The 72,089-nt window shown below is 38.8% G+C and overlaps 2 protein-coding genes across 3 annotated transcripts in view; both read left to right on the forward strand.

Annotated features, from left to right (window-relative positions):
- Positions 1-1,287: 1,287 nt before the first annotated feature.
- LOC104601565 (TMV resistance protein N-like) lies at positions 1,288-43,998 on the forward strand. 2 transcript variants are annotated; one of them, XM_088893523.1, is made up of 6 exons: positions 1,293-1,721; positions 1,945-2,154; positions 4,870-5,971; positions 41,599-41,874; positions 41,954-43,138; positions 43,226-43,998. In XM_088893523.1, the coding sequence occupies exons 2-6, from the start codon at positions 2,036-2,038 to the stop codon at positions 43,685-43,687; spliced, it is 3,144 nt and encodes a 1,047-aa protein (XP_088749649.1). In that variant the 5' UTR covers positions 1,293-1,721; positions 1,945-2,035; the 3' UTR covers positions 43,688-43,998. The 2 variants fall into 2 exon arrangements, with proteins under 2 accessions (XP_010263244.1, XP_088749649.1); XM_010264942.3 differs by having other exon boundaries at positions 1,288-2,154.
- A 25,469-nt stretch (positions 43,999-69,467) lies between these two features.
- The window catches only part of LOC104601566 (phospholipase A2-alpha-like), a 2,627-nt gene continuing 5 nt past the window's right edge, over positions 69,468-72,089 (forward strand). Inside the window, exons 1-4 of the mRNA XM_010264943.3 lie at positions 69,468-69,730; positions 69,825-69,867; positions 70,070-70,195; positions 71,704-72,089. The exon at positions 71,704-72,089 is cut by the window's right edge and continues 5 nt beyond it. Of these exons, the coding sequence (XP_010263245.1) occupies positions 69,602-69,730; positions 69,825-69,867; positions 70,070-70,195; positions 71,704-71,879 (474 nt within the window). The 5' untranslated portion in view covers positions 69,468-69,601 and the 3' untranslated portion in view covers positions 71,880-72,089. The remainder of the gene's footprint in view (positions 69,731-69,824; positions 69,868-70,069; positions 70,196-71,703) is intronic.

Genomic DNA, 72,089 nt, shown 5'->3' on the forward strand with positions numbered 1-72,089 from the left:
CCTCTGAAAGGTGGAGATGCTGCTGCATTCGGTTCGAATGAGGAAGAAGACTGAAAGTTACCATTGGGTTGAGGGGTATGATAGGTAAGAAACTTTAATTTTGATGACATGGCGGGGGAGCCGAAATAAATTTTACATTTATTAAGTGGGGGTGGCATTGATTCGTGATTCCACTGAACGTGGAACTTCATTATTTTGTATCTTTTATTTTTCTCATTTTTATTTCTTTCCTTCTTTGGACATTTCATGAGGAAATATTGTAACTGGATTGTAGTCCAGTTTTTTATCAAAGAGGTAATAAGAAATTAATTGAACATATATTGTTTTGTTTCTTTTATCAACCCTACATTCTCGCTTTGATCCTGCAATACTTTTACAAAACCTTTAGATAGAAGACAATGGATTGAAAACAGAGAGGTGAAGATGTTCTTTAGGCTTGGTTACCAAACTGAGCATTATGGAACTTTTATACATTTATGGGTTAGGTGTTTTGAAAAAACTAGGAAGCATGAATGGGTGTAAAAGCATGCAATGTTGATGTGTCATTGTATGATTGGTATTGCTCTGATATTATCATTGGAAGATGTTCGTAATACACGGTTGGGATGTGTTATGGGACATTATGGGGTGCCCCTTATTGGGCTTAGATGTAAAATCGACAAGTGTAGGGAGTTCGGCCACAAAAGAAAGATGCACCATGCGTCATTTCTCTCGTGTAACTGCTTCAAGTGTGTGAAGCCAATAAACGGCGGTGAACCTTGTTCCCTCCCATTCTCTTCCTCTCCAACCGGGGGCGGCCAACAACTATCACCGGCGACCAAAGAAAAATTCAGGTATTGATTTTTTTTTTCAATTTTTCTTCCCAAAACATTTAGATATTGCATTTCATTCTCAACTTTTGTTTTCCCCAAAACCTAAAATGTAACTTCATCTTACTGTGCAGCAAACCAGTGTTAAGAATACCTGAGTTTTACTCCGGTAATCGGTGTTGCATTTCATTCATGATTTCCTTGTATGGTTTCCCATGACCAATACCTGAGTTTTTGAGAAAGATTCTAACGGCATCTACTATTCAGCGCCGTTTATTATTTTCGCACGTTTTAAATGATTACACCAGAGAAAAGGTGCGTGGCAACTGGCGAGTCTTCATTTTGCGCGAACAGTGCCCATATACACCGGGCCCTGAAAGAAGCCGAACCCAAGTATAAGAGATCCGGCCTCGCCATCAATAGAGTTGTCAGAAATTCGTTCACCATTTTGGTGATATAAATGCTTAAATGGACAACTTTTATTTAGGATCACTCTGATAAGTGATTTTCAACTAATAAAAATTCATCCACAGGGCTCGAAAACTCAGGATGAATTTAGGACAAAAGAAAAAAGTTTGGACAATATCCCAAAGTTTAACTTACTCGCAAGTGCGCGTAGCGGATATTTGGACGGACGTGGAGTGGAGATTGGAGAAGAATCTTCACTTTTTCACCTTCGTTGCTTACACAAGACGCGAATTGTACACAGTACCCACTATTTGTCTATCTCATTTCATCATTTGCCGCCAGAACACTGCAACTAATTTCCTCTCTCAGTCACACGTTAATTCGTTGTTTCGGTGGCTGTTTTGGATCAATCTTCAGTGGTTTCTTCAAAGATGGCTAGTAAAGCTTCGCCATCCTCGGCTTCGAACCTTCAGTGGAATCACGACGTCTTCCTAAGTTTCAAAGGTGAAGATACCTACACGAATTTCACCAGTCACCTTTATACAGCTTTGGTCCAAATAGGAATTCACACTTTTAGGTGCAATATCGAGCTTGGGAGAACCGAAGAAGTTGCTCCAGCAATACTGGAAGCAATAGAAAAGTCAAGGATTGCAATCATTGTTTTCTCTAAGAACTATGCTACTTCAAGATGGTGCCTTGATGAACTTGTGAAAATCTTGGAATGCAGAAGAAAGGTCGGTCAATGGGTTCTTCCCATCTTCTATGACGTCGACCCATCGAATGTCAGGAAACAGACAGGGAGTTTCTCGCAAGCGTTTATGACTCACGAAGAGCATTTCAGGGCTTTAGGGATGATAGAAAAGGTACAAAGGTGGAGGGAGGCTCTTACTGAAGCAGCAAACTTGTCAGGGTGGGATTTAAGAAAAGTTGCTACTGGGTAACCCTCATCAAACTTACCTTTTGCTTCTTATTTACTTTTGGGAATATCAACTGAGGCCTGGGAGAAATTTTTAGGTCAATCGCAGTTCATGAAATATATAAAATTGGATTTATATTGAATTTTCCCAATAACTCTCACTGTCATGATATAATTCATTCTCTACGTCAATGTGTTGGCTTTGTTAAAGTGTGCGAAATAGGGGTAGTTTAGTCTTATTTATTAAGTAGCTTGCTTATGTGATAGTATTATTAGAGTTATTCTGCACCCATCAGATTTCGACAGACCCTTCTTCTCTCTTCTCTCTTCTTCTTTTCTTTCTGGTTCGGATTACTGTAGCACCGGTCGAAACAGCTTCAAAAAAATTTCAATATATTGTTTGATTTATGTAATAATTATTTTCTTTTTTCTTTGAATGCGAAGCTTGAAGGTTGATTAATTGTGAAAATTTTGGGTTTTGGCTAGCTGTTTCTTATTAGGAATATACAAGCATTTTGTACCACGATCTTCGAATATTGAAATTCTCCAATGACGGGAGCTTTGTCATAACGGGTTATGGGCTGGGATCACCTTAGATAAAGAGGCCTGCCTCACCATGGACCTGAAAAAATTAGATCAGTTAGCCAGGCTTCCCTCATGAGAATTAGCCATGAAAAAGGGGTCACAGCCGTGGTACCTCTGTCTTCTAATCAGGTCAGTCCAACCCGAACTTTGGGGTAGGTCCAATTAAGAGCCCGAGAGCAGAAGGCCTATCTTTAGGCTTTGTTACAAGAGTGTTCCATGGTGTTTCAGGAACCAACTGAACTGTCCTGTACATGGGTTCATGACCACCGAATACCATTGCTACCCTGGTTTGCTCTGACCAATGTCAAACCCTATAGATACCCATATTATTAGAAGCAATTGATAAATTAGTCCCTAAACTCTTGGACAAAGGATTAATCCAGCCAAGTACCAGCTCATTTTCTTCCCTAGTCTTGTTAGTAAAGAATAAAGATGACTCTTAGTGTTTTTGAGTGGATTATAGAGCCTTAAACCTGTCACAGTCTGAGTGGATTACACTGATGGCCAGCTATAAACTCTCGTTCAGTAGTTCCAAATTGCCATCTTTCTCTCTTGATGGCCAGCTTTAGACAGAGCCCTCCAAAATCACTGAATTTTGCTGGGTTCGCTCAGGTTGGTGAGGAATTAAGGAGGCCTTAGTTCATTGGTGACATCTATCAGTGGAAGGCGCCGTGTGGGAACCCTATAATAACCTCTTACAGGAGTTTCCCAACATCAACCTGAACAGCAGGGCATTGTTAGACTACCGGTAGCCATAGACAATAGCCGACCCAGTTCAGGGAGCTTGCAGAGGCAAGATAGGACCCACAAACCTTACAATAGCTGATCAGGTCCATAGTGGAAGTCCACCAACCACAAATGGGCATCCTATCAAATGTATTTGTCATGTATATGTAAGAAGGCCATGTAAGTCAGTTGTTTGAGACCCACCTGGATCCTTTAACGTGAGCCTTAGCTCTCTGAATGTATAACAAACTATTAAAGTTGTTGAATGGGAGATCTTGGGTCAGAGAGCCCCCTTAACAGAATTTCACGGTTCTCCCTTCTCTGTCATCTTCTTCCCTCCTCTTTTCTTCTCCTCTCTTCTTATTTCTCTCCCTCTCCCTTTGTTGATTTTTCTTCTTACTTTCTTCTCTGCGGCTAGCTGTTCTAGCATCAAAGAAACAGATCTGATGAGCTGAAAGTTGGGTGATCTTGACATAGTCCTTTTGATGTGGGATGGTCAGGGGTCCTATTAAATTAGGACCTGGGGTTGGATTTTGTTGCGATGATTGAGGGCTGTAGGTGATTAAAGATGAATATGAATGAAGAACAAGAATGATTGCTGTTAGGGTAGACTGCAAAGAGATAGGTCACTTAGAAGATGAAACGGGTGAGATAGAAGGGGAAAAAAAAGAAAAGATTCTGGAAAAAACAAGAATTCACTAAAAGAATCTTTATTTCTTCAAATAAACTCTCATTGAACTTCAATTACAATGACTATTTATAGACTCAACTTACTAACTCGGATTTTTGGACTAGGAAACTGACCCAAAACGACTTCTAATTGATTAGAACTAAGACAAATCAATAGATGACCCATAAAGACATTACAATGAGAACTCTAATTACTAAAACAATTCTGATAACATTTTCCTAATCCTACTAAGACTAACTTAATTGAAAGACACCAGAAATTACTAAAATAGTAATCCGTGAGTTTACTAAAAATAGTAAATCCACGAGTTATCATAAATAGTAATTTTAAATAAATATCTAAAAGCAGAACCGTGTTATTAAGATGCCAACAACTAGAAAAAAATTGAAACAGTACCAATATCGTATAACCCAGAAATTCTGAAATTGGCATAGGAATTGGAAAATTGGTTTGTCTTCTCATTAATTCTTTCCTTGCTTTTGCAACTGCATCACCATTGGCATGTATGCTGGTCTTTAATAACTTCTTTCTATACTTGTAAGTTGTTTTAAATCTAAAAAATGTTACTATCATGTATGATTTTTTATATTCTGTTTATATTCTAAACATTGAGCAGAAATCACCAAAACCAAATATCCCCAAAGATGCTTAATATTATGTTTCCTATTGTCATTATGGTTTATATCAATTCACTACATGTTTATTTTGCTTTTTTTTTGAATCATTATTGGCAGGCATGCTTCAAAATTTATTCAAGGAATTGTCAGCGAGGTCTCAACTAAATTAAAGCAAACACACCTGAAAGTTGCTATTTACCCAGTTGGAATAGAATCCCGTGTAGAAAGTGTGATTTCATTGCTACATATGGATTCAAATGATTTTCGCATCATAGGAATCTATGGTATTGGTGGAATAGGTAAGACAACCCTTGCCAAGGCTGTCTACAACCTTATCTTTCGCAGATTTGAAGGTAGCAGCTTTCTTGCATATGTTAGAGAAGTTTCAGAAGAACCTAGTGGTTTGCTTCAGCTACAAGAAAAACTCCTTGCTGACATTCTAGTGAAAGAAAACTTAAAAATAAGCAGTATTGACATTGGAGTAAATATGATCAAGAGAAGACTCAAAAGCAAAAGGGTTCTTGTTGTTCTTGATGATGTAGATCACTTGAAACAATTAGAAGCATTAGCTGGAGAGTGTGATTGGTTTGGTTTGGGAAGCAGAATTATTGTGACAACTAGAGATAAAGACCTGTTATGTGATCTTCAAGTGAGTGAAATATATACAGTTAAAGAGTTGGATAATGATGAATCCATTCAGCTATTTAGTTGGCATGCTTTTGGTAAAGACCACCCTAAAGAAGATTATGTAGAGCTGTCAAATGGTATAGTGGATCATGTTAGAGGGCTTCCATTAGCTCTTGAGGTCTTAGGTTCTTTTCTATCAGGTAGAAGTGTGTCTGAATGGAGAAGTGCACTAGAAAAACTCAAAATAATTCCTCCCAATCAAATTCAAAGAAAGCTTAGAATAAGTTATGATGCATTAGGTGGTGATGCAGAAAAGGATATTTTTCTTGATATTGCTTGCTTCTTCATTAGAGAGGACAAAGATTATATAATTAAAATACTAGATGGTTGTGGTTTCTGTTCAGAAAATGGAATCAATACTCTTGTTCGTAGGTCACTTATAACAATTGATGAATATAACAAGATTAGAATGCATGACCTACTTCGAGACATGGGGAGAGAAATTGTTCGTGAAGAATGCCCTAAAGATCCTGGAAGACGCAGCAGACTGTGGTCTCATGGTGATGTTTTTCATATACTGATGAAGAAGATGGTAAGAACTAATACATGATCTTTATTTATTTTAGCACGCAAAATAATATTTAGTTGATTTTTACCATAATCAAGTGTATGTTAAAGCATATACATTTGGCGATGCATAGCCTTTTTTTATGTCTACTGTGTATATCAAAGCATATACAGTTGATTATACAGTGATTATATTTTCAATAGCTTCAGGGCTTCTCCCACTCCAAAGTAATAGGTCTTATTTCGCCTTAAAAAAAAGAAGAAAATAACTTGGATTAAACTTTAACCTGTAACAGTTTATGTAAATACACAAAATTCAACCTAGTTTACTAATAGATACTATATAAATGTTAATTAAACTTGAGCTATAGATGCTTGACAAAGAAAGAGAATATATTTGAAAAAGGGCCAAAAAGTGTAGGGCATAACCCTTCTTTTAGTATTTATACTAATGCAAGAAAGTTACAATTTAATCCTCCATAGTAAAACTATAAAAGATTTAACACTAGAGAGAAATCCCTTGGATAAGCACCATTTGTCACTCCCCACCAAGTTAGTATAAATATTATGCATGCCTATCTTAGACAGATTCTTTTCCAACTTAGATTGTGACAATCCCTTGGTCTAACAAATCAACCAGCCAGTTCCTTGATTTCAGAAAAAGGTAGACAAACATCTTCATAGGATGCTCTAAAAAAATCTCCATTTGCTATTCTTTCACGTACAAAATGCTTGCCAACTTTTATGTGCTTCGTATAGTAATATTGAACAAGATCGTTTGCAATATTAATAGCAGCTTGGTTGCCATTACCATCTTCATAAGATGATCAAAGACGACTCCTAGATCTATAATGAGAGTCTTTAGCCATAACAACTCACAAACTCCATGATCCATTGCTCTATTCTTAGTGTTGGTATTTGAGCTTGTTACTACTAATTGTTTATTGCACCTCTAGGAGACAGTGTTTCCTAGAACAAAAGTGGACATTCTACCATCTACACTAACCTAGCCCAATTAGCATCAATATAGGCTTCCGCTTTCAAATGACCATTAGGGGCATATGACAATCCTCCACTTGGAGTACCCTTCAAGTAGCATAGTATTCTTTCAACTGTAGCAAGATTAGGAAGTTGAGGCTGGTGCTTATATTGACTGATTACACTAACAAGATGAGAGATGTCTGGTCGAGCTAAGTAGAGATGTTGAAACTTTCCCACCAATCATTGATACACTCCCTTATTTTGCACACTTTACAACTCACAAATTGTATGGTTTGGATGTATGGGAGTACTAGTAGGTTTAACACTTGGCTTGGCTCTCTCTTTCAAGAAATCAAGAATGTACTTCCTTTGTTAAATGAATATATCCCTCTTAGGTCTTACAACTTTAATTCCCAGAAAATATCTAAGCTCGATGCGGTAGATCTCAAACTCAATTACCAAATATTGCTTCAACCAATGAATCCTAACCGTGTTACTACTTGTAAGACAATGAATATACATTTAAGGGCAAAGAAGTAAAACCTTGTTGGTATGTGTGATAAGACTTAGAACAAATGACATTGTCTTGTGAGGTTGCGTTAGTCGAATCATGCAAGTTGCCTTGTGAGGCCACATTAATCTGATTTCATGAGTTGCCTTGCCAATTCATTACATCCTCTCATAGGTTTCCTCGTAAAGTCATAACACCTTAATCTTGGAGCTGCCTTGCGAGGCCATAACAACCTCACCTTTCAAGAGTAAACTATTCTACCTTGCAGAGGCCACACTTATTTCACTAACTCCGTGAGGTGTTCAGAAGCAAATACACATACATGTCTTGTGAGGCAAGCTGAACATCAAATAGAAGAGTACGGAAAAAGTCATGCTGAGGGTGTTAGATGTGTGATTGGTGCCTCAGGGAAAGCACGAGGTTGTACTGATACATGTCACCCCTAAGGAGGCCCAAGGTCGTGATATAACAGCTTTGTGGTCCTGAGAATCAAGGAATATTTTAGAATTTTAGCTTCATGCATGTGATCTTGCTCCCTTACATCTATAAATAGGGAGACCATCATCTACGAAAGGGATTTGATTTCCATCACAGACAAGGCTAAGTTTTCTTCAGAACAACATCTTCCTTCCCCACTTCCCATCCATCCTTATCCTTGTTGGCCTACATTACTAGTTATCATAATATCATCTTTGTACACAATCAAAATTGTCACCACATTACCAACTTTCTTAAAGAAGAGAGGATGATCAAGCATGCGACTGTTTGTAACCTACCTTATGAAGAGCTCCTCTAAATTGATTAATCCAAGTCTGGGGAGGTTGTTTCAAAACATATGTTTTCACAAGTCTACAAATCTTGACTTAATTTCAAGTAATTGACACACTAAGAGGTAATTCTATATATACTTCTTGTAGGCCACCATTTAGGGAGGCATTTTTGACATCCATTTGGTATAATGACCAATAGAAATGAGTTGTTAAGGATGTCAAGACATGGATAGTGTTTATCTTGGTCATCAGAGCAAAAGTTTCCAAGTAGTTAATGCCATGTCTCTATATATCCTTTGGCCACTAGATGAATCTTATGTCGCTCAATGGAATCATTTGCTTTAATCTTTATAGTGTATACTGATAGCCAATGTTGGGTTCTGCCATGGGGTAGCTCAACTAATTGCCATGTTTAATTTTTTTTTAGAGCTTTATCTTTTGAACCATAGCCTTAAGATTAGTAAGATTATTATGTAAAGGCAAAAACATTATCACAAGGAAGACTAGGAGTATCTATTAGAAACAAGAGGAATAGGATGAATAAAATCAAGAGGAACAAGATTACTTGAATCCATGGAATTTGATTGAGTACATTTCCTTTTTTCCTTCAATAAAGCAATAGGAAGGTCAAGATTAGAAAGAGTATCATGTAAAGGCAAAACATTACCGCAAGGAAGACTAGGAATATCTACAGAAAGAGGAGGAATAGGATCAAAAGAAACAAGAGGAACAAGAATACTTGAATCCACAGAATCTAACTATTGTGGAAGATTGACTTTTGAGTCACCTTGTGTCTAGCATATACTTGCAACTTTGGTCCTGGCTCATCAATAGACCCAAGAGTATGAACAAATGGAACAGGAAGGGGAAGATAGGAGTGACTACTTTTTCTCTTTTTACTACTACTCTCAACTTGAAGAGAGATTGGAAAAGAAAAGAAAGGTTGATGGTCAAAACAGGTTCTTGACAGTATGGCCGGCCAGAAATAAGAGGAAGAGAAGAGAAGAGAAGAAGAGAGAAGGGAGAAGAGAAGAGAAGGGATTTGCAATGTAACAGTGCTGGCAGTGCCAGCTTTATTATAATATATATAGGACGGCAGAAATAAGAAGGGAAAAGACTCTTGTACCCCTGTTATAAGTGAGTACAATAACAGACATAACAGAATTGAAAAAATAGAAATAAAAAACACTTTAACTAGCCAAACAGACCCTAACACCAACAACTAAATTATTTCAACACAGGTGATATCTTAAGACTATATACTTACCAGATTAAGGGTTGTAGCATTTGTACCCTTTCTTTTTACTGAAATACCAAGGAAGACACATTTAATGGCTTTAAGGTCAAATTTGACACAAGAGGAACTAAGATCATGCACAAAATAGACACACTTAAAGACTATCAAAGGAAGACTAAAAATAGGACCATCACAATGAAACAGTTGAAGTGAGGATTTAGACTGAGCACTTTAGATGGTAACCTGTTAATCAAGTAGACCAGCTTGAACCACATCATCCCAAAAGTGAGTGGGAACATGCACCTAGAATAATAAACTTTGAGCCACCTCAAACAAATGCTTGTTCTTCCTTTTTGTAACATCATTCTGATCAGGTGTTTATGTGCATGGACTTTGATGAATAACCTTCTTTTCAAGAGATTGAGCAAGGCTCTTTCCACAGTTTTCCTTTGTATTATTTGATATGAAATTTTTTATTTTCTTTAAAAATGATTCTCCACCATGCTATCAAAACTTTTGATAGTCTGTGGAACCATTTCTTTGCACCTAAGGATATACATACTGTTGTAAGGACTATAAATTACGCAAAAAGGTCAAAACATTCTAGGGTTTCTAAGGTGAAAAATAATTCTTTTAACAGTCAAAGAATAGGAGAAACAAAATTGTCCGTGGAAAAGCAGTTTCTCCTAGGATTGATCTAGCCTCAGATGATCCAATTTGATTTGAAAATTCAAATAGGTCCACACCTAACATGAAGACCACAAATCACAACTCCCAAAGTGGTTGTTCACACCCAATGGTGAGCTTGATTTTCCATCCTTTGTGATTCGATTTGCACACCAACTTTGTGATTTTTTCTGGAAAACATAGAGAAAATAAGAGGGAATTATCTCCTTCAAAGGCCTGATGAAACTAGGGTATGGATGCCAAGAGAATGCATGAGAATTTTTGTCTAGATCTCTCTTACTCTATCTTTTATAGAATTGGCAAACCAAAATGTCACTAGGAGTTTCCAAATCTGAGTTCTAATTAAATTATAAGTTCTAATTTGGCAACACTCCTAACTACATTAGTAATAAGAGAAACTCAAGCCCATTAGCAATTTGACCCAAGTAATCCATCCTAGCATGACAACTTAAACTAGTCATGTGACTAGTCGTACTAGCTCTTAGAATGGGCTAGGCCCATAACTCAAGTGGTCCTTAGGTCATGTTTGGGAGTGCTTAAAAATAAGTGCTTATTTAGGCTGGGACCACACCATTAAGCACTTATTGGTGTTTGGGAAATAAGCCTGAAATAAGTGCTTATTTTAAAAGGGTTTATTTTTAAGCTCAAATTTCTAGCTATTTTTAAGTGCTTAAATAATAAGCACTTATTGAATTTTTTCTCCCAGAATTTTCCCTGGTCAATTTTTAGAATATCGGTTATCCCCTTTCAATGTAAAAAATGTTGGGCATAGCTAGTGGCACCGCCGGTGACTTCCTAGGCTAGAATGGTGACACACTGCTTGACGAATTGTCCATCAGCTCTATTTTCAATCCACCAATATAGAAACTATTACATTATTTGTCGTTTGTCATGTCCAAGAGGGTTTGATTTGAAGATTTAGTCTTGGTGGGAACCTGTGAGGAAGGCATTTAGCATTTTGGGTTTTGGAAACTGAGATTGCAAAGTCCCTAGCAAAGAGAGAGAGAGAGACAATGGAGAGAAAGAAAGGGACGATGAAAGATGGTGGGATTGAGTATTCTCCTCAAAGCCCAAAAGAATCTTAAGGAAAGCCCATAGGTCATCAATAAAACTACTAGAAGAATCTTATGCATCGTGATGGCAATGATTGCAGAGTCCCCATGATTGTTCTTTGAACAATCATTATTTTCTTCATTTATTTCATACATGGTCGTAAAGGTTCTGAACAATGAAGGAAGGTGGCATCTCCTAGTTGAAGGGAACTCTCAGGTGGTAACAAGGTGGCTTTTAAACTCGGATACTACCATTTGGGGCTACAAAGATCTCATCAAAAAAGTAAAGTGGTTAACTAGCAATATGAGGGTTGAGGTAAAATGGGTTAGCAGGTCTGCTAATTCTATGGCTGATGCTTTAGCCAAACAGGGGGTTTCCAGGGAAGATCTTTTTTGTGCTTCTTTATAAGTTATTATTAATCTGGAAATTTGTACTTAACTAGCCTGGAGAGGTTGAAACTCGTGCCTCTCCTCGGGGAATTTGTTCTATTGTCTATTGCTGATTAAGAAGAAGAATTTTTTTTTTTGATAATTGAAATAATTCTATTATAATCTTTAATAGACAATAGTACAAAGTCCCCAAGGAAAGGCACGAGTTGCAACCTCTTCAGGCTAGTTAAGTAGCAGACCTACTAACCCATTTTACCTCAACTCTCATATTGCTGGTTAACCACTTTACTTTTTTGATGAGATCTTTGTAGCCCCAAATGGTGGTATCCAAGTTTAGGAGCCACCTTGTTACCACCTGAGAATCCCCTTCAACTAGGAGATGCTCCACCCCAAGCTGGTTGGCGATCTGAATTCCTTGTACTGTAGCAAGGATTTCTGCCCTTGTGGAATCCCCCACTCCCACCGGTCCTGAGAATAGGGAAATTATGTTGTTGTCCTTATTTCTCAGGATACCCCCTATACCTGAAGGCCCGGGGTTGCCTTGGCTGCTTCCATCAAAGTTCAGCTTGATGACACCTTCCAAAGGCGGAATCCATTCTGACAGAATTCTATCATTCTTTGTTGAAGTGTTAGCTATTACTAGCCAATTCCTCCACAAGTCATCAAAGATATCCACAGTTTTCAGCCAATGGATTGCTCTTGTTAGGATACAATCCTTCGTTTCATCTAACCCTCTTTCCTTCTTTAAGAAAATTCTTGCATTCCTTTCCTCCCAAAGAGTCCACAGAGTGGCTGCCCTGACACATTTCCACATGACTTTACCTCTTCTAGTGGGCCAAACAAAGATAGATGTGTTGAATAACAAGCTTAAATCAGAAGGCATAGACCACCTACCTCCAAATAAACAAAGGCTCCACCTCCATATCGCTGTAGCAAAGGAACAGGAGATCAGCAAATGGAAACAATCCTCATTCTCGGCCTTACACAAGGAACACCAATTTGGGGAAAGACAAAGCGAGGGTCTCTTTTTCCGTAAGTTTTCCAAAGTATTGATTTTCCCATAGAAGACTTCCCAGCAGAATATAGCAATTTTTGGGGGAATAGGTCGCGCCCAGACTTCTTTGACAGGGAATCCTTGGGAAATGGGGTTAGAACTAAGGGATTTTAGAAAAGAAGAGCAAGTAAAAGTACCTTTTGGAAGAGGAGTCCAAACCCTTTGATCAGAAGAAGTGGGGTCCAAGCAAATTGATTCTAGTAAATGAATTAGCTCAATAACACAACTCAACTCACCATCCCTTAACCCTCTACGAAACCCAAAGTTCCAGTTTAAAGATAAGGGGTTTAACGGGCTCGGGAGAAAAGTTGCAATTGGCTCAGGTTTGTGAAGGGAAATGGAATAGAGCGAGGGGAAACAATCTTTGAGGGGTTGAGTACCCACCCAAATATCCTCCCAGAACAGAATAGCATTACCAGAACAAGCATCATACCTGATGAATCTGAGGAAGCGAGGGAGAATACCTTGTATAGCCTTCCAAGGTGTAGTATGGGTAGCTCGGCGAGATATCCCGGAATCCCAACCATTTCCTACACAACCATGAATGCTTGCCACCACCTCATGCCATAATCTCTCTCTCTCTCTCGGGGCCATCTCCCTAGCCACTTCCCTAGAAGGGCTACATTCTTCAGCACTATGTTCCCTATCCCTAAACCCCCTTCTTCCTTTGGTTTGTTAACTATCTCCCATCTGATCAAGTGATCCTTTTTCACCTCTCCTGGTTCCCATAGAAAGTCCCTCATTCTCTTCTCCAGCTTCTTAGCCTCCCTTGGAGGAATCCTAAACACTGAAAGGAAGTAGGATGGAAGGTTGGCAAGTATAGCCTTAATTAAAGTCAGCCTACCCCCTATTGAAATGCAATTCTTTTTCCAAGCCGCCAATCACTTATCAAATTTCTCCACAATAGGGGCCTAGAAACTACTTTCTTTAGGGTTAGCTCCTATGGGTAGCCCTAAGTATGTCAAAGGCCAAGAAGAAATATTGTAACCTAAGCATTCTGCAATGGATTCAATCTCCCTATTCTCCAAGTTTACTCCAGCCACACAACTTTTATCAAAATTTACCTTCAAGTTGGAGACCCTCTCAAAAGTACTTATTAAAATCTTAAGGTTCTCCACTTTTCTCAACTCATTCCCTACACAGAAAATAACAGTATCATTAGCAAACTGAAGGTGAGTTACTGGAATGCCTCTACTCCCTATTCTCCATCCCTTTATTTGGCCCTCCTCATCTGCTCTGGAGATCATCCTACTAAAGACATCAGCAACAAGTGTAAAGAGGAAAGGGAGAGTGGATCCCCTTGTCTTAAGCCTCTATTGGCTGGAAAAAAGTCCTTAACCACCCCATTCACCAACACTGAATAACGACAAGAGTTTAAGCATCCTCTTATCCAATTACACCATTTATCCCCAAATCCACGTCTTCTTGACATCTCCAGCAAGAAACTCCAATCCACTAAGTCATAGGCTTTCTCCAAGTCCAGTTTGCAAACAAATCCTTTCTTGCCCAATCTCCTTATCTCTTCCACACTCTCGTTTGCAATAAGGATTTGATCTGTAATTTGTCTATCCTGTATAAAGGCTCCTTGTGCTTGGCTAACAAGAGAGGGGAGAACTGCTTTGATCCTCCTAGAGATCACTTTTGCCAGAATCTTATAGATGCTTGTCACCAGGCTAATTGGCCAAAAATCTTTGGGGTGTCTGGCATCATTCTTTTTGGGAATTAAGGCCATAAAGGTGGCATTGATTCCAGGACTCACAAAATGTTTATCCTCAAACTCTCTAAATACTCCAATTAAGTCTTCTTTGACTATGTCCCAACAGTCCTGATAAAACACCATTGTAAATCCGTCAAGACCTGGTGCCTTAGCCCTATCCATAGAAAAAACAGCTTGTTTAATTTCCTCTTCCTCAATCATTCTTTCCAACCATCCCTTATCTGTTTGGTTCAAAGTTGGCCAATTCTCCTCCCCTACTATTAACCGATTCTCTATGGGTCTTTGAAAGATGGATTTGAAGTGATCCACAATCCTACTGGCAATCTCCTCTTGAGAGGTTATATTCACACCATCAACCTCAAGCTTTAGTATCAAATTTTTCCTCCTTCTCCCATTAGCCAAAGCATGAAAGAATTTGGTATTCCCATCCCCTTCCTTGATCCACTTATGTCTGGATTTTTGTCTCCACGAGATCTCCTCCCTAAAAAAAGTTTGCTCTAACTCCTTTTTCAATTTCCTCCTCATTTCTCTGTCTTGCTCATCCATCATCCCTTGGGATTCTTTTGCATCTAACTCCTCAATCTGAACCAATAATCTAGCTTTTACCTCCTCCACTCTTCCAAATTGAACCTTATTCCATTCTTTTATTTTGCCTCTCAACCATTTTAATTTTTTGTGGAATCTAACCCCATCCTATTTCACTTCTCTCATCTTTTCACTCCACCATTCCTTAACCTTAGGCAAGAAGTCCGGGTGTGTCAGCCACATATTTTCAAACTTGAATGGTCTAGGTCCATTACCAAGAGGTTCTTGTCCTACTTCTATAGGGTAGTGATAAGAGGTTATCCAAGGTAGGGCCTTAGCCGCCAAACCTCTCCATTGGCTCTCCCAACCCTCATTAAATAGGAATCTATCAAGCTTTGAGCAGGTTGGGTTCTCTTGGAAGTTGGATCAAGTGTAGGTAGCCTGTAGTAAAGGAAGCTCATTTGTGAATTTATGAAGTCATTGAACTTCCTCATACTAGTTGTAATGACCTGCCTAGGATTATTTGACTCATTTGTGAATCTTGTTGCATTAAAATCACCCCCCAAACATCAAGGACCTTCCCACAAACCTTGAGTTCCATGAAACTCCTCCCATAACTCATTCCTCTCTCTGTGATTATTTGGACCATACACATTTGCTAGCACCCAAATAAATCCATCTTCCACCATTCTGAATTTTAGGGATATAGTGAAGTTTCCTATTAGCTCCTCTATTGGTTCTACGAAGTCCTCCCTCCACAAAGTTACTATTCCCCCCGAGGTTCCCCACGACGGAGCTGAGCACCATCTTACCCCTCTTATTTTCCAGATCTCCCTGACCTACCTTCTATCCAGTTCAACTAATTTTGTCTCCTGCAACATCACAACATCAGGTCTTTCTCTCCTAGGTAGCTCCTTAATCGATCTCCTTTTTTTGGCACTACCCAAACCCCTTACATTCCAGCTTATTATCTTCATTACCTCTCAAGAATTTGGCTCTTCAATATAGTGTTCCTTCATTTAGAACCCTTCTTGCTTTCCCCTTTGCCACTGAATTCGATATCCCCTTCAATGTCCACTATTAGTCTCTCTACTTCAGACTTTTTCTTCTTTTTCCTACCTTTATTTCCCACTGACTTCCTATTCTGTCCTTTATTTCCTAATTCCTGCCCCAATCTATTGGTTCTTGCCTCTGATTCAGGGATTTTTGGAGACACCTCTATCATTTCCTCCTTCTGTTTATATTCCTCCAGCAGGGCACAAATCTGCTCCCAAATCCATTCTAACTCCTCTTGTTTCCTTTCTAACAACCCAACTCCCTTCTCTGATCGGACTCCATCATTATCAATCACCACTTCCCTGGTACCAGTTGGTTGGTCTGGTTGGGATTCCAGGACATCTATTACAGGCAGAGAACCCAAGTTAGTATCTAAAACCAAATGGACAGGCTTACCTGGAATTAGCATAGATGGTTGCATGTGGACCGGCTACTGGGTATCAATTCTTGGAGTCAGGGCTAGGCCCTTCCCCTTTTCCGGACTCAGTAGTGGAAGCGGACTAGGTACAACCAATACTTCCTCACCCTCTACAGTCATAGAAACTTCACTTCTCTTTCCCTCTACGTGAATCCTTAGGTAAGGCTCCAAGTTTGATTCCTGTCTCTCTGGCCTAATGTCCTGATTAGGCTGCACATATGGAATGGACTCGTTTATTGGCTGGGATGCACTTTGCCTTACCTCTTTCAGTGTTCCCAACTCCATCTGTCTTTTGTATAGCATACCCAGTTTGGGAATGATCTGTTCTCCGCTGCTAAGGCTCACTTTTTGCATTTTGATATTACTAGAATCTTGCGAATCCGTCTCCTCCTCTAGGAATAATAGTTCAGTGTTTAGGCTACTCTCTTTCAGTATATCTCTTGGCTTTTGGAGGTCGATACTTCCCAAGCTAATGGTTTCTTCCAAATCTGAATCGGAATCAGAAAGTTCTTCATCGTCTGTCAATCTTTTCGAATCAGAGTAAAAAATCTCACTGCTCTTCACACTCCTGGGTTACGGCGTTCCTGTTCCTTATGCGGCATCTTCTTTGAGGGTCTCCACTGTAACGAGCTGGAGACCTTCGCTGAACTGTTCGAACGAGAGAAAGGGCTTGAGGAAGACGATGGTATATGGATTTTACTGTCTACCCGAGGAGCCAACCTTGTCACAGGCTCCTATAAGTTGTCACGCGCCCCCCTCACTCTTGGGTCTTTTAAGCATAGCCCACTTAACTTTTCGGGCCTACTGGGCCCAAAATTACAATTTAGAGATGGGCCTGCTGGTTGGACTCCCGTGCATATTCCTGAGGCTACCAATACCTCTGCCTTTCCTTCATTTGAATCATTCAATATATTTTGTTTGGCGCTACAAGCAGCTAACTGAGCAAAGGTTCTATTAGTTGTCAAACCTTTACCTTGTGTCACACGTCTCCTAATAATCTCCTGACCCAAATCTTTTGGACTGCCTAATGGTAGAGTTTCCATTTCAATGAAACTTCCTTGTCTCTTTTTTCCAACTAACTTCAAGCTGCCACGTAACTCCATTTCCTCCACCTTTTCGCCTTCCTCCTGCCTTGCCTCCCTCCAAAGGTTAGCTTCAATGGAGGAAGTAGAAGATCAAGACTGTAATCAGTCTTGAATCCTAATAGGTTTTAGGTTTACAAAATAGAAGAAAAGTGAGAGAAAGAAGAGAGAATAGAAGAGGAACAGGAGAACACAAGTGGTTGAAAGGAGGAACAGATTCTAACTGATCTGCTGCCGCCACTTTCTTATTATTTATAGGTTATGTTTAGTACACAATGGAAAGGACACATCTGCCCTTAGTACTTACATAATAAATAAAGTAAATAAAAGCTGAAATAAATAACAACTGAATTAACAAACTGACTCAAACTGACACTACTATAACTGAAACAAATAACTACACATGCTGTCCTACGAACACAGTGGGGACCACTGTAGTGGGGCGCACATCAGTGTTCTCTACACTCCCCCTCAAGTTGGGAGTAGATATCTATCATTCCCAACTTGGATAGGTATGTCTCTAACTTCTTCCTTGGTACAGCCTTGGTGAGGATATCCGCGAGCTGCATATTAGATGTGATGTACGGAAGACACACTTCTTGTGATGTGACCCTTTCTTGCACAAAATGTCGGTCAACTTCGATGTGTTTAGTTCTGTCATGTTGCACTAGGTTGTGGGCTATATTAATAGCTTCCTGATTATCACAATACAGCATTAAGGGCTTTTCATAGTCAATACCCAACTCTTCAAGTAGTGACCTCAGCCATAAGATTTCAGCCACTCCATTAGCCATTGACCTGTATTCGCTTCAGCACTGGAGTGGGAAACAACACTCTGCTTCTTACTCCTCCAAGAGACAAGGTTACCTCCCACAAGGGCACAATATCCAGAGGTAGACCTTCTGTCATCAACACTCCCAGCCCAATCGACATCTGTATAGACTTCCACCCTCATGTGATTATTGTTCTTGAGCAGTATACCTCTACCTGGGCATCTCTTCAAGTATGCTAATATTCTCTCTGCCGCAAGAAGATGAGAAGTTCTAGGGGAGTGCCTGTACTGGCTAACAACACTAACTAAATAGCTGATATCTGGCCGAGTGAGGTAGAGATATAGGAGCTTTCCAACCAACCGTTGGAACATAACTTTGTCTTCAAGAGGCTCCCCGCCCTCTGCACTAATCTTGTGATTTTGTTCGATGGGTGTATCAGCCGGCTTAACCCCCAACTTTCCAGTTTCCGCCAACAGATCTAGAACATATTTTCTCTGAGAGATAAAAATCCCCTGCTTGGATCTAGCAACCTCAATACCCAAAAAGTACCGTAGTGCACCAAGATCTTTCACCTCAAACTCTTGATGAAGGAGCTGTTTGAGGGACTCAATCTCATGATTGTCATTTCCTGTCACCACAATATCATCAACATATACTGCAAGTAGTGTCAGAGAGGACTCCACCCTCTTGATGAATAGTGTATGATCTGACTGAGCCTGTACATAACCAAACTTTCCAACGGCTAATCTGAACCTATCAAACCAGGCTCTAGGTGACTGCTTCAAACCATACAATGCCTTGTTTAGTCGGCAAACCTTCTTACCTGTCTCAGTATCATAGAATCCAGGAGGCAACTGCGTGTAAACCTCTTCCTGTAAGTCTCCATTCAGAAAGGCATTTTTAACATCCATCTGAAACAGGGGCCAAGAATGATTTGCTGCAAGGGATAACAGAACTCGGATGGTGGTCATCTTGGCTACTGGGGCAAAGGTCTCCAAGTAGTCTATACCATAAGTCTGAGTGAACCCCTTTGCAACCAGCCGGGCTTTGTACCTTTCAATAGAGCCATCAGCATTATGCTTCACAGTGAACACCCATCTACATCCTACCGGTTTCTTTCCTTTTGGTGGGTCAACCAGTGCCCAAGTATTATTCTTCAACAGGGCATCCATTTCAATTTGCATACTGATAAAGCTTCTTGCACTGTTCTTGGAATAGGGACATCGGCAATGGAAGTAAGATAGGACCGGTAAGATGGAGACAGACGATCATAGGATAAGAACTGTGAGATGCTGTGAGCTGTAGAAGTGGTGCAATGTCGTTTCCCTTTGCGAATGGCAATAGGGAGATCAAGGTCATCCACAAGAGAGGAAGTGGCAACAGTGAGGGGTATCTCAGTAGGCTTTGGATCTGGAGCCGTAGAAGGAACTGGAGCTGGCCGGGACTGCCGATGACTGGGATCAACCTGCCTGCATCGCCTGTGATAGACTCTCAACTCCGGCTCCCTCTGACCACCCTCACCACTACAGCCTTCATCATCCAATGGAATAGGTAAAGGAACAGCCCCATTCAAAACAGCCCCACTTCTACCAGCCCCACTTCCACTCTCACTGCTCTCCCCCTGAGGAGAAACCCTAGGATAATAGGGTGTCTCCTCAAAGAAGGTGACATCCATGGAGACAAACCGTTTCCCTGAAACCGGATCATAGCAGCAATAACCCTTTTGAGTTTGTGCATAACCAAGGAAAATGCATTTGGAGGCCTTAGGTTCAAACTTGGAATGATGAGGCCCGAGAAGCTGAACGAAACAGGTACAACCAAAGGTTTTAAGGGGAACAATGAACAACTCCTCGTCTGGGTATAGAAGGGAAAAGGGGGTTCTCATATCAAGAACCCGGGAAGGAACTCGATTAATGAGATAAACTGCCGTGAGGATAGCATCACCCCAGAAGCGAATAGGTACATGGGAGGTAAACATAATTCTTCTAGCCACCTCCAAGATATGTCTATTCTTCCTTTCAGCAACGCCGTTCTGCTGTGGTGTATAAGGGCAAGTGCTCTGGTGAATAACTCCATGGCTAAGAAGGTAGGAGGTCAATGGCTGAGCAAAGTATTCCTTTGCATTATTAGATCTAAGGATTTTGATTTTGGTCCCAAACTGAGTGAGAACCATCTGATGGAAGTTTTGGGTCAGAGCAGGAACCTCATCCCGAGAGCGCATAAGATAGACCCAAGAAAACCGGGTATGGTCATCAACAAACAGTAGAAAATATCTGTACCCACCCATCGAAGAGATATGATACGGTCCCCAAACATCAGTATGCACAATATCAAAAGAGGAATTACTCCTTTTATTACTTAAAGAATAAGAGGTTCTACAATGTTTGGCAAACTCACAACTTTCACACCTCAACTTCGATAACTCAACGGACTCAAATAAAGCAGGAAATAGACTTTTCAAATGACCTAATCGGTTATGCCAAAGCATAACCGAACTCACAGACTGGGAAACAAAAGACTTCTTATCCACTGACTCCTCCCGACGAGAACTCTCTCCAAGCAGATAGATCCCGTTCGTCTCACGGCCAGTCCCAATCACCTTCCTCGTCTCCAAATCCTGAAAAACACATCGGTCAGGGAAAAAGGTTACTGAACAGTTCATGTGTTTGGTAATACTACCAACTGAAAGCAGGTTAGTATCAAGTTTAGGAACATGCAAGACAGAAGATAAAGAGATAGTATCCGATAGCTTGATGACCCCCTTGCCCGAAATGGGAACAAGAAAGCCATCAGCAATGGACACTCTATCTCGGCCAGAGGACAAGTGATAAGAAGTGAACAAAGATGGCAAGCTAGTCATATGGTCAGATGCACCTGAATCTATTACCCAGCAGTGGTCAGTATTACCTGGAGCTGAAGCATGGTAAGCTGAGGCTCGAGTACCTGAATGTGCAAATGCAGATGTGGCAGGAGCTGATGGTGACTGAGATGGCTGAGCTGAACTCCCAACATCCTTTTCCAACTGTATGAGGGCAGCCCGAACAGCAGCTAAAGTCTCTCGGGATGTGCCTGATGAGGATGCTGAATCAGTGTTCACGGCCACATGAGCATTACCATTCTTATTTCTTAGTTTTGCTGGGACCAAGTGAGGATGTAGCTTCCAACAAGTATCTTTTGTGTGCTTGGGTTTCTTGCAATGTTCACATACCAGATCCCGTTTATCTTCCTTCTTCCAGTCCCTTTCTGAGTCACCCCCTGGCTTAGGTTTAATAGCTGTCAAGGCTGGGAAAGAGGGCTGAGGCTGCATCATGACTTTCCTCCTGGTCTCTTCACTATGCCCCAGGGAGTATGCTTGAGAAAGGGTCACACTATCTCTTGTCAATATCTATTGTCGCACAATGTCATAATCTGAATTCAAACCAGCCAAAAACTCAAATACCCTATTCGTCTCGACTTGCTTTCTGTGAGTCTGTGCATCTTTGGGACTCTCCCACTCAAGGGTCTCTAGATGGTCAATCTCATGCCAGAAGGATTTCAAGGTAGAGAAGTAGACAGAAACTGGCTTCTCTCTTTGTTTAAGGCTGTTCACCTCACACTTCAGTTCATAGGCTCTCGCAACATTAAGGGGTTGAGAATAGGTTTCTTTCATTACATCCCATATCTCTTTGGCTGTCTTTGCCCACAAGAAATTTCGGCTGATATGTGGCTGCATAGAATTACACAGCCATGCCATAACCAAATAGTTCTCTTGAACCCACTTGGTGTATGTTGGGTCCTCCTTGGAAGGTTCTTTCACATCTCCCAAGAGGTAACCCGGTTTTCCCCTTCCTCCAATAGCCATCATGGCTGATTGAGCCCACTCCAAGTAATTTAACCCATCAAATCTCATAGTTGTAATCTGAAACCCAGTTTCAGATACACCACCAAAATTGTTGTTTCCAAAACTACTTTCTCCCTGACCCTTGAACTCCATCTTTGATTGAGAATCAGTGGCTACAAACTGTTAGAGCCACTATTGCTATACCAGAAAACAGAGTAAAACAAGCAGGTCTGAAATCTGATCTGAAACCAACACAAAACTGATCTGAAATCTGATCTGATCTGAACCGAAATCTGATCTGAAAACAATCGCCTATCACAGTATATGCAAGAAATCAACTCAAATCTGATCTGAAATCAATCGGCATGCACAGTACCAAGCAGCCTGTCAATCTAAGATGCTATTTTCTGAAATCACTACTGTGGGGCCCACTGCTGCGAGAGCAAAATTAGGGTTTCAACTGTAGGTCTGAAATAAGTGCGCAGCTGCACTCTCCGAACAGTCCGCACAAGTGGGACTTATCGTAGGGCAATATGAAACCCTAAAAACTAATCACCTCTGAAAGGGGGGGGGTTCGGCTCAACAGTCAAACCCTAGAAACAAACTTAAACACAGTTCGGCAAGTCAAACCCTAGAAACAAACTGGAACACAGTTCGGCCCCTCCTTCTAGACAGGTTCAACCTATCTCGACTGATTGCAGTTTCTGAAAACTCAATAAAAAAAACTTACTTATGTACTTTCGGTTTACTGTCTTCTAGGGTTACCTGAACCCTAACCTTCGCTGATTCTTCCTGATTACCAACTCTCTGCAGACCGCGGCAAGTCTTCAACTGCTGCGACCCTCTCCTGGTAATCTCCATGATTCAGCCACCGAATACTTCTTCAAAGCTTCCAGCCCTAGCTAGTCCTCATGTGGTCGGCTGGACTAGACACACATGAGAAGCCCTAGATAGGCTCTGATACCAAGTAGAAGATCAAGACTGTAATCAGTCTTGAATCCTAATAGGTTTTAGGTTTACAAAATAGAAGAAAAGTGAGAGAAAGAAGAGAGAATAGAAGAGGAACAGGAGAACACAAGTGGTTGAAAGGAGGAACTGATTCTAACAGATCTGCCGCCGCCACTTTCTTATTATTTATAGGTTATGTTTAGTACACAATGGAAAGGACACATCTGCCCTTAGTACTTACATAATAAATAAAGTAAATAAAAGCTGAAATAAATAACAACTGAATTAACAAACTGACTCAAACTGACACTACTATAACTGAAACAAATAACTACACATGCTGTCCTACGAACACAGTGGGGACCACTGCAGTGGGGCTCACATCAGTGTTCTCTACAGAGGACACTAACCAAACTGGTAAGAACAGTTCATCCACAATTACAGTCACCTTCCTCGGTATATCTTCTGGTTTTACTCCACCCAGTAGAATGGCTGCACTTAGCAGATCTCCCTAGGAGACACCATCAAGGCGAGCTCCACACAGCAAAACAATTGAGTTTGCAGTTTCTTGATTCCAGAGATGGAATGGCAGCCCAACCACTCAGACAGTAACATTATCTTCCATTAAGAACACTTTCGAATTTGAAGAAAAAGACCATTTATAGACTGAAAAGGTCCCCAGAACATCTTGGATACAACATGCTCTAACATTTACCTGGTTTTCGAGAGGCTCCAATACTGCCTTAGCAGAATCAAACGGAGTTAAGATGAAGGTGCTTCTTAGCTCCAGTTTGAGCTTCAGTAGTTCTGCAACTTTCCACCAATCTGTCACCAATCCTCCAGCTTCAGCCACTAGTGTTCTTTCCCATTTTCCTGCTGTTCCATCTGCTATCCAAGAAGGATCCCACCTACTGTTTGCCATGGTTAAAAATTTCTTTTCTGGTACCTCTTCCTTATGCATGATCTGTCTTCTAGTTTCTGGTCTTAGTTCCCTTTCATCAATTTCCGATAGTTCTTTTTTTTCCAATTCCCTTCTATTTAGGAATTTTGTTAGTATCCCAGCTATCTTTATCCATCCTTTGTCATTCTTCCCTTGAGGGAAGCAAACCATCTGCTTCTTTCTTTTAGAAAAATATTCTGTGAGAGATATGAATGCACCCTTTGCATTCCCCATCACATACCTCCTACCTGACTCTAAGGATTTTTCTTTCCATTATATCTGTTTCCCTTTAGTTGCTGCATCAAAGACATATTCCTTCACCCAGACAATCATGTCTGAGCCTTCCACAAGAACCGTAGCCCTGTTCTCTTATTTTCAGTCCCATTCTTCCTTTGATCCGTATTTCTTCAAAGAGAAAATCTTTGGCCTCTACCCTCAAAGCTGACCTCCATTTTGCTTTCTCCACAAAGCCTCCTTCCAAAGCCTCTATTCATTGATGAGGAGATGTTTTCCACAAAGCCTCAAAGCTGACCTCTACCCTCAAAGCTAGCACAACATTATTTTACCAACTCGGGTGTTACTGTTCACACCCAGAATATCTATTATATGATAGATCTGAAATTACATCCATGTCCCTATAAGGGCGCCCAAATACAAAAGAAAAGGAAAAGACAACAATACCCCTAAAGACAAATACATATTCTCAACACTCCCCCTCAAGCTGAGCATAGATATCTATCATGCCCAACTTGCTCAAGTTTCTATCAAGTTTTGGCTTGTTGAGACCCTTAATGAGGCAATCAGCAAGTTGGTTCTCTAACCTAACAAAAGGCACACATTTCTCTCCATTAGCTATCTTTTCTCTAATGAAGTGTCTGTCAACTTCAATATGCTTTATGCGGTCATGTTGAACAGGGTTATGAGCAATGTTTATGGCAGTTTGATTATCATAGTGTAGCATCATTGGGGTTTCAGCTTTGATCCTAATTTATGATAGCAAAGACTTCAACCATAGCAACTCCAATACACCATGAGCCATAGCTCTGTATTCAGCTTCAGTACTAGATCGGGCAACAACAGATTGTTTTTTGCTTTTCCAAGACACAACATTACCTCCTACCAAGGTGCAGTAACTGGAGGTGGATCTTCTATCATCTATAGAACTTGCCCAATCAACATCAGTGTAAGCCTTAACCTTGAGATGTCCCTGGTTAGATCTTCTATCATCTATAGAACTTGCCCAATCAACATCAGTGTAAGCCTTAACCTTGAGATGTCCCTGGTTAGAGTATAGCATTCCTTTACCTGGACACCCCTTTAGGTAGGCAAGAATCCTGTTGATAGCCTGCATATGTGAAGTTCTAGGTCTGTGCATATACTGACTCGCCATGTTAACAATATAGGATATATTAGGTCGAGTCAGGCATAGGTAAAGAAGCCGACCAACAAGCCTCTAGTAGACACCCTTGTCTAGAAGAATATCTCCATCATCAACACTTAGTTTATGATTGGAGTCAATAAAAGTTTCAACTGGCTTACACCCTAGTTTCCCAACCTCATGAAGGAGATCAACGACATACTTCCTCTGTGAAATGAATATCCCTCCCTTTGACCCTGCCACTTCGATTCCAAGAAAGTATTTGAGATTCCCAAGATCTTTGATTTCAAATTCAGAAGTAAGGAATGACTTTCGTTGGTTTATCCTAGAGTGATCATCTCCAGTGACAACAATATCATCCACATGCACTATCAACAAGGTGAGTAGTCCATTAACCCTTCGTATAAACAAAGTATGGTCCGCTTGTGATTTTGTGTAAACCCAATTTTGAGAATAGCCTTTTTGAATCTATCAAACCAAGCTCTAGGGGACTATTTAAGCCCATAAAGAGATTTTCTTAAACGACAAACCTTCCCCTCACTATTGGGTAAGATTACCCCTGGTGGTAAATCCATGTATACCTCCTCCTGAAGATCTCCTTTTAGGAAGGCATTCTTCACATCCATCTGATTTAGAGGCCATGAATAATGAGCAACAAGAGACATAATAACTCAGATAGAGTTCATTTTGGCTACAGGAGCAAAGCTCTCTTGATAGTCAATCCCATATGTTTGGGTGTATCCTTTTGCCACCAACCTAGCTTTGTATCTTTCAATTGATCCATCAGCCCGATGTTTAATGGTAAATACCCACTTGTAGCCCATTGGAACTTTGCCTTCAGGAAGAGGAACAAGCTCCCATGTATGGTTTTTTAAGAGAGCCTTTATCTCTTGGTTCATAGCATCCTTCCACTGAGGTGATTGAACTGCATCTAAAACATTACGAGGAACAGAAACAGAGGAGATAGTAGTAACATAGGCATGATAGGAGGGTGAAAGAGCATCATAAGAAACATAATTAGTGATGGGGTAGGTGGTGCATTTCCTTTTTTCCTTTTCTAAATGCAATGGGAAGGTCAAGGTCAGATTGTGAGACATCGGGCTCAATAATAATAGGAGAAGGAAGTTCAGGGTTGCTTTCAGTGTTACCTGGAATCGGGTGATTCGATTGTTGTGGACATTCAGCCTCAGGAGTATCCTTCCTTTTATGCCTTATAAACTACTATTGCCAGGATCGCTGGAGAGGAGGAGGAGGAGGAACAGGAATACTGTTACTACAAGGGGAAGACAAACTAGGAATGCTCATAGAGCTAGGAACAAGAAAACAAAAAGGAGTCCGATCTTCACAAACACTCTCCCCCTGAAGGGAAGGATGAGTGGACTGAAAATATGGAGTAGACTCAAGGAATGTAACATCCTTAGATACGTACCTTTATCCAGTATGGGGATCAAAGCACTTGTACTCCTTTTGGACTGGAGAATAGCCTAGAAATATGCATTTGACAGATTTAGGGTCAAGTTTCTGGCGAGGACTCATGTCATGAACAAAGCAGCTACAACCAAAGACTCTGAGAGGCAAATTGAAAATAGGATCCTTAGGAAACAAAAGTTGATGAGGTGATTGAAGAGAAAGGGATCGTGAAGGAAGTCTATTAATGAGATACACTGCTGCTTCAATTGCATCTCCCCAGAATCGAGTTGGTACATTCATCTGGAAGAGAAGGCCTCTTGCCACCTCGACAACATGTTTGTTTTTTATCTCTGCTACACCAAATTCTGTTGCGGAGTATGAGAGCATGAATTTTGATGAATTGCTCCCTTTCCTTCAAGGAATAATTGTAGATGCTTTTCAAAATACTCCTTCGCATTGTCAGACCGTATTATCTTGATTTTCCTTTCAAATTGTGTTTCCACCATCTTGAAGTAGTTTTGAACAATGGAATGGACCTCATCTCTACTCTTCATCAAGTAAAGCCAAGTATATCTAGAGTAATCATCAATGAACAATATAAAATAATTATAGCTGCCCATACATGGAATAGAGTATGGGCCCCAAACATTAATGTGTATCAAGTTGAAAGCAACATCACTCCTATTACTTGCAGGATATATAGTTCTACATTGTTTTGAGAGATGACAAACTTCACATTGCATACCCAAACTAGACTTAGACTGACATAAGTTTGGAAACAAAAATTTAATGGACTTAAAAGACACATTACCGCGGTGACAATGCCACAACTTCAAAAAACTAAAATTTTCATCATGACATGATTCAATCTAGCACAGTAATCCTTGCTCAGAGGTTTGAACAAAAAGGTAAACTCCATCAGCTTCATGCCCAGTTCCAATCGTCCTTCCTGTTCTTAGGTCCTAAAAAACACAATGAGAAGGGAAAAAGGTCACTGAACAATTATGAGATTTGGTAAGAGTGCTAACAGATAAAAAATTCTTGTACAAGTGGAGGACATGAAGGACAGAGCTCAGGGAAAGATCACAAGTAAGCTTAACCTCCTCCAGACCAGAGATAGGGGTCTGAGATCCATCAGCTACAGTGATTTTTCCTTCCCCTGGAGCCAACTTATAAGAGGTGAAGTGGGAAGACATACCAGTCATATGTGCACTATCTCTAGAGTCCACAATCCAGGAGCTAGTAGGAGAAGATTGACAAGTAAGTGCAGTACCTGATTTTGCAAAAGCACTGGAAGGATTACTAGAATTAGTAGAGTCAGAGAGCCCAGACTTCTCAAGCTGAGTCAACAGAATCCTAAGCTTCTCCATCACATCAGAGGAATCATGTGTGAGAGCCTATACATTAGGAGGGCAATCAGCTCCAACAGTAGCAAGATGAGCATTGCCCTTCTTTTCGGTTTTAAACTTGTCAGGCTTCAAATGTGGATTCAATTTCCAACACCTATCCTTCGTATGTCTCGACCTTTTGCAATAATCACAGACCACATCTTCATGCTTTTCATTAGTACCCTGTTTGTTTGTACTCGACTTGAACCTTGAAGACATGTAGGCAGAATGATCCATCACTGAGGTCTGCATCATAGCAACCCTTCTCCTCTCCTCTCCCTGCACTAAGGAGTATGCAGTAACAAGGGAAACAATATCTGCACTCAAGATGTGTTGTCAGGTAAAATCATACTCACCATTCAATCCAGCCAAGAAGTCAAACACTCGATTCTTCTCAACATACTTCCGATACTGTTCACCATCCTCAGGGTTCTTCCATTGGAAGTTTTCCAAATGATCTATTTCTTCCCATAGAGACTACAAAGATGGAAAGTACATGGCTATAGTCCTCTCCCCCTGACGTATATTATAGGCTTCTCTTCAGAGTTGATAGACTCGGGCTGTATTTTTTTTTTGAGAGTACGTGGCTGTAACACGATCCCAAATATTCTTGGCAGTGGAGAGGAACATATAATTGCAGGCAATATGTGGCTGCATTGAACACACCAGCTATGACATAACCAAGGAATTATCCTGTTCCCATCTAGCAAGTTTGGGGTCATTAGCTTTTGGCTTCTCCTCCCTACTAGTAATAAATCCCAGCTTACCCTTACCTCCGATAGTAAGCTTGGCTGATTGAGACCACTCTAGGAAGTTGGTTCCATCAAGTTTTACAGTGGTTATCGTTACCACTGGAGACATCGACATTACCCGACAGCACTTCAGAAGAGGTTTGTAACTCCTTAGGCACATCCATTTGAGTTGGATAGGCCTTTTAACAGTTCTACAACACTACAACCACCAACCAACACACACTTGACCCACAAAAGATGGGAAACACTCGGCTGGAATCCAATGGGAGGCCCAAAACTGAACCGACGGCAATATTGGGAAGAAAAAAGACCTGTAGAAAGATCAAAGGTTATAAGGATGTGAAACCACTTCCCATACCTTTAGCAATGCCAAATAAACCAAAACCAACAAGTTTCAAGCATGTGTCAAACTCAGACAAGGAAGAAAAAGTCCAAACATCGAACCAGTATTTTTCTATAATTTTTTATTGTAAAATCTGGGAAAACTCATAAACACATCAGATGAAGATAAGAACCATACCACAATAACCCTAAAATCAGGGTGAACTAGAGTATATCAGATTCAAGGGTTGCCGCCAGTTCCTGTACGGACTGCTGACGTCATCTGGTAGCGGTTTGACGTTAGTAGGTCTTTGTGAGTTCGGGAGTTGGTAGAGGATCTAGTCTGAGGCTTCTTCCCGTTTTGATACCAAGTTGTCGAGTGTAGGAAGAGGGAAGGAAGAAAGAAGAAGAGAAGAAGAAGAGAAGAGGAAGAAGAAGAGTTATGGGAGAGAACTTGGGTGTTACTGTTCACACCTAGAATGTTTATTATATGATAAATCTGAAATTACATCCATGTCCCTATAAGGGCGCCCAAATACAAAAAAAGGAAAAGACAACAATACCCCTAAAGCCAAATACACATTCTCAACAATTTGATAATGTTGTTGGGCTCTAGACTTATAGCAAGAGTTGTTGTAGTTGCTCCCTAACCCACAAGGCATAAGAATATTTTCTAAAAGAAATGCATCCAATATTTCTGAAAAAATGTATAAACATGGGAGATCAATTGAAAATTGAAAGAGAGTAGTATCTTTTGGATCGACAATATCGGTTTGTTGCATGAAGAGAGAGAGAGAGAGGAAAAAGTTGGGTGCCAAATGCAAATAATTGGGCTTAGTATGGGCCCAACACTTAAGTATAAGTGGTCTCTGGTTTTAGCTATCATATGAAGCCCAAAGGCAACAAATTAATATAAGAAAACAAGCCCATCAAATTTTAACCCCAAATGTAGTGTCACACCCTCTACCAGACTTGACTGCTAAATGTAGTGTCATACCCTCTATTTTAATGGATCCCGGGAATATGACCTTTTACAAATATTTTTTATGAAATAATTTATTATGAATATAAATACATTTTGCAAATTGATTTTAAAGCACATTGAAATCCATTGCCTATAGTTTAAGGTTTCCATTAGAGAGAGTGTAAACCTGAATATTCTCTTTTCTAAAAAGTGGCTGATCCTATCACAATGATCACCCACTCAAGTGATATTTCAAACTACTCCAATATACCCATGTATTTGACCCGTAGAGAATCTTACTAGTTGGCACATTAAAAGCAACCCTGTCCAACATGTGCAATATCATCATCCAGTCCGGGGTTAATGTAACTTTTCAATTTTGCTCATATGTCTCTAAGGTTTTTGACATAACAAGAAATTGGTTATTGTTTAGTGTTTCTGGTAAATACCCACTGACCATACTGTGGGTCGAACCCTAGCAACTGAAACTAGCTACTCCACCAATTCGACAGTACATCAATGTCAATTTGTTAGTATAATTGTCCAAGTATATTCAATGGCTAAGTGTCACACACTTGGTATAGGAGAGCTCAACAAATTTAGGCCTAGAGATTCAGAAAAGGCCCTTGTGGGGCAAAGAAGAGAAAATAAGATAGGAAGAAATAACATGATAATGTACAACAAGGACTATAGTGACAACATCAAGATTCTTCACACACCCCTCAAATTGATGTGAGTACATTAGCATCGGTTTGCCCGGATGTTTGCATGAAAGATAGGGTTAGAAGCAATCTTTATAACACCGGTGTTGTTTGTATACAAATGGATAGGTGTAGAGATAGGATGACCAAGGTCTTTAAGTAGCGATTTAAGCTAAACAATTTCACTGCACACTGACAACATTGCCCTGTATTTAGCTTTTGTGGAGGACTTGGAGATAATTTATTGTTTATTGCATTTCTACGAGATAAGAGAATCACCCATGAAAAGACACCACCCGTAGTGGAGTGACGAGTGTCAAGACAACCTACCCAATTAGCATTAGCATAGGCCCTCAAATGGATAGGAGAGGATGTGGAGAAGAATAGTCCTGGCGATAAAGTGCCAAGAACATAGTGGATAATCCGATGTACAGCAGTTAGATGGGGTTGGTGAGGAGTAGAGACAAATTGACTAACAACTTGGACAATTTAACATTCAACTCCAAGGGAGTATCAACATGCTTATTATTAGTAAGGCCATCCAACTTGACAAGATCCAAAACATATTTGTGTTGGCAAATGAAATATCCCCAATGATTTCTTTGGACTTCAAGTCCTAAGAAATAGGCCCATGTCCTTCATGTGAAAGGATTTGTGAAGGAGAGACTTAAGGTCATGAATTCCTTCCATATCATCTCTAGAGTCAACAACATGTCATCCACATATAAGAGAGAATTGTACTACTCTGAGGCCATTTTCGAACAATGAGAGAATGATTAGAATCACTCTGATATACCCACATCCACAACATCACTGAATTTCTCAAACCATTCCCGATGGGCCTTCTTTAGCCCATAGAGAGATTTCTTCAAGCGACAAAGAAGAGATGGATCACTATAGTACCTCGAAGGGATTTCATGTATACTTTTTTCTTTAAATTCCCATGTGGAAAGGCATTTTTCACATCTAATTGATAGGTAGACCAAGAGTGCACAACAAAAAGGGCTAAAAGAACACGAGTTGTAGTGATAAGCAAATGTCTCCTCATAATCAATGCCATACTTGTGTATAACCCTAAGCCACAAGACGGGCTTTTATCAATCTAAGGAGCCAGCAGATTTCAACTTGATAGAATAAACCCACTTGCTCCCAATAAGAGAACCATCAGAAGGAGTTGGGATAAGGTCCCAAGTGTCATTCTTATGCAAGGCTTGAATCTCTGCATCCATGGCATCTCTCCAGTGGGGATTGCTAATGGCCTGCTATTAAGAATGAGGAATACTATAAGTGGAAGACAAGACAACAGAAAAGGAACTATGGTTTGAAGGGAAACCATAGCGTTAGGGGGTCTAGAAACACGGCTAGAACATCGCAAAGGAACAAATGGAACAATAGAAGAATCTAAAATAGAGGTATCACTTACAGGGTTATCGGTGGTAGGTTGAGGATCTGAACTGGGATGAAGGAGGGTTGTAGGCATAGGTGTTGGATCACAAACTCGCTTGTGATAGAAGATGAGAAGATCCTTCACAATTGTTGAAGATGAAACATCCTGTCAATCAAAGTCGTACAAAATAGAAACAAAGGTTGTTAATAACTTGGCTTCTCTTGAAAAAAAGGAAATATGCTCAAGAAAAATGACATTCCGAGAAATACAGATGCGGTGGGTAGAAGGATCATAGCAAAGAAATCCTTTGTGGCTAAGAGTTTAGAACGTTCCCAAGAGGGAAGATGTACAAAATATAAGCTCCAAAAACATGAATGTTGGAGAGATTGGGAGGATGACGAAACAATTTTGATGAGGAGACAAGTTAGCCAGAACAGATGAAGGAACACAATTAATTAGATCCACAGTCGTATTAGCTGCCCCCACCCAAAATGAAGATGGTGCATGTGACTTTTGAAGAAGAGTTCTCACAACACTGAGGATGTGCTCATTCTTGTGTTTTGCCACACCATTTTGCTAAGGAGTGTTTGGATAACTTTGTTGAATTTGTATTCCAAGATTTCTTATGTAAATCAGAAATTCACCATCAGTGTATTCTCCCCTTGAGTCTGAGTGTGGGATATGAACATTGGATTAAAACTGAACTTGGACCATAGCATGAAATAACTGAAAGGTTGGAAAAAACTTCTGAATTGTGTTTGAGGAAGTAGATCTAAGTGTACCTTGTGCAGTCATCAATTGTGAAATAACAGAGGAAGTCCATACATCACTATGTATAATTTCAAATGGTGAAGTAGCATGTTCAGCTTTGTGAGGAAATAGCAATGTATGACTCTTACTCAAACAACAAGTAACACAAGATGTATCAAAAGTTTGCAAGGAGGGAATTTTATTTCTAATGAAACCAATGAAACAAAAATTTATGTTTTCTAGGATTTGGGTGACTTGAACATTTATGCCATAAATCCCAAATGTTATTTCTTTGACCCAAACCAGAATTCAATGAAAAAGTACTAAAATAAGCAGATGATTATATTGATTGAGATCCCTCGAATTCTAGTGCAAACAAGTGACTCAATCTATGCCCCTTCCCTTTCACCTTCCCAATGCACCAGTCCTAGATCAAACAACCATTAGAAGAAAAGGTTAGAATGTGACCTTCATCAACCAATTGACCAACTGAAATAAGGTTAGTGGTAAGTTTGGAAATAAAGAAGGTTTTGGTAAGGGAAGGGGAAGCCGAGGGTGAGAGCTTCAAACACAAATCATTACTCCCAATGATATTTTAGTTTCTCACCATTGGCAGTAAGAATATGCTTATAATGGGTCTTTGAAGATTTATTTGATGGTTTAGGGTAGGCATCAATCATATGATTGGTAGCCCTACAATCAATTATCCAAACATAAGAGGAAGAGGAACAATAACCAGACTAGATAACCCAATAGCAGAAAATGTAGATGAGATAGTAGAGGATATCAGTTCTTGTATCTCTTCCTTGTTCATGGGAGCAAAAGATTCACCTTTGACACTGGGAACATCAGTCGTTTGTCCTTCAAATACCTGGTAAGCCCATGGCTGATTCTTATTCATACTACCTTTGGAGGGGCGAACAGGACAATCTGGAATGATATGACCATGCTGTTTACAGTATGTGCGAACATTCTTCTTCTTGAAGTGCGAAGCAATATGTCCAAAACCGTTGCATTCATAACATTGTGTTTTAGACATATCCTTTCCACTCAATTTCTTACTCCCTTGTGCAATAAAAACTGTTTCAGCCCTAGATCCAAGTTTCTTCCCTTCTAGATTTGCAACAGTAAGTCTAGTCTCCTCTCTTAGCAATTCTCCCATCACAGAATCTAAATCTAGTAGTGTACCCCTACTCAGAATATTGGATCAAATAATTTCATATTCAGGTTTCATTCTCATGAGGAAATGATTCACCTTCCTCTTCTCAAAGTGCTTCTATAGATACTTAACGCACTTTGCCGAATCAAATGGTCAAATGTGAACTAATTCATATTTTGCCCACAAGTCAAGAAAGCCTGCATAATATTCCTGTATCTTTTTATCTCCCTAGCATAAATATTTCGGACTCAATTTGGTACTGTCTTAACATATTGGACTGATGATAGACCTTCTTCAGATAAGAATACATTTCATAGGCTTTTCGCATTCTCATAGGAATAGCAATGTGAGAAACAATAGAGCTGAGAATTCAGGAGACAATTTTTCCATTTTCAAGTTTCCATTGTGTAAATGCCTTGGTGTCTGATTTATCAAGTTTATTGACAGCCCCATTTAAGTATCCTTCAAGCCCTTTTCCTTGAACAAAGAAGTCAAAATGGAACTTCCACATGCTATAGTTAGTTCCATCAAACTTCACCAGAATAATGTCCACCTTTTCAGCCATTTTAATCAAGAAATATATAATCTAAAATGTGAAGTAACAACCCTGATAATTAGATTCAAGGTTGCTTAATCTCTACACTTAATCCAGAGATTGTGCAGCTGCTGAAATCAATATCCCAGCAATAAACCAAGAGAATCTCTCAGAAGAGGCACCCTTGATAGCAAGACTGAAGCAAACAATATGGAGAAATAGCAGAGAGATCAGGTCCAGCAGATATGTATGGTCATTCACCTCAGTTGTACAATCCACGGAGACATGCCAAGCTATGGAGGAATCAAAATCCTTCAAAGAAAATGCCAAATAGATCCAACCTGATAGTTTTAAGTGGTAACAGTCCAAGACAGCAGTGTTTCAGGACTGACGAATTGGAGAGAAAAGAAATACTCTTTAGAACTGATACCGAAATGCAACTAAGTATTTTATGGAGTAAGAGTACCCTAGGCAACACCAAAACTAGGGTTCCAAGAAAAAAGGATAGATGATTGAGCAGAAAAATCAGATTCACCAACCTGATGTGCAGATTTCCAGAAACTGCCTTCCAGGAGAGGAGAGATCAGAACTCCACATACTTTTCCAATTACGATGAGATTTTCTGAGTAGGTAAACCAGGTCTAGGCGACACACCAGTTACAGTCTCCCTTCAAACAAATGTTTTCTCAAAGAGTTCTACGAAAATCTCCCTTGCTGAAATCTCAGACAGATAACCAGGATAAGGGTTGAATGGAGCAACCCTAGCTCCAGTCGATGAGTCCAGAAATCAATAAGATTTGAGAGGTTAATGAGTGAACATGGAGCAGACAGTCTATGGAGTAGCCTGCTTTGATACCATGTCACACACTTAGTTTGTAAAAGAGAGATCAACAAGTATAGGGTGAGTATGTATAGAAAAGGCCCTTGTGGGGAAAAAGAGAAAATAAGAGAGAATCAGAGAAATAAATAACATGATAGTGTACAACAAGGACCATAGTAATAAGATACAATATCAGGATTCTTCACACTAAGAACATTCCAGACGAACATAAGTCTCATAAATGTCTAGTTTAAGGGTTTAGGGGGTAATACACAAAAAAGCATACCAAACATAATCATGAAATAATAATGATATTGATTTCATTAATAAAAATCAGAATACATTAGTCTGATTAAAGTTAAGGACATACACTGTCTAACACATACAACCAAGTAAATTTGCAGTAATCATTAATAAACAAAATGAAATATCTGTATCCACCCATATTGGTAATAAGGGCCCCACACATAAGCATCCGCAATAAGAAATGGAAAATCACTTCTTTTATCACTTTGATAATAAGTTTCTCTACAATGTTTTGAAAACAGGCATGTTTCACATTGATGACTTGAAAACGACACCGATTGAAAAAGACTAGGAATCAGTAACTTCAAGGACTAGAAAGACACATGACCCTCATGACAGTGCCATAACTTTATTTAAATCAATTGACTCTTATTCACAAGGAAATTTGGAAGAGCATGCTAAACAATAAGCTGGCTCAAAAGCTAAACTGCATTAATTTTATTGCCACTTCCAATCATCTTCCTAGTTTTTAGGTCTTGGAAAACACAATTATTAGGAAAAAAAGGTTACACAACAATTTAAAAATTTGGTAAGGGAACTAACAAACAACAAATTAGTATGCAACTAGGGAATGTGAAAGATGGAGTCCAGAGAGAGATTATTACTCAGCTTAACAATACTCACACTAGAAATGAAGTGTAAGATTTGTTGGGTAAAGGAATTTTATCTATTCTACAAAACAAAGGATAAGAACTGAAACGAGATCAGATACATGTCATGTGTTTAAAACTTAGAAGTACCAGAATGAATTAGTTAAGAAGTAGGTGTTTAGGCATGATAAACAATGGAATTACTTGACTTAGCAAAAGTAGTAGAGGGACCACTTTGCTTAGAGCAATTGGTATCACTGTTTTTTCCAACATAGTTAGGAGGCAATGAAGTTTTTCGATCTTAGCCTTGGCAATTACTGTTGTTTCCCTATGATTTGGACCCATTGATGTAGGAGTACTAGCCGGTGTCTTAGAACTAGTGCCAACATGAGCACTATCCTTCTTTGTCCCCCTTAATCTTGGTTGGTTTCAACTCTAGATGTAGCTTCCAATACCTATCTCTGTGTGTTTTGGTCTTTTGCAATAATCACACGTAAAATCTTCCCCTTCAGCTGCATGAGCCCTTTTGGAACTGTTACTTTATTTATGTTTAGTGAAGATAACCATGTTGAGCATTCAATAGTTTGTTAATGAATCATGGAAGCCCTATGACTCTTCACCCTAAACTAGTGAATATGCAACAAGAGGAGTAACCAAATTATTACTTAGGATTTGTTGTTGTGTAAAGTCATATTCAACGTTTAGCCTGGCTAATAACTCAAAGACACTGAGCTTTCATATGCTTCTTGTACTACACCCCATGAAATTAATCCCTGAACTCAAGTGCCTCTAGATAATCTATTTCCTCCTCATAATGATAGAAAAGAACAAAAAATATAAAGACATTGAACTCTCCCCCCCCCTCTTTGAGATTATTGGCTTTCTTGTGAAATTGATAGATTTTGGTGGTGTTATGAACTTGCGAATAGGTGGCTGAAATCCTATCCAAGATATCCTTAGCTGTTGACAAAAGCATGTAGTTCCTTGCTATATGTGACTGCATAAAACCAACCAGCCACATTATAATCATAAGGTTCTACTCCCATCAAGCATGATTAGGGTCAGTTGGAAGAGGTTTTTTCTCAGCCTTGGTTATGCATCCCATCTTTCCACAACCTCTGACATACATCTTTGTGAATTGAGGCCACTAGGAAATCGGCACCATTAAGATTTATAGTTCTAATCTGGATATTTGGGTTGTGATCCATGGAAGTGATTTAAAAGGCATGCCTAGGCACTCAGGCGAGGCACATTTTAAGGTATGTGTCTTGCCTAGCCGCCAGCTACAGCACTTTCAAAAGGCGCATGCCTGGTGTGCCTAGGAGTACGCTTTTTTGCTATTTTTTAAGCCTAGTAGAGCCCCTATTAGCTACTGTTGTTTATTCATTCTTTCTAATGAAAGAATGGACTTGTTTGGGCTTTCCTTGAGGGCTTGGTACAAAGGCAGCTCATAGAATTAGGAATTAAAGATGTTTAACATCACATTAGCTATTTGAAACAATGGAAGAAATAAAGAAATTAATAGTTTAACATGCTTGAATATGTTTTGTATGCTATTTTTTATTTTATTTTGCATTTTTCACTTTGAATATGTTTTGCATGTTAATTTTGTGCATTTTAATCTGAGTTAATAGGCTTTTTAAAATATTTAGTTTAAAATTAAAGTTCATTTTTCTTAATTAATACTATTTTTAATATTTTCTTAATTTATTTTAACTTTTTTACTTTTTTTTTGCTTTTTTTCTTGAATTTTGTGCCTTGCTTCAAAAAGGTGTGTGCCTTGCCTTGCGCCTCGGCCACAAAATGGCTATTGTGCTTTTTTTGCGCCTTGTTCCTTGGGCACAAAATGACCATTGTGCTTTTTTTTTGTGCCTTTCGCTTTTAAAACACTGCTCCATAGGAGAAACAACTACCCAGCCACCCAAAAACAAAGAGGCACTAGAATCAATGTCCTTCACACCAAAACAGCATGTACTAGTTCTACCTAGACCTGTTCATGGGCCGGGCTCGGGCTTGGCTTTTGTCAAAATTCTAATGAGCCCGGCCCGAAGCCCGAGCCCGAGACAGTGTAAAATCGGGCCCGAAGCCCGGCCCGTGAACAGGTCTGGTTCTACCCAGATCAGATACATATCAGAAATTATCCTCCGACAGCCCTAATACATAGTTTTCAACACATGAGAGAGAAGAAAAAGAGAAAAACACAGCTTGCTGGTAAATATGATCACTATAACCTCAAATCAACTCTTGAGTGAGATCAACCCTGGGACATCCAAAATTTCATACAGTTCCAACAGAAGCAAACCCAATCGGCAAAAAAAAAAAAAAAGCATTGGGAAGAGTGCAAATTCAAATATGTTCAGTGCAGATACAAATGGAGCTTATGTGTATGAAGTGGGCATATTGTATTCGCACTGAACAGATTTATATTTGCACTCTTTCCAAGCGGAGCCTAAGCAACAAAATTGATTGAACAATTAGATCTGACTTCTTTTAATTTTCTTAACAAAAATTCCAGAAAAAACATGAAGCTCATTAGTACGTATGAAACCACCACCAAAAAGTGTCTAAAATCATATCTAACCAGAACCTAAGGTTCCCATGCTCTGAAGGATGTGCCGGCCATGCAGTCTACTGATATGGTGGTGATGATGTCAGCAGTCAGACATGATTGCTGCAATTGAACCTTCTTCTGTAGGGTGCTCTTATACTAATTACTCACTTGAGTTGTAGATGGTTGAGAAAGAAAGAGAGAAGAAGAAGAAGAAGAAGAGAGAAGAAGAAGAAGAAGAAGAAGAAGAAGAAGAAGAAGGAGGAGGCAAAAATGCATCAGTAAACGATTAATATTAGGCAAAAAGAAGAAGAAGAAGAAGAAGAAGAAGAAGAAGGAGGCAAAAATGCATCAGTAAACGATTAATATTAGGCAAAAATGCCCTTGGATAGGTACCTCTCAACAAGTAAATGTAGAAATGGATTGGGTAGGGTATATCCATATGCGCTACCATACCATACCAAGCTTTTCAATTTTGGCAAGGGGTAGCTAAGGTCAACTTCAAGAGCTCTACAGGTTTAAGGCAAGGTGATCCCTTGTCACCATTACTTGTCATTATTTTCATGCAAGGTTTGCAACAATGGCACAAAAAGTATGATGGAAGTAGGGGAAGTCACCAATGTGCAGGAATTGGCTGATCTATTGGGCTGCAAGGTGGGTAGCCTTCCTACCAAATACTTGGGCCTTCCACTTGGGGGCAAAGAGCACGTCAAAATCCATTTGGATCCCAATTCTTGAATGAATAGACTCGAAGTTGATTGCTTGGAAGACTTGTTATCTATCTAAAGAAGACAAAGTGACTCTAATGAAGAGTGTGTGCTAGCCAGCCTCCCAGCATATTATATGTCTATTTTCACCATCTTCTCTGAAGTTGATGGTGAAATTGAGAAGAACATGATAGAAAGGTTGGAATGATTCAGCCAAATATCACTTGTCAACTAGGATCAGTTTTGTAAATCAATTTCCCATGGCGAGCTGGGAATCAGGAAGGTTAAGCATTTAATACAACCTTATTGGGTAGTGGTTTTGGAGATCCTTGACAGAACCCAATAGTCTATGGAGGAAGATTATAGATGAGAAATATGGCTTAAGTAATGGTTGGGATGCAGAGAACTCTCACATATCTTATGGGTGTGGTGTATGGAGTGGCATATAGGCTTTCAACAAATTTTATGGAGAATTATGGTTCAAGGTAGGAGATGGTAGAAGATTGCTTTTCTGCTTGGATCCATGGTGTGGGGAGAGGGCTCTGAAGGACAGGTACCTGACTCTGTTTAATGTAGCCGAAAACAAGTTCACTTAGGTTGCAGATTCTTGTGTGGTGGCTGTTGACTCCTTTGGAAGGAGCTTCAATGATTGGGAGATGTATTCGGTGGTTGAGCTCCTTGCTATGCTCCAAAACCAACACATAAGTCTGCAAGTTCAAGATTCTTGATACTGGAAATGGTTACACTCAGGGAAGTTCTTAGTTCTTAGTGAAATCCTTCTATCGAGGCATTGTTGTGGGGAAGGTGAGGATTTTCTAAAAAACCCATATGGGGCACTGATGCTCCTTCAAAAGTGAAGTTTTTCATGTGGGTGGTAACTTGGGAGAAGTGTCTTACATAAGACATGTTGCTGAAGAGAGAAGAATCATCCTCAAATCACCTGTTTCTGCATTGTTGTTTTAGTGCCTCCACTTGGCACTACTTTATTAGGGCACTAAACTTACAGTATTGCTTTCCCAGGTCAGTGAGGCAGCTTTTAGAAGAATGGCAAGTAGTGGGTATGTCAAGGAAAAGGGACAGTCTGATGGTAGTGGTGGTGTGGGCCATCCGGTATGAAAGAAGTATTAGAATATTTGAGTAGAAGTCAATTTCTGAATCAGGGGTGATTCACCTGGCAATAGAGATGTTAAAGAGTTGGCTGTCTATAATCACTGTATATAAGGATGATATATTCTCTGCTTCTTTTTTTTGGGTGGATTATTTAGAGGGTCCTTAGTTGGCATATACTTGTACAGCTTCTCATAAAGTGTAAGCCTCCCAAACACAAGGAGGTGTAAACCTCCTTAAGAGGAGGGGGATGAGGAGGAAGAAGAAAAGGAGGGGGAGGAGGAAGAAGAGGAAGGAGGATCTCATCTTGTTCCTTTCTCTTTGTTCTTCTCTTTCTTTCTTTTTCTTTCCCTTCTTTCTTTTCTTTTCCTTTCCTTTCCTTCTTTTTTTTATTTGTCTTTTTGTCCAAGGCATGCATGAGGCGCATTCCTCTATGAACAACTATGACATATGCCTCAGGGTGTTTTGGGGTGCTTCCCATGCCTTTTAAAATAGGGATTTTTACGATTCAGTCCACCTCAGAATTGGTCATTTTTTTCCCAATGTATTTATACCTAGCTCCCCCTATGAACACCATCCCCCCTTTTAAAATACTGGTATAGAGGACCATACTTTTGATATTAATACGTATACTTTACCTTTCTAAAAAAAAAAGAAGAGAAAAATTGAATTCGAATTTGGACAAACAGGTACCATTTGCAGCCTACTTTTACTTGTGATATCTGTGGTTTTTACATCTCCATTTGTTTATTGTTGTTGCATTGAGAAATTCAAAGGGCATCCTTATCATATTAAAGATCATCCCAAGTGTTATAGGTCACAGTGTGAGTTAACTAGCAATTTATGATTTTATGATTTATATTTGCAGGGAACAGGAGCAATTGAAGGATTAATTTTAAATTTGCCTAGAGAGGGAGAATTATGTTTAAATGGCGAAGTATTTGAGAAGATGCATAACCTAAGACTGCTCCAGCTCAATTATGTAAACCTCCCAAGAGGCTATGAACATTTTTCTAGAGAGCTAAGGTGGCTCTGTTGGCATGGATTTACTTTAAAATTTATACCAACCAATTTTTATTTGGAGAACGTTGTTGTGCTTGACATGCAACATAGCAGAATCAAACAAGTCTGGAAGGAAATAAAGGTTTGCAATGGAATTTATGTTCTCTTACGATCAATTTTGTGTTTCGGGAAAATTGATATTTTTCCTTTTTTTTGTACAGTTGCTTGGGAACTTGAAAATCCTTAATCTTAGTCATTCCCTTCGCTTACTCAAAACTCCAGACTTCACAGGTGTTCCCAATCTTGAAAGGTTGATCCTCGAAGGTTGTACAAGTTTGGTTGAGGTTCATAATTCCATTGGATGTCTTGAAAATCTTGTTTTCATGAATCTGAAAGATTGTAGAAATCTTATCAATTTGCCAAGCAGCATCTGCAAGTTGAAATCTCTTGAAAATCTCATTCTCTCTGGCTGCTCAAAACTTCACAACTTGCCATCTAAACCATGGTATTCGTTCTTCTTGACATTGGAATTTCCAAGAAAAAATCACCGTTCCATTCTTATTCCACCAACTTCTTTCTCAGGTCTTTGCTCCTTAAAACGGCTTGATCTGAGCAACTGCAATCTACTAGATGGCACACTACCTAGTGATTTGGGAAACTTATCCTCATTGCAAGAATTGCATCTAGGAAATAACAACTTTTGTAGCTTACCAGCTACCATCAACGGCCTTTCTCAGTTACAACTTCTTCAGTTAGAAAATTGTACAAGGCTAGAATCCCTCCCAGAGCTTCCTTCAAGCTTAAAAGTCTTGAATGCAAAAGGTTGCACATCAATGGAAAGACTATCAAATATTAAAAGTTTATTATCATTGGAAGTGTTAGATCTCTGTGAAAGCAATTTTTTTAACCTACCAGCCAGCATCAGTCACCTTTCTCAGCTCCAAATCCTTCGGCTGCAGAATTGCACAAGGCTTCAGTCAATTCCAGAGCTTCCATCTAACCTTAAGAGCTTGAATGCAGATGGTTGTACATCATTGGAAAGAATATCAAACCTTGGGAACTTAGAATTATTGGAAGAGTTAAGCCTACGTAATAACAATTTTTGTAGTCTACCTGTTGGCATTGGTCAACTTTCTCAGCTTCAATACCTTTGGTTACAAGATTGCACGAGACTTAAATCACTTGAAGAGCTTCCTTCAAGTCTAATAGAATTGTTTTCAGATGGTTGCACATCTTTGGAAATGTTACCAAATATGTCAAACTGCTACAACTTATCAAGCTTGCTTCTAGGAGATTGTGACAAGTTAATTGAAATTCAAGGCTTAGAGAGGTTGGGAAATTTACGACGCATTCACTTGGATAGGTGCAACAATTTGACAAATACTTTTTGGATGACTCTTATCCAGGTTCTCTCTCTCTCTCCCTATCTCAACCCCCCCCGTGTGTGTGTGTGTTGTGTTGTGTCTTAAACATCAGGTTTTTGTATGTAATAGGGACTGCACGAACGTGGTAGGTTTGACATCTTCCTTCCTGGAAATGAGGTTCCACAGTGGTTCAGCCATCAAAGTATGGGGTCTACAACATCCTTTAAGATTCCCGCTTCTTTGGATTGTAAGATTCAAGGGCTGATTGTTTGTGCTGTATATGCTGCATATGAAGAGAGTGATGATGGGCTTAGACTTGCTTTTCTTCCTTACGCTAATATTGTTGATAAAACAAGTGGATTTGAATGGAGCCTTGTGCCACAGTTCAATGAGATTCCAGTTACTACTGAAGATCACTTGTGGTTGAGCCATAGAACACATACTGAAACTGGACTTTGGTTGGAAGCTGGGGATGAAGTGGACGTTTCAATAGAGGCTGTACAAGTATTCCATGTGAAGAAGTCTGGGGTCCATCTGGTATATGATGCAGATGAGTATTGTTCGGATCCTGTTGTCATTCATAGGGACTAAATTTTGTAGCATTGCCAACTTGGGAGTCAACGCAATAACTTGGTTGAGTTTAATCAATTGCAGTGACAGAACAGTAATGGGTATGATTCTCTCCCTTTTTTCTGGGTTTTCTGAAATTTTGATTATGAAAATGCAGGTTTATCTATTCACTAGTCAGGACTCCTGTAATGTACGGGCTTTCTTAAGCAAGATTGAAGTATATGGGACCTTATGAGTTATGACATTCCAAATTGGGCCAAGCGGTCTATGTCAAATTCAAGCATTATTTTTGTGCTATGTATTGTCAAATAAATTTTATTTATTTATTTTTTTTACATTCAGTGGAATTTAAAATGCTTGAAAAAATCAATTTAAATGATTATTTTATATTAAAATTATTTTATAAGTAATAATTAATTTAAAAAAGTTAATTTCTATTAATATTTAAAAGTTTTACTAAAATTATATTGCTTTTAAGTGAAACTTAAGTGGACTATAATTTTAATTCGTCTTTATTAATTATTACTTTTTATATGCTATTGTTAGACATATATGTATTGACTTTTGTTATTATTTAAATATAATTTAGTTGACCTGAAATTAATAAAATATTAACAAATTTTTCTTATTTTCTACATTACTCACTTATTTTCTTATAATTATTAAACCTTTGCTAATAATTTTAGTTTTCCTGACCTTTATTTATTTCATTAATTGTGAATGACATTTTACTTTTATTAATAGAACTAGTTCTACTTTTTATTGTTCATGGATAATTTTTATCCATTTTATAAGGTTTTAATTTATTCATTATTTTATTTTTTGTAAGTTATTGTTAAATAAAATTGTGTTGATTTTTATTATTATTTAAATGGCATTTAAATGACTTAAATTAATAAAAATTAATTTTAAAATGAACAAAATTAATTCCAATTGTAGTAATTTTTCTTAAACTTATTTTTATCAATCTTTATTGGTTTAAGAGATTTTTATATTGATTTTCATTTTTAGTAATTTTTATAAAAAATGTTTCTTTTATTAATAATTTTATTAACTTTTTATTTTTATAATATTTATTGTATTAAATGGATCTTTATTTTTACTAAGTTTTGTTTAATAAAATAAAAATAATTTTTTTACTATTATTAGATAACTGTTTTATTTGATATTGTTACATAAATGTGTATTAATTTTTATTTTTTTAAATATAGTTTAAATGGATTTTAAATCAATTAGTTATATTTTTTATTATTTTAATATGGAATATAAATGGATTATTACTAATTTTTGTTAACAATTTTATTTTAATTATTTATTGATCAAATCCATTCGAGCCAAAACAAAACTGAATCAACGGATTTCAAATTTATTCTTTGGAAGCTGGAGCAGTCCATATCAGTTTGATCAAACCAATGAAAACCAAATCCAAATAAAACCAGCCATCTTTAATAAGTTAAATGGGTTAGATTATATAGTCAGTAAGAATGAATTATATTAGAGCGTTTGGTTACAAAATTCTTATCATGGGCTTCATTCGTTTTAGAATGAAAAATCAATCCATGGAATAAAAATTGAGGTAACTTGTAGCATGAAAATAATCATGCCCCATCTTATGCATCTTCAATCTTTAAAGAAAATCTATGCCGGCATTCATAAACTTTTGCCATAGATTTTTATTGGCAGACTACTATGGAAACTTATGCCAACGGACATTGACTGCTGGCCATCCTCCGTTAAGCATCTATGCAGGTTGTTTTGGAGACCTAGGCTGGCCGACACAAAGTTTTGTTTTTGAAGAATGGAAATGGGCAACATAAGGCACATATATGATGTTTTATTATATTTATGACTTTCTTAGTATATATTATGTTTATTGAATGGAAAATCTATGATACCGGAAAGACATGGTATTGGAAGGGCATTGACCAATCAAAGCATCATGTGAATTTTGATGAATACCACCAGGTTGGTCACCTCTTTTATGATACCAGTTGATTGGCTATAAGTTTTTCCGATATCATGTATTTCCTGTATCATAGTTGAATCTTTATTGAATTTACCAATTTGATGAAATTGCTAGTACTTTTTCATGTCATTATTTTATTTATAATTTTATAATTTTTAAATTTCATTTCTATTTATAAGTTCCAAGCTCATCTCTTAATTTGCACGATTGCCTACTCAATTCAGCAATTAGTTTTAAATATGTGACAATTGCTTTATTTAAATTTTCTTTTATACTTTCTCTATGCAACCAAATGCAAAATCTTTTCTTGTTTCTTGTGAATTTTTTGGTTTTTCATATTTTGTGTTATTGATGTGAGGGACCACATCGTTGATTTGTGTTTTGTTGGTGTGTATTTTGTATGTTTCCACTATATATCTACTAATGAGCATTGTATGTATACTTGCTTTATTATTTCAGTTGAAAGAAAAAAAAAATAGAACTGAAATTTATACCCAAACAACTTCAAAATTTATTCCCATCCTTGCCATGAAAAGAATTCAATATTTTTTGGAAAAAAACGTTTGGCTTATAGCAACATTTTCTCATTCTGCCCATTTCTACTCATTTTTGCCTATTCTAGAATTTTATTATTAAGATAAATCTCTTAAAATACCTCTATATTTTAGGAAATTGATTTACTCTACTGCTACTGTTTAGAAATTGTGTTGAAGTACCCCAAGTTTTCTAATAATTGACTAAATCCCCCCATGCCGTTTGCGTTAACGTTTCATCATAATCTGTTCACATGTAATACCATGTGTCATCTAGATTTTTTTTTTTTAAACCCAATGTTACCCTTTTGTGGTCCATTTTAAAACTCGAACACAGCCTTCAACCTTTACTCAGTTGAAGGGAGTTTCTCCATCCTTCCCTATGATATTGAAGCAAATAGACATGGAACTAGCTAGAGCTAAGACGTCATCCTCAAAATCTAGTTTTTGGGTGGGAGATGATCCCTCCTGTTCACACTCACCTGTTCAAAGGTCTTTACAACAATAAAGAATGGAGATGATCCCATCTAGTTTTTAGGTTGTAGGTGGCTTTGTTGGAGATCTCTATTGGGTGGAACTTGGAAGGCTTTGCCAACAAAGAAAGTTTCCCATACTACAGGGATCTTCATCTTCTTCTTCTAATCATTAAAACAATGTTTCTTAACCCCTATCTCTTCCTCTTGCAGTTCAACCTCCACCCCCACTGTGCTCTGAAATCGAGAACCCTAGCATCATACCTTTTCCACTAAAAACCTTCATCCCAGGTGAGTCACTCTGAGAGTCACACTCTGTGCTAACTTCACCTGGAAATCAAGCAACCCATGCATCGCACTATGTTACTTGCGCCGCATCTACTGTGATCGCTCATTCGAGCGAACACTGTAGATGCATAGCGGGTAATAACAATGATTCAAATGGATCAGATATTTGCTCTGTCTCACACATATCCTACCCATTTTACCGTTAGCTGTTATGTTAAATCCATTTTACTGTTACTTATTGTGTTGATGTGTTATTTAGTAATTTTTAAAATGATTTTTGTTTAATTATTTTAGTCCCAAACAAACTACTTAAACTATGTTTTTTTATTTTCTGTATTGTGTTTTATTCTAAAAATTTGTTTCAATTAAAAATTGTTACCATAATTACAATAAACTATTTAATTAAATTTGCTTGATGTCGGAAATTGTTTAAATAATTTAAAATTTTCAATTATTTTTATTTACCTATTGAAAATAATTATTTTCAATTGATTCAATAAAAAATGTGTTTACCATAATTGTAATAAACTACTTAATTAAATTTGTTTGATTTCAGTAATTGTTAAATAATTTAAAATTTTCAATAAATTTTATTTATTTATTGGAAATAATAATTTTCAATTATTATTATGTTGGAACTAATTATGTTTTCCATTCACTAATATTTTTGTCTCAATAAATTTTAATTATTTTTAGTTACTTATTAATAGAAAATATTGAATATATTCAGTTATGCAAAATGTTTAATATTTTCTATAATTAGTGACTATTTTAAGTATTTAGATTTTTCACTAAAAATATTACTGAAATTCTGAAGTTCAAATCACTTAAAATATTGAAAATTATGAAATTTCAATGGTTTAATATTAATATTCAGTTATTTAAATTGTTTAATATTTCCTGGAAATAGTGAATGTTTTTAGTTTTCCTTTAATAGTGGATATTATTTAATATTTTGAAAATTACAATAATTCTGAAAATGCACAAGTATAATGTTGGACAAAATTATGGAAAATTAAAATTCTAATCAAAGTCAATTACATAATTAGTTAATGATAACATAATTAAGTCATTAATTAAATAGTTCTTCAATTACTTAACTTGGAATAAGTTTTAACTTAATTTATTTCATTGACTTAAAAGTCATTACCTTAATTAATGAACTTCATTATCTTAAATAAATTAAACTAATTAATTAAGCTTAATTAATTAGTTATTAGTTAACTGTGTGTGGCCTCATCTATACATGGTTATTTAATCGGTTACATTTATTTAGTGAACTTACTTTTATTAATTAATTAACTTAACAAATTTAGTTAAATTAGAAAATGATTATATAATTAAAAACATTAATTAAGTAATATGAATTATAGATTAAAAAGCTAGTACAAATTAATAATGTAATAAAAATTATAGGTAAAATAATATGAATTAATATAAAATATTCTTACAAGTTTTACTTAAAATAAAGGTAATACAAATTAATACATGTCTATAAATAAAACAAGCAAAAAGCATGAAAATTTTAGTTTCAAAAAACAAATCTTATATTTTGATATTCATTTAAAAATAAAACTATACTACAAATTTGTTGACAAAATAAAAAATTAATAAAATTATTGGTTTTAAACTTAATTATTATAAATTTAAAATCCTGTATTCCATTTAAAATTAACAAAATTTAGTAATAAATAAAAATTAGTAAAAGTTAAAACAATTTAATAAAAATAAAAATGAATACAATTAGGAATGTCAAAATGCCCCATGGGATGCCCCTTTGGGGGAAGCTTCTTCATGGCGTTCCCATCTGGACGTTCGGCGAGGGTCACCTTCTTCAGTAGATTTTCCCTTAAAACTCCTTCGGTAGGCCTCTTTGACGCCTCTGCTAGCTTCTTTGATCCCTCGACCGGCCCCTTCCCTTTGGCAAGGACTTGAGTTGCCCCCTTGGCGGGGGGGCTCCTCCTCCACCAAGGGCTTGGCCTTGACTGTCCCCAACACGACCAGGTGCGCCACGGCAGCAGCCTCCTCATCCCGGAGTGGAGGGGGACACTTCTCCACTATCGTACAGGCCTCTTCCCACTTCGACCTAAACAACCAACCTTCAGGGTAGGAGATGAAGAAAAATTTGCCCTTCCAGTTGTGGATAGACGAGGGGTTATCGACCGGCCTCGCCCTCCGTGGCTGCAAGTTGTACATGCTGGCCTCGGAAGAGTGCTTCCTTGGCACGAACATGGCGCGGATCATCTTCGGAGTCGGCTCAACATCCCGAAGCCAAGACCACACTAGCATGGCTACTAGAGTCCTAATGGAGTTGGGGACGAGTTGGCTAATTCCATCAACTCGGAAATCAAAGGGTGGAGAGGTAACCTAAGGCTGAATTCTAGGAAGTGCTAGTATACACAAAATTCCCCCTCCTCAGGGGTCCATGGCTGATCGCCGAGGTCAGGAACCCCAAGTTGGTAAGACCGAGGTATATAAAACCTCCTAGCTAGGGCTTTAACGTGATCCACATCCAGAGTGCTATCAAATTCCGAACATGGAACATCAGCCTTCACCACCCTTCAGGCAGCGCTTTCAACCATCGCACCCAAAACGGGCTGTGGGATCTGCTCCCCCTCAGCTTTGGGCGACCCCTTTGCCTCCCTCAATGTCACAGATGCGACTCTCTCACAATGAGGGTCATTGCCTTGGTGGATGCCTTCAACACATCCAGAGGCTACCCTCTCCCTCAGCACCTTCACCTCCTACTTAAGGGGGACAACGGCTAAAGGACCTAGAGGAGAAAGGGGGGAAGGAGTTCGAAGAGAGCTCCCTTCCGAACCATTCGGAAGTTCATAGCACTCAGGGCTGAGTCTAAGAAAGACATGGTTTGAGAGTTACCTAAGAGACAAAGGTGAAGAAAGTGGAGATGAGGTGTGTTGAAGGATTGAAGGTTCGAAAGCAAAGTTCACTTGGTAGCAAGGGTGCCTACAAAAAAAGTGACGAAGAAAAATCACCACTAAGGCCCCTATTTATAGAAGAATGAACAACTCATATCCTGTCAAATTGAATGCTCGTGAGGCCTTCACTTTCGTTGATCACCCGCGGTGTGACACACGGCGCCCAACCTTGGGGAAACGAAACGACGCCTGGTAAATCCGCGCGTACCTAGCCTCGGGGAAACGAAATGATGCCTGGCGAACCCGCGCATGCCTAGCCTCGGGGAAGTGAAACGATGCCTAGTGAACCGGCATTCATCCTCGAGAAGACGAAACGATGCTGGGAAAACCAACGGGCCCGCTCGCCGCAACCCACTGGTTTGGCACAAACTCGATGAATGCGTGGGCCGGTTCACCCAAAGCACCCATACCCCCTACGGAAGGCTCTCCTCGTACTAGACCCATATCAGGCACGGACCCGGAGCGCTAGCCAGTGAATCCCATACTGCGCACGACCCTAGACTGTCACCATGTGAGTACAAGGGATAGGGTCAGCTCAGCCAGGCCCCCTCCACCTCAGGCCCCTTAGCCGAAGCTGAGGCATCCACGGCTTCACCTCTCTTCCACGAACTGAAATTAGACCGAGGCTGAAGCGAGACGAATGTGACACCACCGCAAGGTACCCCTCGACCACTGGACCGACTGGCACCCACCATCACTACTCCCATTGGCTGAAGCCGAATCCTTCACCTCGGCCTCAAGAGTGGGGAGCAAGTAATGTACGGTAGTCCGACCTAGCCCATTTCGGGCTAGGAGGCCCAGCCCACGAGTGCCAGACTTGGGGGTGCGATTCTGCACGGCAGGGGTTGCTCCCCTCATATGGAGCCAACAACGAAGTGCCCTTGCGTCCTCGAAATGCCTGTTGACCACCCTCAGTTGCAAGAATATCCTAAATCATCACCCAGAGTTCTCAGTAGTCTTCTCTCCAAGATCATCAAACAAGGCAGCTCATGCATTGGCTCGGTTTGGTCTGTCATGTAATTCATCCTTTACTTGGTCCTCTATTCCAGGGTCTTTAAAGAAGATTGTACTTGATGAATCTTCTGAATTCTCTAATGAATCTTAGGCTTCTATGCCTTTTCATAAAAAAAATATATGAATTGGTTTGAATTGGGACATAACAATTAATATTTACCCAAATATGAAATCATTACCAATTAATTAATTCAGACACTAAAGTAAAACTAAAAGTGGTCATGGTAAGGATCCGGTTAGAGGTGTAAAACGGGTCATGTCGTGTCGGTCCATGGGTCGTCTTGGGCCATGCCACCCTCCCTTGGTCCAAGTCTTGGGCCAAGTCAGACCGTTGATCGAACTAAAGCTATTTATCTAATAAATTAGTATAATAAAATTTCTTATATATACAATAATCAAATAAATTAGTATAATAAAATTGAAAATAATTGTCTATTTTATTAATATATTATATACTATATTATTATATAATTATGATTTATATAATATATTATATATTATATATGCATAAATATATTATATATATATATATATATAATATATATGGGCCCATGGCATGGCCCTCTTGGTAGTGCCTTACTAGGCTAGCCCGTGAACCTAAAACCCCAGGCCCAGCACGGCCCATACGATCGTGCCAGGCCTGGCAAGATGGCACGCCGAACCATGCCAGGCCATGAGCGGCACGCCCAATTTACACTTCTAGATCTAGTGGGACAGTGATCCAATAGCCACCCATCTTGTCAAGACAATATTTTTTTATTGAAAGATTAGATAAAAAAAATTATTAATAATAAAAGAGAAAAGAGAAGACTTAGCCACCTGGACGGTCTTTCTACAAAACTTAAGGTCCTCTGAATCTCACTCTAGGGCTTGAAACTTGAGGGTCTGTAGGCCCCGCGGCTCTACCAAACTACTCCACATCTTTTCCTCTACCTCTTTGGGAAGCTATATTGCTATTTGCTACAACCTCCAGCTCACCCTCTTCCAAAAGCGCAATCCTCCTCTCATCAGAAAATAACTCGTTCAACAGTTCAACCGCATATCTAAACTCTCTTGTCAGCTTGTCTTCTGCAAATTATTCTTAGCCCCGCTTCCTTCGCCATCCCTTTGGCAAGAATCAGAATTCTTAGGCTTCTCGCTAAAACAATATGCATCTCGGCCTTCCTTGGTGTTAAAGAATAAAACATATTCAAGGACCTCACTTAACAATTTAAACTTTTAGGTTGAATGGTTTTTTGAGATGATATTAAAGTCACTTTGATCAAGTGGTCTAGTGTTCGATTCTCATCACCTAATTATAATTAATTAAGATTTAGCACAAGGTATGGGTGGACCTGTGCTTTCCATGCTTCAAGTCCATGTGCTTTTGTGTGAAGGGACATGTTAAAGAATAAAACCTATTCAAGGACTTCACTTAACAACTTAAACTTTTAGGTTGAATGGTTCTCTGAGACTGTGCTACCGACACCTTCAACCTTTCGCAAATCGTGGACACTGAGGCCAGGTCTTTTGCACTTCCAGGCCCTAACCCATCCAGCCTTCCCACTAGAACCGCTTGAGATCAACACGACTTTAAACTTTAAAGTTCCTGCGTCAAAAAACAGCCTACCACTGACCCCTGATGAGCTTGATCCATTTGGGCCCAACACTCCCGCTCATCTCCACTTCCAAAACTGGGTGCAGTTTGAATTTGAAATTCCACCCGAAAGCAAGATGAGAGGGAATATAAGAGGAGCATTGTCATGATTGAAGATTCAACCATTAAACATTGATTACAACATGGATGAGTTAGGGAGTTTGAATGGTGCTCCTCCATTCTGCAAAATTATTTCAAATTTCACCCTATGGCCCACTTTCGCAGTAGGATGGTCTCTTCAAAACTAAGAGATTTCAAGCCCATGGAATGTAATCTATAAATATTCATAAAGATGTCAGGTGGTTCCATAGGACACAAGGAATTTTGCTGGTTTTTGTGCAGACTTGAAGCTAGTAATTTCTAGCTAGTCCTTTGAGACGCTTATAGCAATGTAGTGTATAGCATTGCCACAAGGATAAAGACAACATGTTTACAAGCTTTAAATTTAAGATCAGTTGTAGAAAAGCTAGTAATACATGAAGGCCATCCTTCATGTATTTAAATTATTAGAAAAACTAGTAATACATGGATAAAGAAAAACTAGTAATATAGCAATGTAGTGTATAGCATTGTCATCCAATCCAAAACTGTGGATGAACCATAATAGAGAAGAGTCAATGCCAACCATGTTTCTATCTTCTTCTTATATTTGTTTAATTTATTTGCTGTTTTAACAAATTTTCTCTTGCCACCAATGAACCTAAAAAGATTTATGCACTAAATCCATGATTTAATAGGCTTATAAAGATGAAGTCCTACTTTTAAGGCCCCATTCGCTTTTCGTAAGTTACTTACCCAAGTGAATGCAGTTAGTTACCTGGGTAAGTTTTTCCTGGAAAACACTTACCCGAGTAGGTGCATTTACTCATGTCCTTTTATTTCTCATGTAAATAGGGTAATGACCATTTTAACCATAAAATTCTATTATTAAAAAGGGCATTTTTGTCCCATTCAAGTGTTGGCAACTTTCTCCCTAGGTGGGAAAGTTATTTACCCACCTAGGAGATATGTATCACTTACCCAAGTAAGTGATGCCCAAGAAAATAAACTTTCTCTGGTCCCCACATAAATCTGAAAAAAGACAATGGGATTCTTGGTCAATGGGAACCAAAATCCCATTGACCAACTTTCCCCCCTCTCAAAATCTGAAAAAAGTACGCCCCCCTAACAGTGATGGTACTTTGTTGTTTCCATTCTTATTAGCGTCTTTACTTCTTGTGCATGCCTATGTTAAAGAGTAGGCACATGCAAAAGCAACTAAGGAAAAATACAACATATGAAGGCTTTTGTGAAGAACTATACATAAGAATGATAGTTGGAAATTTGTGTTAGCAGGGCCATACAACTATACAAGTTCGTGTAAATGAATCCAAGGCTGTTTCTAATCACCATGCATGATCAATTATAAAATTCTTCCTCACTGCAAGTAATATTCTAATGAAAGTATTGAAAGAACAAACAGAAGTATAATGAAGTCTCTTGCTCTCAGCCTTTGTGTTTTCACCGTATTCCATGTTTTGATTAAGGACAACCTCTTCTCCACTTCAATTTGTGCAAGTACAGCATGCATAGAAGATTCAATGGAATAAACTTAGTTATATAAATTATTAGCTGTCCATAGTAGGTAGGATGCTAGATCAACATTTACTTCTATCAACTAATTTCTCCTCTATAGAATTTGGATTCTCTATTATATATAGAAAAGCATGCATATGATAAGATGTTAAACAGAAACTACTGTAATATATTCTTCTGATCACCCATCATGAGAAAGTAATATTGCTTTGCATTTCAGATAAAAACCTAAAAGTAAAGGAAACATTCATTTTAACAGGTAGAAAAGCCACATTACCAGAATGTTGCATCAAAACCTTGGGATTTTGGACTTGATGTGCCAATGGTAAAATCTCAGGATAACAAGCATAAGAGACCAAATTGACCTAAACAACCGCCAAGATAGATCGAATTGACTGCTACCCCTTTTTTGGTCCAAATTTTGTTGCAAAACAAAACTCTAAGACCAGTGGGTTTTACAACCCCAAACTACCCTAGTTTGAGGATTTCAAAATTGCACTAAAAGGTTGAGATCAAATATAAATATGTTTAGCATGTAGATTGAACAAAAAAGTAGAAATCAAATATAAATTTTGGTGCTAAAAACAGAGGATTTAAATCAGCACATTGAAATCCCATTTCCAAGTTCCAACGACAAAGACGGTGCAAATAAAGAAAAACTCACAGTTCACCGAACATGAATGCCCACGATTGGTCTGTAGCCAACCCTCCCCTACGATGAACCTACAGCGTGCATCGCAGGACTACGATAAACTCACAGTTCACCGAACATGCACGATGGACCCATTCTTGACCTAGGCCAATCCAAACCCGAGCTGAACTTGTGATGAGGTTCACTCGTGCTCGGTCCTATGATAAACCCTAAATCATTGTGGCATTTCAGTCCGCTAAGAACCACGCTCAGATGCCACCTGCGCACATAACGTCGAAGGGATAAGCCTGACAAGATGCCATGTAGGTCTAATGAGATGCCGCCCACCAGACGATGAGGTCATTATCACTACGTCAGTTAAATGAGGCATGCACAAGGAAATAGCACATGTGAGTTATGAGGATCTCCGAGTAAAAGGAAAACCGATCCTCGGTTAAATCCCCATAGAAACATGTGGTGAAGCCCCAACAATGCTCTTAAAGACTAACAACAAATCCAATATTCCCTTTCCTATTAGGAAATGAGTACCTCTGGCTCCTTCCTTTCAGGATCTCAGGATCTTCCCCATAAATAGAGATCCCCCTCATGATGAAAGACACTCATCCATTCATTGATTAACCCTATTGTCAAATCCCCTACCTAGCCATATCTTTGCCCTCTCTGCCTCAACCTCCCATTTGATTCATCATCCCCGGCCTTTTTCTATCTTTCAAGGTGACCATCACCTTTAGCCCCGTCACCACATTACTTACATAAGTTGTTACAGACTAAAATTCCAATGTTAGAATAAGATGTATAGAAGGAACATTTTAAGGAACAAATGAAACAACACAATAAGAAAAAGAAAACAAGTAAACAAGTAAGAAGTAACTAAAACCTGTTTAGCCTGTCCAGGACCATTTGAAAGTGAAAATTCATGCATAATCCAATTTTTTTTAAGCATCTTTACAAGATCGACCACCTTCCTTTCTCTACTGATAATACACTAAACTTTTGGTGAGATCCACTACCTTTCCCCTGTCATCCTTAACATCTGAGTCCCTAGAACAAACCTTCCAAAATCCATCACTGGCTCAACGATCGGGTTTACATCCATTTACCGACTTCCTTTTCATCAAAACAAAGAAATACAATTACACTACAAAGTTCGAGAAGTTGTTATTGACAACTGTTGAATTAGTTAGTAAGTTAGCCAGCTGTACAAGTTGCATTCGACATGTCTTTTTTTTTTGTTTCAAGCTTCCATCTGTATTATTTAAGAGATGAATGAATTACAAACTAGGCATCAAAGCTTTTCATCATCGCATGTCTCTGTTGTTTGTCATATTTCTTCATCGCACATCTCCATTGTTGGTCATGGTATCATAGCCCTACAATTTTTGAATGGATTCATTCTTAGATCCATCTTCTGTATACTATCTTCACCCATCGAATAATCCAGGCGCCATCCTCGTTTCCTACCCACTAATCGGAGACAATTACTCAACTTGGCAGCGTGCGATGTTTAATGAACTCTGCACCAAGAACAAGACAGGGTTCCTTGATGGATCAATCCTAAGGCCTAATCATTCTAGACTTGTGAAACTATCCGCCTGGTCCAAATGTAACTCCATGGTTATATCATGGATCTTTAATGCTTTGGTCAGGGATTTACATTAGAGTGTAGTGTACACAAAAACTGCTAGGGATATCTGGAAGGACCTAGAAGAGAGATACTCGCAGGACAATGCACCACACACGTTTCAGTTGAAATAGGAATTAGTCATGTTGCGACAAGAAAATCTCTCCATCACTGTCTATTATGCCAAATTGAAAGGCATTTAGGATGAAATCACAAACTGTACAACTCCTCTAGTCTGCAGTTGTGGTGGTGCTGCAAAAGAGTTCATGATTGAGAAGGAGAAAAAATGAGTCTATCAGTTCTTGTTAGGTCTCAATGAACGACACAACACCATCAGACCTAGCATCCTAAGTATGGATCCACTACCTATAGTCACCAAAATCTATGCCCTAGTGACTCAAGAAGAGAAATATCTTTCTCTTATTGGATCAACTACACCTGTTGTTGAGAGTGTTCCATTTCAAGCCACCGAGAACATACAAAAAAAAATTGGATCAACACTGCAAAAGGATAAGCCAAGGCCCCGGTGCAACCACTACAAGAAAATATGGCATATCAAAGATAGGTGTTATGAACTTGTGGCATATCTACTGGATTGGGAAATGAGAAACAAGAACTCATACAAGAATGTTGCCTACAAAAAACAAAGTTCCTCTAATCAAGTTGCAGCTTCTACATCCTCCACAACTGCTAATGATGCCTCACCTATCCCTAGACTGTCAAATGAGCATTATCGTCAACTCATGAATTTCTTCAATGGTAATAGCCAAAATAATTTAGCAAAATTTGCTGGTAAGTCACTGATTTCTCAAGAATCTATCATTTCAAAGTCCTAGCTCCTTGACAGTAGTGTTTTACACCACATTACCTGCCTGGACACAACTAATTCTGGCAACCTTACTACCTACAATCATGTCTTGCTGCCTAATGGTTCCCATATACCAATCACTTTTAAGGGAAAAATCACTCTCTGCAAACCTAACTTTGCATAATGTTCTTCATATACCTGACTTCAAGTGCAACCTGATTTCTGTGAGAAAACTTACATCAGAATTCAATTGTGGCCTTAATTTTTTTCCTGATTCTACATACTACAGGACCTAGCTACCAAGTGATTGGGGTGAGCACAATGCATAATGGACTCTATCACTTTACCTCATTACTAGTTTCATCACCCACTATATCTCTTCAGTTCACTACCGCCTCTGTCAACTCTCCTACATGGCATTCAAAGTTGGGTCATGCCTCATACAGTAGATTGTCTTACCACCTGATAATAATTTTTGTTGTGGCACTTGTTTTCGTGCCAAACAAACTTGAGTCCCTGTTCCCATTAGTCACTCTCATTCTTCTTCATTGTATGAAATAATTCATTGTGACATTTTTTTTTTGGGGGGGGGGGAGCTATCGCACCCCATCACACAGTGGTGCTCACTATTTCTTAACCATAGTGGAAAATTTTTCTTGAGCTACTTCGGTATACCTACTTAAGTGTAAATCAGATGGTTACTCCTTTTTTGTCATGTTCTCTATGATTGTTCAAAATCAGTTTAATACCACTATCAAGTGTGTAAGATCTAATAATGGGTCAGAGTTCTTATCAAAACCAATGCTAGCCTATCTACATGAACATGGCATTGATTATCAAAGATCCCATGTTGAAACCCCACAACAGAATGGGATTGTAGAAAGAAAACACAGACATTTTCTTGAGGTTGCAAGCACCTTCTCATAGAATTTTGGGGAGAATGCATATTGGCAGCAACACAAATTATTAATCATCTGCCAACTCTAGTTCTATCCAACAAGACACCTTATGAGGTTTTATTCAAGAAGCCATCGGATTACAACCATCTAAGAGTTTTTGGATGTTTGTGTTATGCCTACACCTTAAATAGGGGGCATGACAAATTTGCTTATCGATCCATCAAGTCCATGTTCATTGGGTATCCTCATGGTCAAATGGGGCATTGCCTCTACAATTTGGAAACTAAAGAATTTTTTGTTTCTAGAGATGCCATATTTTTTGAACATATCTTTCCTTTTGCAACAGACTTTTCCCATGTTGAACTTACAAAATCAAGTCCAGTAATTCCCTTACCGGTCTCGGAATCAACAGTTGAATTTACAGTTCCACATGGCAGCCCTCTTACTTGTGAACCTAATACCTTTTCATTAAATAGGCCCATGCCACTTCATGAACCCAACTTTGAACCTAAAATAACTCTACCTATTCATGTCAATGAGCCAAGTCTAATAGACACACAACCTTTAGTCCATGCACATGAAACCGTTACTTCAAAGCCCATTCATACCCAAAAAGCACCGACTCATCTCTCTAACTTTGAGTGCCCCACAATTCGTTATCCCATTTCCAACTACTCATCTTTGGGTACAAACATCCTTTTTGAATCCACCACTTATGATTAAGCTAAGAAACATGCATGTTGGAGACAAGCTATGCAAAATGAGCTTGATGCTCTCAATACGACCAATACATGGACCTTAACTTCATTACCTCCAGGAAAACAAGCTATCGGTTGCAAGTGGGTGTATAAAGTCAAGCTCAATCCAGATGGATCAGTTGAGAGATTCAAAGCCTGCTTAGTGGCTAAAGGTTATACCCATGCTGAAGGAATAGATTACACAGAAACCTATGTCTCAGTTGTAAAACTTGTCACAGTTCGATGCCTTCTCACTTTGCCAGTTACTCGTGTTAGACAGTTTTGTATGCCCTTAGCTTCAATCAGAATGATGTACTTTATGAGTTTATTATAAATGAATAAAGATACATATTTGATTCATGTCCCCTTGGTCTGTTTCTGTGTAATACCCTTAAACTGGACACTTAATGAGACTCGTGTTAGTTTAGAATGTTCACAGCCAGTGGGTCGGTCTGGGGAGACCTATCCTGACAAGGCTGACACTGTAGTGCCACCAAGTCGGTTGGGGTGGCCTGTCTCAGCTGCCAGGGTGAGACCCTAGGCACATACAGTGTAGGATTAATTGAATCTTTGAACTGGACCAGATTTCCAGTATTGCCCTGGACCTTGGAGATTGATGGGCAAAACTGGAAAGTTACACCCGACCCCTAGACTCGATTATGATACTGCACTAGGTGTCAGATTGGGCTATCTTTGATGTACCAATCAGTGAGATCCTTAGCAGGGGTCAAAACCTAGGTATGTTGGGACAGTCCGAGAATTCATCTGAGTGGGTGATCATAGTGACAGGATCAACCCCTTTGTCGGACAAAGGTAATGATCGGGGATGCACTCTCACTGATGGAAACCAAGACTGCCGGCAACCGATTTCAACCGTTGAGATTTGTTTTGCAAAATATATTTTATATAAGATATAAAAGTATATATATGGTTTCTAAAATGTTTGCAAGAAGGTTTTAATTCCCGGGATCCATATGAGTGGAGAGTGCAACACTGTTCCTTGCAGCCGAGGGAGAGGTCCTCTCTTGTCGGGCAGTGTATGATCATTATGGGCTGAGAGGTTAAGTGTAAGACCATTGAGCCCGTAGTCCCTGGGTGTTACAAGGTGGCTTGGCCCAGGGACCTCTTAGGGTAAGTGTTGGGCCCGTAGAGCCCATTTGATGGGTTTCAGGGGGTGCACTGTCTTTAACAGTGTATTCGGCCAGGGCTTGTAACAAAGGCTGGGCCGAACCCATGTGGCTGATGTGTAGATCAATGCTTGGGTCCCACGCCATACAAGGAAGCCCAACTGGGCAGCTGTTAAGAGGGTTAAATGAGCACATAAGCTTAATGGGCCTAAAGCCCATTTCGAACTGGGCTGTTTATTTAGTTAATAAAGGGGCGAAATCTGAAGTGGATCAGCTAATAGGATTGGGCTTAGACCCTATCCACTTAGAGAGTCCAAGATCTAAATAAGATTTAGATCTGGAAACCTCCTAATCAGATTAGGAGATGGCTGATCTGATCTCCAGATAAGATAAGGATTATCCCTTATCACTTAAAGGGACTTCTAACCCAAATATGATTTAGATTAGCAATTCCTAATCTGATTAGGAGCTGATCCCTTTAAGATTATAAAAGAAGAAGGGGGTGGCAGCCTAAAAACACACAGATCATCAGGTTTTTTTTTAATGCTGAAATCAAGAAGAGAGAATTCTGCTCCCTGCAAATACTCTCTTGCCGTCCTGTTTGCCAGTTCGATCTCCAGTTGTGGGAGAAGTCAAGATTGGATCTTGACATCAGTCATTTGAGAAAGGATTGAAAGGAAGCTGTGCTCACGTACCATCTTGCTGATTCTTGCGAAGGACAGAGTTCTTGGAGAAGAACACTGCTGATTCTGCTCTGCACTGCGCCATCTTCAGTGGGAGCAGTCTTTGGATCCTTCCTTGGGCGTGAACACCTTCGTTGGGAGATATTACTTCTCCGTATCAGGTATAATCCTTCCCACTCCTTTTTGGTTCAGATCTGCTTCAGTTTATGGTTCAAGATTGATCCTTGAAAATATGATTTTCTAAATAGGGAATACGATTCCCAATTGAAGGGAGAGAGAAAAATTTTTGAAATTCGCCCCTTATTCCGCAATCTTTGGGCGTCCATAGGATGGATCTCTCATCCCTTCAGCTCGTCATTGGGAAATTCATCAAATGGATATTAACAATGCATTACTTCATGGGGAACTTCAAGAGGAAATCTACATGCTTCCACCTCCTGGATTGCTGTCTATACAAGATCCACGAGTCTATAGACTTAATAAATCAATTTATGGGCTCAAACAGGCCTCAAGGAACTATTTCTATACATTGGCCCAAGCACTCAAACAAAGGGGTTTTAGTCAGTCATCAGGTGATAATACCCTCTTCACTTTGCATGGTCCCAACTATACTCTTGTTATATTGGCATATGTGGATGACTTAATCATCATGGGAAGCGATCATGCTCAATTGTAGGCCTCAAACAATATCTACAAAGGTGTTTTCCAATTAAAGATCTAGACCCACAAAAATATTTTTGGGCATTGATGTTTCCCGCAATGATGATGGATTCTTTCTTTGTCAAAAGAAATATTCCTTGGACATTCTACATGATGCAGGCGTGTTAGACTGTAACCATGTTCATCTCCTATGGAGCAGCAACACAAGCTTGAACTTGACATGGTTACAGCCATGAGCCATCCAGATCAATACCGCCGGCTATTTGGGAGACTCATTTATTTGACTATCACTAGGCCTAAGATTACTTATCCAGTTCATATTCTCAACCAATTCATGAACAAGCCCCGCCAACCACACATGGATGCTGCATTACAAATTCTTCGATACCTTAAGTCATGTCTTGATCAAGGTAGCCAGCCATCAACCAGCAATGATCTCATCTTACGGGCTTATTGTAATCCGGATTAGGTTGGTTGCCCATTCACACATCATTCTACTACTGGTTACTTTTTCACACTTGGTCATTCACCACTCTTTTGGAAAAGCAAGCAAAACATTGTTTCTCGCTCATAGGCTGAGGCAGAGTATCGATCCATGGCTACTACTACTAGTGATTTAATCTGGCTACGACGATTGTTCAAAGATCTCGGCCTTATCCATTCTCATCCCATGGAATTGTATTGTGATAACAAAGTTGCCCTCCACATTGCAGCCTACCCAGTATTCCACGAGAGGACCAAGCACATCGAGATAGGTTGTCACTTCATACGTGATCATCTTCTATCTGGACTCATTGCCATTGCTTACGTACCTACGAGATCCCAACCAGCTGAAATTTTCACCAAAGCATTAGGACATGACCAATTTCGGTATTTGATTTCTAAGTTGGGCATCGTTAATCCACATGCTCCAACTTAAGGGGGCGTATTACACTACGAAGTTCTAGAAGCTGTTACTAACAACTATTAGATTAATAAGTTAGTTAGCCAGCAAGTTGCATTCGACATGTATTTTTTTCTTTTTTTTTATTTCAAGCTTCCATCTGTATTATTTAAGAGATGGATCAATTTCAAATTGGGGATTAGAGCTTTTCTTCATCGCACGTCTCCACTGTTTGTCATGTTTCTTCATCGCATGTCTCCGTTGTTTGTCATACAAAGCTTCATTGCACTTTTTACTTTCTTCATTTAAACTCATAACCAGTTTATCAGCTCCAGGGAGATTCCACAGCTCTACACCGTAGACATTGTAAGAATCGATGACGTTGGGAGGGATGCTTCCACCGGAAACCTTCTTCTCCAAATAGCAAACTATGAGCTCCCACACCGACGGCAAGAATCTATAGCCCACAGGAAGACGACGTACACCTAAATTGATGTTCGTCATTCTTGAAACAGCAGTGAAAGAAACCCACTTCTATACTGTGAATGAATTATAACTGAACAATGAATTACTCTAAAATATATTTATAGAAGAAGAGTGGAACATCAAACTATAAACATAATAAACAGGAGTTGAGTGCTCGACTGTGACTCCGAGTGAAACTGTGAAACACACCGACTTCAATTCAAACGATTGTAGAAGTTAGTTATAATCACTGAGACAAAAATGTGGATTCCATCAGATACTCATCGATTTCAATGGATCGCGCCCGCGAGTCTCCATCTCCTTGTGGTCTCAGCGTGTAGAGCGAATAAGAGAGTTTGACTCGGAGGTTCACCAATTTTTCCTCTGGGTGATGACGGGTCATCGATTCAACCGTTTGGGTCGATGGGGTTGATCCATGAGCGTCATATATATATTTTGGTCTAGTTTATATTTTTTATTATAGTTTTAGTTCTGAAATTAAGAAAGCTCAAGAGTTCAGATTTAAGGACATAAAAAGGTGTTCTTTTGAGAAAGATAGTAGGCCAAAGTATGTTTGGCAATTTATAAGAGCGCATACATCGTGAAAAGTTTCAACCATTGAATGCAAAACTATGGCTTATAGAAGTTTTGTTTTAGGCTTAGTTTAGTTTGGAAGGAGTATAAATACAAATATATAGAGTGCAAATATTTGTTCTCTTTCTAAATTAAGCCTTAATTTGTCACTCGTGACCAATTAACTGGGTCAAGCAGGTAGGGGTGTCAATGGATTGGTTTTGGCTTGGACTCCGTCGAAATTAAAATCAATTCAGACGGATTGGATGGACCAATAAGATATATTGAATTGGACCAGTCGAGACTCAATGCTCTAAAGTATTTATTGGATTGGATTGGGTAGGATTGAGCCAATATCTGGTCCATTGAATACACGTATCAATGGACCAGGTTTGAATGGGAACCAATCTAAAATAAAATGAATTTGTACAGATTAGACAGTCCAAACATTGAATTGGATCGGCCCAAAATGGTCCAAAACATTCAATTGACTGGATTGGACCAGGCCCATTTGTAATGGACTCACATTGGACTGGATCAGATTGGACCAAATCTAATCCAATTGACACCCCTACAAGCAGGTCAATGATTCAATTGCCTAGTTAAACGGGTTGCAAACCAAGTCAAGGGTTTTCAAATGCTTTTTGGGTTCTAGGTTAAGCTAGGTTGGAATCATGACAAGATAATGAGTCAAACAGTTTAACTGAATTGATCAACAATGGTTTCAAACACTAGTTTCTAAAGATAGATAGGAATGGCAATGGAGCTGGGCGAGGCTGGGTTTTGCCTATCCTATCCCTGACCCATATTCAAATGCCCACCTCGTCCCTGCCCCGGTCATTCCTACTTGTATACTTGTAAATTTATTTTTTTATTTTTTGAAACTTACTTATAACTATTTTATATTATATAATATAATGTAGTATAATATAATATATAATAGCATATATTAACAATTATATATATATATATATATATGATGTAATATAATATAGTCGGGGTCAAGGCAAGATGGACAAATACCATCCCCACCCCGTCCCCGATCCCCCAGTGTTTTGGGTTTTCCCCAAATCTACCTCAAACCCCAATCAATGGTCAAAAACCCTAACCCGATTAGGATAGAGCTCTATAGGAACAGGTCAAATTGCCATCTCTAAGGATAGAGAAGGTGTTGGGGTTTTGGATCACTGTGACATACGAAGGGTATTTTGGTAGGGAAATTAGCCTTTCCATCATAGATTAAGAGATTTAGGTTGGATATGTTCACAAAAGAGGCTTTTAGCATTTTGACATGATGCAATTTTATATAAATAGAGATACAACTTGGGCGAGTCCAATCTGAACCAACAGTGGACGTCACTGGGTCAAGTTGAGCTTTTGCGCCTACCAACTTATAAACAAAATATTGGAAAAAATACAACGAACTACCTTATACTTTAGAGTTAGTGACACTTGAGTAGCTGAATATTCATTTACAACAAAGAGTTACCGTGTACTTTTATAGATTCCAACACTATTTCTTCCACTGTTATCATTCCATCAATTTTGCCTTTTAGGAGACACTTTTACCCTCTCTTTTATTACATCCCAAAATGTGGACTATGAACACACACAAAGGATTGACCATACTAGCCAGATCATATCTGTCTGGATATGGGGCAATTAAATAAATGATCCTCAGTGTGAACATACACACAGAGATACACTATTCCACACCGACAGGCGACAGGCCTTTCTATGGGGAGTTGTCAAATGGTGCAATGTTGTCTGAGGCCGCTTGCTTTCATACACAAGTGTCTACAAAAGGCAAAAGTTTGAGTATGAGAGCAGAGGATATGGATCACTGTCTGGGGTCCGTGATTTGCGACGTAAGATATATTTAATAAATTAAAAAAAAAATAAAAACAAACTTAAAATCTGGTGCCAGATGTGTGGCGTTTAGTTTTTGATCATCTGATCATGCTGATTTTGGCAGGGACCCTTTCACATACATTAGGGGGACCACGACCATCCAATGGTGGATTCTGATTCTTTGGATATCCACCCAGTAAGTCATTGGGCCCATCCTGTCACATTGCAAATGTGGGTCCTGTGGCCCAAGGCCTGCTGAGACAACCCCTTCAACCCTGTATTCCTTTCAGTACACAAAACTCATATACTCTGATATGAAGCTCTCTTTGTTCTTGATTTTTGTTTCTAACTTTTTATTTATACTCATCTCTTTGACCAAGAGGAAAGCAACACTCGATTGGAATACTGTTATCCGCAATAAAATCAATTAATTTGTGAAAAAGAAAACAATTTTTCTAAGTAATGGGATGATACGGCAAGCAATCTGCACTGCAACTACTATATATTAATAAAAATATTTACCAACCTCTTTCACATAAAATCTAATGCATTAATGAAAACAACTTTTTATTAATTTATGACTTCTCTCTAGTGATTTTACTAAGTAATTGATTTCATATTTTCATGGCATGTTACTTTTGTTTCATATAAAAGCCAATGCATTAATGGAAACATGCAAACACCTAGGAAAGGAAGATCCCTAAGATATTATAGTACATTTTGGCCCCACAGAAATTATCCTTAACCACTAAGGCCACAATCTATCACAAACCAACCTCTCTTATTGTGAAATTATTTTAGGGTTTCAGTTGATCATTCCTACATTGTTAATGAAAATGATCTTCCATCCAACTTGATCATGGAAAACATGTCTTCTTATCCAAAAGCTTGCATGATTTTCTGTATTTGCTCTGTTTGTAACCAATCAATCAATGCAACAACTCTTTTATGGTACATTGCCACATCCCCAACCCCAACCGCTCTATAAAATCAATAAACAAACCAAAGTTGTTCAAAAGCCTTTTGGCAGAGCCATTTTGTATTGGTTACTCGTTCAATGCCCCAGTTTACACTTTACATCAGTTGCAACCCAATTCTCTATTCAACTCTTTTCCTGATATAACACCAGTGGTTGAAGTCTTCAGTCTCTTTTTTATTTAGAATACTACTTTACAGAGAGAAAGTTTATTTAAATAAAAAGACCAAAATGATTGAAACTTGCCACACAAGGAGAGATTGATGCAGGGAAAGGATCAAAACTGCACCTAATTTGCCACTTGTCTTGGCTATGTACATCCAACTTGAAAACCCATCTTATGTAATCCTCATCTATGTATTAAATTCACAATATGCTTTCAATAGTGCGGTTTATTATGGGCTATGGTTTGAATGGAGTTTCATGGATTTGGATTCCAAAATGAGATGAAATGGATAGGATAGCAGAAACTAGATTAAAAATTCAACCAACTTTGTTTAATTTGCATCTAACTCAAGCAAGATAAAAACCTTACCGGGGTGTTTGGAAGGATAGTTGTCAGCTCATCTAAGGATTTAAAACTAATAACCTATTTCTATCTTTTTTTTCTTCCCAACTCCATCTTAGATGATGCTATTGTGGGTTTCAAATTCTATGAAAAACAATAACGTATTAATGATTTTATTTCATGTGGCATCCAAACATGCTCCAAATACATTCTTAAATAAGTTACTGTTGTTGTTATTTTCCCCCAACAACAGCTAATAGTCCAATACCAGAAATAGGACCCACCATTTGATGGATAGGGATTTGTTAGTTATCATGTCAAAATCAACGATTAGAAATCTCTGTGGAAGGTTCTCAACTTCCAATCCCCACCATGATTCACCCAAAATATCTTGAGAAATAACAGTCCCACCTAGCTAGAGGCCTATAAATGCTAGTGAATTCTGTGATACACAGGGCACTCATTATCATATAACCCGGGTATGTGGGTTCTACCCGAATGCATGTCTCTGTTTTTGGGTTCTAGTTGGAGGCCCAAGCAACTCAAATTTTCAATCCCTCTCTCCTCATATGTTTTTCTTGGATCTGATGATCCTAAGCCAGAACAAAATGACCTTGGGTTGACCCAAGTACCCGACCCAAACAGGTTGCATCCAACCAGCTATTTACTTCAGGCCTAACAGAACTCATCGTTATCTCCAGCATCCAAATTTCCAAATGCGAGTGAACAAGCTTTCCTCAAAAATTAAAATATCTCATGGACTCTTGTACTCTTTTAAGATATTTTGGGAGCTTGGCCCCACCTTATTGACCAGAATATCACATCCTGTGGATATACTCATCTGTAACTAAGCTAATAGAGTCTGATCGAATTCATCATTCATTTGCTTAAACAGATTCTTCTACAGACACGATAAAAGACCAAAATTTGAGATTTCCTTATCAAGTCAGAGAAGATGAGAGTGTATGGCAAGGAGATAGACACATAAAGTTAGAGCTAGTTCTAGTTAAATTGAGCAATAACCCTCAATTGTAACTAGAATTTGCACAAGTTTTCAACTCTGGCTGTTAGATAAAATGGGTGACCCTTAACCAGGGTTTTTAATATCTAACTGGACAACGAATTGGTCAGGGGTCCAGTTCTTGGGTTGAATGGTTCAATTGTTCAAACTGAATGAATGGCCCGTTCTGACAAAAAATAAAAAAATAAAAAAAGGTCAAAACCATTGAATGGTTCGAACGGTTCAACTGCCTAGATCAGCGGTTTATCAACCAAATCAATGTTTTTTGATAAAATTCCGATTTTGGAGAAAAATGGAACCGATCACCTGATTGATTCCTGGTTTTTTCGGTCCAACCATTTGGTCTGGTTCGGTTTTGAAAACCATGCCATTAACCATTGAATTTTATGTTAAAACATAGTCGGTGCCGTGGCAATTCAAGGGTCTATTTCATAGTATATAGAGTTTGCAAGGGATTGGGCACTAAATTAGAGTCGCGATTTGCTCCTTACAGAGCGCATTTCACACCAACCTTAATGTCTCACAGTACTTGCAGTCGTATATCAGGAATATCTCCCATACTTGTATGATATTCCCATGGCTACAAGTGTGTGAGATCGGTGTGAGGCACGCTCTGTAAGGAGCAAACCCGAATTCAATAAATAAATGCTAGTGGCGAGCTGCACGATCATTTTACAGTGCAATTTCTTTTGCATAATACATATGCATCAGAATGCAAATGAGAGTAATTTCTAGTCAACATACATTTGCTTCAGCTTTTACTTTGTCTTGCTTCTAGGTTTTGTTTTATTTCATCTGCACTGTAGTGTAAACAAACAAAATAAGGAAAATGTTGGAAAAAAAAAATTAAACCAGAATTTTCACTCAAATCATTTGCATTCTATACCTTTGCACCAGTGCAAATGAAACTCCACTGCAAACAAATATATATGCCTTAATTATGAAATGGTGTTAAACTGCTTTTTTTTCTTTATGTATATATATAATAAGAGCATCAAAGTATCAAATAACACTTAAATCATTTTAGTGTGAAATAACAGCCAAAAAAAAACTGAATTTTTAGAGGTAGAAAAAATGTTCTCTCTTATAAAGTGAAACAAACGGAGCCTTGGGAAAGAAAAAACCGTTGTTAACAAACAGTGCCTTGGAGGGTGTTTGACAATGCAAACGTTCTTATTTTTCCTAAACAAAAACAGCTAACCGGCTGTCAGCATCCCGTGCCACCCACGTGCATTAAATGCGCGTTCACCTAGCATCCCGATAAAGGAATGGTCTGAACTCTTAAAGTCTTAATTAACTACGGACAATCCTGATGACCAGCGTTTGCTATTGGGTTAAGTGTAAAGTAATCAAAGTTTAAAGCAGAAATGGGAGCGCGAGACCCACTGTTTCTGGTTTAACGTCTCAAACCTCAATTACTGAAATTGATATGATGGGAACTCTCTGACCGTCTGATCTGTCGAATTTTTGGCCATTACTTTTTCTGATCACCCCAGACCAAGAGCCAGAAGGCTGAATCTGTTGAATATAGAGATTCACGTGCGCAGAATCATCTGGTTTTTAATGTTCACATTGGCAGAAAGGTGATCCCCCAAAGATGAAAGATGGAGACCACTGACAGGTTATGTTCCGGGTGGGTCCCGTGCCTAGGCAGCTAAAAGCTGAATTTACAATAATATGAGATAGATGTACCTTATCATTTCCTTCTCCCTCACTGAAGAACTTGCAGGTGTATCAGAGGACTTCGATGAGTTTGGCCCTTTTAAGGGGTGGGCCCCACATCCACCTCATGTATTTTCAATACGTGAAAATTCGGTGAGAAGCGTGAGCAACACAACAAAAAAACCATGTCACGAGCCAAAACAGGACAAATCCTGACCATCCTTTCTAAGCCTCTCACTCTTCACATTCACAGGAGACCTCTCACCTTCTCCCTCCACCCCTCTTTCCCTCTATAAATCAGATCCTTCAGGGATAACCGAGCTTCAAATTTCAGAGCCTTTTCTTCCCTTTCTTCTTCCTCTGGTAGTTCCATCAGAGTTTGGGAATGGCTGGTGACCAGTCAATGAAGTTAGCCCTTCTCCTCTATTGCTCCCTCCTTGTCCTCCACTTCTCCACCACTTCTGTTCACGCCCTCAATATCGGAATCCAGGCCACGAATACGGCTATCACTGTGGTTAGTTCTTCTTCAATCTTTCCACCATTTTGAACCAATTCATGTATGCATTGCTCTTTGTTCTCTTTAATTTTGTCTTTCTACATTTCTACAGTCCAAAGAATGCAGTAGAAAGTGTGAATCAGAGTTCTGTGCAGGTAATCAGAGTTCTTCTCTTCCTTTATCTTTTAGAAACTTCTGCTCTACTAGATTTTTAGTGGGCTCTTCTGGTTATTTTTGATTGATTAATGTTGATGTTTGATGATTTATGCTTCAACCCAAATGGGTTGTTTTGGTTTTGTTTAATGAATCAATGTTTATGGTTTTCTCAAATTGAGTTTTCTCTTATGTCAATTACAGTGCCTCCATTTCTAAGATATGGGAAGTACTGTGGGCTTCTATACAGTGGATGTCCAGGGGAGAAGCCTTGTGATGGCCTTGACGCTTGTTGTATGAAGCATGATGCCTGCATTCAAGCTAAGAACAGTAAGTTCATTTCAGATTTCAACAGTTCTATAATAATGTAGGGACTGTCCTTAGGAGAACAGGACAGGCTATGATCCTTAAGCCAGAACCGTTGGATTGGGGTTTTAATTGAGAATGCATTACAAAGATGATATAGATGACTCCACCAATGTCGGAATAAAATCGTATCATAACAGTTTTGAAGTTTAGAAGTTCCAATCTCACGGTTTTGAAACTTCTAAAACACCCTTTTTGGGTCACCCAGGAATTGCTCCTTTGCTTCAAGGCATTGGTGGGCGTTTTGTGACAGGTGTTAATTAAAATGTTATTATTGTTATTGTTAAATCAGCATTTTTTCATTATATTCATCATATTTATAAAAATGTATTTTGATTTATGTATGCATCGATGGAAAAACTTCATTAATGCCTAATACTCCATAAAAGATTTATCAAGTACTTTTCTTGATTTTGAAAACAAATCAAATAAGAACGAAAGCGAAGCTATACCAAATACATACTTTGTAAAGAAAATCCATTTTCAATTTTGATTCGAACAAACCCATTTACATTCCAATTCTAGAAAATGGGTTCTCTTTCTCGGCTTTCTTAATTAAAAAAACGAGTCTAGATTTTATCATTAGCCAGGAAAACTCCAATGCAATGGTGGAGACTAGAGAGTATAAGAGTATTGTGGATTGGGGGAGTAAGGGTTCCAGGCCAATTGATGGTTGGGATCAACTACAGGATTCTTTCACGTGATAGAAATAGGTGGGGTCATCTAGCACCCTACCTTCTTGACTCCATTATGACACTATTTTTCCTATTATATGTAATAGAACAAATATACTCCCCATATGAAATTTACATTGTAAGGTGTATTCACATCTTAGACAGTTAACTGTTTTAACGGGTTTAAATTATCGGGTCGGATCCTATTAACCCGATAGCTTTACATTATCCATTCTACACTTGCTACCTACTATAAATCTATATTCGGATCAGTGCCTCATGATGATCAGGGTCGATCCAACCCGTTTATAGCCTACAAACACAGGTTGATTTCCTAAAGACACCCAGCTTTGGGGATTGTTTCATCAATTGGCAATGCAAATTTCCCTTTACTCTGATCAAATGGTCCAATAGTGCTCTTTTTATTTTTTTATGTAAATAAAATCTTTTTCGTGTTCACCACATGTTTATCCAATTTACTAAATAAAAGGCTACGATAAAATGACTTGAATCTTTTTCTTTAAATTCAATAACTGTTTGTCTCTTTGCATGTTAAAATTTTACTATAACAGAGTGAGATTTATAAATCAAAAAGGATTGCCATAGCTCATGTTAGCAAGAATTTTGTATAAAAAGCTCTGAGAGTGAGCCCATCTCTATGAATTATTGCTAAAATGCATCAGGGGACCACCTTGGCTGTCAAGGTTTTAAGTGTTCACTTTTGTAAGATAGAGACTTAGCTTGTTTTCAGACTAGCTAACGTTGTATTGTGGTGGGTGGTGGTGGGTTTGGTGTCAGATGACTATCTCAGCCAACAGTGCAGCCAAGAGTTCATCAACTGCATGACCCACTTCAGGGACTCAAGAGGGCGTACATTCAAAGGAAACAAGTGCTCAGTGGATGAGGTGGTGGATGTGCTCACTCTTGTCATGGATGCTGCTTTGCTGGCTGGAAGAGTTTTTCACAAGCCTTGACAAAAGTCTTCAATTGTAGATAGCCAAAAGTGACTCCAGGACAGACAGAATTCAATGACTTTCTGTTTGTGTCTTTTATAACTTTTGGTTGATGGAATTAGAGGAGGATTTCTTCATTTCTTGTTTCCTTGTCACTTTCTATTCTGATTCAATGAAGACAATATGAATCCAGATGAATTAATGGGCCATAATTATATGAATTTGTTTTTT

The sequence above is a fragment of the Nelumbo nucifera genome, chromosome 8 (genome assembly GCF_055504915.1).
Source record: "Nelumbo nucifera cultivar China Antique chromosome 8, China Antique-T2T, whole genome shotgun sequence".
NCBI classification, from domain to species: domain Eukaryota; kingdom Viridiplantae; phylum Streptophyta; class Magnoliopsida; order Proteales; family Nelumbonaceae; genus Nelumbo; species Nelumbo nucifera.

Excerpts from the sequence above, each read along its gene's own strand:
- LOC104601565 (XM_010264942.3), top strand. The coding sequence starts at position 1,649 with ATGGCTAGTAAAGCTTCGCCATCCTCGGCTTCGAACCTTCAGTGGAAT. Across the intron at positions 2,155-4,869 it reads TTAAGAAAAGTTGCTACTGG|GCATGCTTCAAAATTTATTC; the intron begins GTAACCCTCATC and ends CATTATTGGCAG. Across the intron at positions 5,972-41,598 it reads ATATACTGATGAAGAAGATG|GGAACAGGAGCAATTGAAGG; the intron begins GTAAGAACTAAT and ends TTATATTTGCAG.